General features: G+C 44.9%; 3 protein-coding genes and 1 pseudogene across 3 annotated transcripts; all 4 read left to right on the top strand.

Moving 5' to 3' along the window:
* The first annotated feature begins 8,065 nt into the window (after positions 1 to 8,065).
* On the top strand, positions 8,066 to 8,413 carry LOC147960347 (ethylene-responsive transcription factor ERF098-like). Its single transcript, XM_087533287.1, has one exon. The coding sequence runs from the start codon at positions 8,066 to 8,068 to the stop codon at positions 8,411 to 8,413; it is 348 nt and encodes a 115-aa protein (XP_087389413.1).
* Positions 8,414 to 22,943: 14,530 nt separating this feature from the next.
* LOC147960346 (APETALA2-like protein 1) lies at positions 22,944 to 23,396 on the top strand. Its single transcript, XM_087533285.1, has one exon. The coding sequence runs from the start codon at positions 22,944 to 22,946 to the stop codon at positions 23,394 to 23,396; it is 453 nt and encodes a 150-aa protein (XP_087389411.1).
* A 9,037-nt stretch (positions 23,397 to 32,433) lies between these two features.
* On the top strand, positions 32,434 to 33,192 carry LOC147960345 (secreted RxLR effector protein 161 pseudogene; annotated as a pseudogene).
* A 24,624-nt stretch (positions 33,193 to 57,816) lies between these two features.
* LOC147960344 (uncharacterized) lies at positions 57,817 to 58,395 on the top strand. Its single transcript, XM_087533284.1, has one exon. It carries the CDS (start codon positions 57,817 to 57,819, stop codon positions 58,393 to 58,395), a length of 579 nt encoding a protein of 192 aa, XP_087389410.1.
* Positions 58,396 to 64,164: the final 5,769 nt, after the last annotated feature.

Genomic DNA, 64,164 nt, shown 5'->3' with positions numbered 1-64,164 from the left:
TTATTATGAACAAACACATGATGAAAATACTGAGGATGATGATGAGGAAACCCTTGGTAGGGGCAAGAGACAAAGGACTACAAAGATCTTTGGTGATGATTTCTTCGTGTACCTCGTGGATGATACTCCCACTTGTATTTCAGAAGTGTATGCCTCTCCAGAAGCTGACTACTGGAAGGATGCGGTCCGTAGAGAGATGGATTCCATCATGGCTAACGGGACATGGGAGATCACTGAGCGCTCCTATGGTTGCAAACCATTAGGATGTAAGTGGGTGTTCAAAAAGAAGCTTAGGCCCGATGGTACGATTAAAAATACAAGGCTAGGGTTGTGGCCAAGGGCTATGACCAGAAAGAAGAGGAAGATTTCTTCGACACTTATTCACATGTGGCTAGACTTACCACCATTCGAGTATTACTCTCGTTGGCGGCCTCGCATGGTCTTCTCGTCCACCAGATGGATGATAAGACGGCTTTTCTGAATGGAGAGCTAAATGAGGAAATCTACATGCAACAGCCAGATGGCTTTGTGATAGATGGTCAGGAAAGAAAGGTGTGTAGGTTGCTGAAATCTTTATATGGCCTGAAGAAAGCACCTAAGCAATGGCATGATAAGTTTAATACAACTCTGACATCTGTTGGTTTCGTTGTTAATGAGGCTGACAAATGTGTATAATATCGCCATGGTGGGGGCGAAGGAGTTATACTGTGCTTGTATATTGATGACATACTGATATTCGGAACCAACCTCAAAGTCATTGAGGAGGTCAAGTCGTTTCTGTCTTAGAACTTTGAGATGAAAGACCTTGGTGTGGCTGATGTTATCTTGAACATCAAGCTACTGAGAGATAATGAGGGTGGGATTACACTTCTACAATCCCACTATGTTGAGAAGGTGTTGAGTCATTTTGGATATTCGGACTGCACACCATCTCAAACACCATATGATCCTAGCATGTTGATTCGAAAGTCCAAAGGCACGGCTATAGATCAATTGAGAGACTCTCAAATCATTGGTTCACTGATGTACCTAGCGAGCGCAACGAGGCCTGACATGGCGTTTGCTGTGAGCAAACTGAGCCGGTTTGTTTTCAAATCGGGTGATGTACATTGGCATGTTGTTGAACGAGTTATGCGCTATCTGAAAGGTACTATGAACTATGGACTTCACTATACCGGAGACCCGTCAGTACTTAAAGGGTATGGTGATGCAAATTGGATCTCTGATGCTGATGAGATCAAGGCCACAACTGGGTATATGTTTACTCTTGGAGGTGGCGCTGTTTCCTGGAAGTCTTGCAAGAAAACGATCTTAACGAGATCGACAATGGAAGCAGAATTAACAGCATTAGACACATCTGGTGTTGAAGCGGGATGACTTCGAGATCTTTTGATGGACTTGCCATTGATTGATAAACCAGTTCTGGCTATCCTTATGAACTGTGACAATCAGACTGTCATCACCAAGGTGAAGAGTTCAAAGGACAACATGAAATCCAACAAACACATAAGAATAAGATTAAAAGCTGTCAGAAAATTAAGAAACTCCGGAGTGATAGCGTTGGACTATGTCCATACAACTAAGAATCTGGCAGATCCCTTTACGAAAGGGCTATCACGTGTTGTGATAGAAAATGCATCGAGGGAGATGGGTATGAGACCCACGTGAGTTGCCATGGTGGTAAACCATCCTATGTGATCGGAGATCCCGTGAAGTAGGACCTGGGAAAACAAGCCAGTGGTGAACTGAGGAGAGTAACTATACTAACCCACTCCGTTGGAGATGCAATACTCTCAAGACTGTATGGTAGGATGACTATTGTCTTAATGATTTCCAAAGCTTATGTAAGCAAGATGCTTTCCTACAGAGCGATCTTTGGAGGAACACACCTATGTGAGTCCGACTGCTGGTCACAGTCTATGAGATCGGGGTGATCTCTAGTAAGCTCATGAATAGGCCAGGAGTGTGACTTATATGCTCCACCCGAGGGGTCAGCCTTCGGCAGCCCGGTACTAGTAAGACATGTGGTGAAGCTTCTTTACGCCAAACTGACAATTCAAGGCATAGTCCATTGTTCAGTTGTGAAGGAGTGTAGCTACTTGCTCTAGGTGAAGCTCAATCTTAACAGGTCTTCACTGAAACACTGGTATATCGAAATATCAATTGGAACAGAGGACACAACGGGCCCTCAAGATCTGGTGGGGGATTGCTGAAATTTGAGATGGGCTTTAGGCCCATATAGCAATTTTCTGAAAATCTCTAAGGGCTCATGTGGGTTTATTGGTACTAGGTGGAGGTGGGAAGTTTAGTCCCACCACGGAAGTGGAAGAGGAGTTGGACCTCTTTATAAGGGATGTTCTTTCACATGCTATTGGAGCTTGAGAATAGAAAAGGACTTCGCGCGTTACTCCTCCGCCGCCCGCATCACCACGCCACGCCACGCCTTGCCTCGTCCCGACGCGCCGCGGGTTGTGGGATTAAGCCGAGCTCACACCTACGCGCTTATTTTTGCCAGTCACTAACGGAGTGTTTCTGACAGCTGGGCCATGATATGAGACGTCGGATCATGGGCTGTCACGGACTCAGACGTGGGTCGAGCCCACGTCTCTCCACGCGGCTGCGCCTATATAAGTGTGCGGTGTCTCCCAACCCTAGCCGTCACGAACAGATCTCATATGCTCACGCGCACACCCACCGTCGTTCCCTTGCTGCTGCCACCGGTGACTCCATCTCGTCCGCCGTGTACACGGTCGACGGGAGAGTAGGTCTCCGAAACCACACACTTCTGGTTCTTGTACGGGTGAGGGGTGAATAGGTTTTTGGGCAGCGACTACGCGACTGCTCGCTTTCGATCCGCTACTTCCTCTACGTCTGCATTGCCCTCATCATCACCATGTCCACCGACGCCGAATGTGCCATCACCGAAAAGCTCGAGGCCGACAAGAAGGTCGTCGAGGACACCGCTGCTGCCGCCACCGTCGCGGCGGCTTCTGCATGGCCTACTGGAGGGTATAACTCGTTTATCCCGCTCCTACTGTTTTCTGTTATAACTATGCTAGCGTTAAACGTAGATGTATCTACCATTAGCGTAGCAATGTGCTTGCGTGATCCAATATCAGCATGTTCTTAATTCTGTCAATGCCATGCTAGTAATTTATTTATGGATTAAATTAATCGAAAAATTGCCTATTTACTCAGCATAGGTCTCGGTCAGTTGAGACTTAAGGAAATCTCAGTCAAGTGATGTAGTATATAAGAAGACAAAGAAAAAAAAAATTATAAATCTCCATGCAAGTTCAAAGGCATATAGCATCAACTAAGACATAACGAAGTCTTAGTCGGCCGAGACTTAGTAAAACTATTTGTCATTGTCGTCTTTTTGGAAGCAAAAAAGTCTCAAGAAGCTGTTAATGCTGCTACTTCTGCTACCTTGTGGAGCTTATGGCTTTTACCAATGAATTTGTTTTTAGGGGTGAACATGGCGAAGGATACGTTGTGTCTTGGATCTGGTGGGGGCAATTATCAGGTAGTGGAATCTCAAACGGCAAGGGTGCTCTTTCTTCTCCGGTGCTTAAGGCTTTTGAATCGTCGAAGAGGGGAATTTCTTAGGATAGTCTGGTGTGGTTGATGGTTGGCAGGGAGAATGTCTTGCGTTTTGTGATCTAAAAGACCTATCATGCGCATTTCATGTGTTCGTTCCCCTGTTTTGGAAGATGTAATAGGGAAGCTCTACCTAGAACCCTTGTAGGTGTATGTTTTCTTGCAGCTACTTCAGGTTGTCGCCGAGAGCTGTTTAACAGTCAGGATGTTTGCTTTTCTTTGGCTTAATAAAGTTGGGGATGGGGGAAACGGGAAACCCCTTTCATTTAAAAAAAATCCTAAAAAAACAAATATATCAAATCATGCTTTATAAAAAACTCTCATTTTGTTCACGCTGAAGTGTACAAGTTTTAGAAAAAGGGAAGTGTACAAGTTTTATCACGGCTATACCCTTAGCCGCCATAGAAGAAAGGGAGAGAAACCGACCATTGTTTATTCTTCTATATTTCCCACTTGTGCCTCTTGTGTTCGTGACTGTTCCAAAGGCGGAGAAACTCCACATGATTGCATAGCATGTAGACTATGTGTTTTTCAATGTTAAGCATGTATATCCTTTGGGCCGCTATCTAGGGGTCAGGGTATGTTTGTATGCGATAAAGGTATGTCGGCTCCATACACATCCTAGCATGACATTGTTGTTATTGACAATGCGGAGCCAGTGATGTTCTGGTGCAGCGGACTAACGACTTATGTTCAGTCTATGATCAACGCTACCTATTTGTTGTAGCGATAATGACAACATATGTGGTTCCGAGTTTTCTATGGTGTCTAATGCTCACGTTTCATCATTTAGTGGTCTTGATCTTCTTCCTCTCCGGATTGATGATGAATGAGCATTTTGGCGGCCTACCTTGCAAAGAGAGCTTCACACCATCTACTTTTTCATATTTTAGGGTGGATAAATCATGCACTCTTTGAAACATTTGTAGTTTTTTTTTGGGGGGGGAGGGGGGTTGAAACGTTTGAAGTTAGTCATACATGCACATGTTTGATCTTCTACTCTATCGAATACATAGCGGAATGTTGAGGAAAAAAATAAGTGTATGGACTATAAATAGTAGACTCTTTGAAACATTTGTTATGTATTTTCAATTAAGTGTAATTTGCCTCGCTAAATCAATAAAGTTGATTGGATCATTCTCCAATAATTTTATTTCATTCACGAGCGTTGTATCGAGGATCTTCTATTAGGTTACTGATCTTACGACTTGTTGTAGTTGCAATATATTCATCTAATGCTAGATGTTAGAGATATGGAAGAACAAGAGTAAAATCATCTTTGCTATTCATGTTAAGACATGGATATATGTCCCCTTGTTTTCAAGGAGCATGTGTCGTTGATCACAAGGAATGATAACCCAAGTCTCGAGGAGGGATTCCAGTCTTGGCTAGATCATATGTATTTTGTCCCTCTCCCTTTGTACATTTTCCTTAAGGGACAAAAGGTAGATGATCCGGGGCATCAATTTCTTGTCCCTTATAGCGAGTAGGAAGGAACGCTTATACATGGGTCAGGTGGGCACAATTACTTCAGCCACTTGCATTGCTCATTGTCCCAAGCACACATACGCATTGCAATGGCTGGAGTGGCCACCTTCGATCGCGGCAGTGTGGGATCAAATTCTGCCGGCGCAGGTGCCTTCCCTTTTTTCTAATATGTATATACGTAGTTTTTTTATAAAAAAATTACTAGTTATATAAAAGTATTGATCGTATTTCAAAAAAATGTTAAATCACATATTAAAATATTTTCATCGCGTATTAAACAAATGTACAACGTGTGCTTAAAAATTATGTGGTTTGAATAAATGTTAAATATGTCTAAAAGTAATGTTTTAGATGAATACAAAAAATTTATAACTTGTATGAAAAAAAGTAGACATCAAACATCAACCCTCAACTCCTGGGTGGGTCTAATATACACCCTTCATCTATTATACCGTCTAAGTTGCACCCTCCAACTATCAAAACCAGACGAATTACCCCCTGTCTCGCCTTGACCCTGGTTTTGGTCCAGTCAGCACATATTGACCAGGTCAACTCATCCAGTCAACATGCCATATCAGCAATGAAATGAATGTATAATGCATAAATTGATAATTTGAAAATATCCTAATCTGCTGGTCAAAAATTGGCAGCATTTTGGTGCCATTTGGTACCATTTGAGCATCATATGAACGAATAAAAAGGCTTGAACAGAACTTGGTCACACATACATATATATAGGTCTGAAACACACATAAATAGGTCTCACATACATATAGATACGTCTGATACACACAAAGGTCTCACAAATAGGTCTGACACATAGGTCTCACATAGATAGGTCTGATTGACACCCAAATCTCACAAGCACACAAATAGCTCTCAACGTTCAAATCCCAACAAGCTTTGAAACCGAGCATATTTGGCCTTGCGAGTGCCCTTGCCTTTGTTACTGCCATTGCTACTGCTCCTCTCTTTGGTAACTTTGCTGGTAGTTCTCGCGCGAGAAGTACCAGTGCAGACATTGACATTGACATTCAAGCTTCCATGTACATTGAAGGTATTTCCAGAGAAATTGTTTGACCTGCTATTGTTATTAGCTGGCGCCCTTCTCTTTGCTTGTCTTGGTGGTGCCATCTCCTCGGTGGCCCTTTTTTTGTGTGAAGTGCTTTGTTGTGAACTATGTAAAGAACAATTAGATGTACTACATTATATCAGCAATGGTACAAAAAAGAAAGTACAGAGAAAAATATGGTGAACGAGCTTACCGGAACAGGTGCTTCACTTGGTCAGGGCGGCGGTGGAAGATCTGCCGGTGGCGGGAACAACACAGGCGGCAGTGGGGAGAGATCGGGGCGGCGGCGTAGATCTCAGCGCCAGGCGGCGGTGGGGAAATCTCCTCGGGAGAGTGAGAGATGAACGAGAGAGAAAGGGGTGCTCGGGCTGTGTAGGTTAAGTCAGACGTGGCACGCTGGTCAAATGGTCAACATTTGCTGACTGGACCAAAACCAGGGTATTTGTGACAGTTCGAGGGTGCAACTTAGGCGGTATAATAGATGAGGGGTGTATATTAGATCAACCAAAGAGTTGAGGGTTGATATATGCATTTCTCTCTAAAATTAATGTTTCGGATGTATATACAACTAATGTACAATGTGTATGAAAAACAAAAGACATCAAAACATGTATTTTAAAAATCAGTTAATCATGTATTTTAAAAAGGTTAGATGTGTATAAAATAATGTTTCACATGTATACAAAAAATGCATAATGCGCATGAGAAAAGTAGAGATCAAAATATGAATTTGAAAATTGTATAATGTGTATGAAAAATGTTGAACATATATAGGAAAATGTTTCTGATGCGTACGAGTAATGTACAACGTTTATGCAAAAAGTAGACATCAAAAACTTAAAACAATCATATATTTTAAAAAATTAAACACATATATATAGGGAAATACAGTTGTGCCTCTTACGGAATACATGTGTTTTTGCAGAAGCACATGTTGTGATTTTTTTCTTTTTCAGAAAGCACATGCTGTGCTTTTTCCTTTTTTCAGAAAGCATATATCGTACATTCTCACTCATCAAAGCAAGGTTGTGCTTCACAGAAAGCACATATATGTTGGACCTGCCGTGCCTCCAGGACCTCTTCGCCAAGGGCCGCTGGCGGGCGGCGGACGAGTACGTGACGGCGTTCATGAGCGGGAAGGAGAGCACCATGCCCTCCGCGTCCGCCACGCTCTTTGTCGTCAGGTTCGAGCGCTTCGTTCGGGCGCTCAAGCAGGGCGACGAGGCGTGGGCCCTGCGCTACTTCCGCCGCTTCGTCCGGCCGCTACTGTGCAGCCATATCGACGAGGCCGCCGCACGCGCTGAGTGCGAGAGGGCCATGATGGACCGCGGCTCCCTCCACCGCAACTGCCCCGACGATGCCGCGTACAGGGACCAGCGCTTGATCGAGTTCTATCGCTGCGTCTATCAAAACGAGCACATCTCCCGCTCCTTCAACGATATCTTCGACTACAACCTGCGCATCATGAGGGGAACGGCTGCCATCGGCCTGCGCCACCATGCACACCGGCCCCGATGCCCACCAAGACCCGCCGCCTAAGAGCAACTCTAATGGACCGACTCAAACGGACGACGTTTTTGTCCACTTTTTATCCGTTTTGGTCAACCGCCCGCCCGCCGTTCGTCCTCTTTTAGTGGATCGACAGTGCGTCCAACGGGGCCGACCCATTTCATAACCATGCATGCTCTAGATCATGCCAGCGGTCATGCCGTCGCCCTGGTTTTGGCGCTCCAGCGCATGGGGGAAAGCGGTCTACCGCGCGCTGGTTTTCGTGCTCCAGCGCGCGGGAAAGGTTCGCGCGCGCGCCGCGGCCGGCGCTCATTATAAGAAGGCGCTCCCTTCACACTCTGTCCGCCGCCCACTCGTCTCGCCCCCTCTCACTAGCCTCGCCGCCTCTGCGCCACCATGTCGATCCGCCGCCTGGGCGCTTCGGATTTTCGCGGAGTCCGCGAGCGCCACTCCAGCGCCTTCTCCTCCGAGATCTGGTTTCGCGAGAAACGTCTCATCCTCGGCACCTTCGACACCGCAGAGGAGGCGGCCCGCGCGCACGACGCAGCGGCATGGCGCCTCCTGAGGGCTTGTCGGGATATGAATTTTTCCGACGTGTCGAGCCAGCGGGCGCAGGATCTGGCCCCTCTCCCATGGCTTTTCACCGACGAGGATCGTCGTGTCAACCGGAGGCAGCAGCGTCGCCTCGCCATCGCCGAGATGGGCGTGGAAGCCATGGTGGTGTGGCGCGAACGCTTCCCGTAGGACATCGTCGACGAGCGTCAGTTCTACAAGCAAAGGAGGTTGAAAAGGGACATGAGGAGGACGGAGCGAGCCGTCTATCAGGAGGACAAGCGTTCGCGGAAGCAGGCCGCTCAATTGAAACTGAAGCTACGAGAAACGTCGGGTTGGGACTTTGAAGACGAGCAGCGTGCTGACGGCCTACATTCAGACGTCGGAGAAGGACATTACCGAGTCGGAGTCAGAAAGCGACGAGTAGTGGTCTTTTCTTTTATCTGTGTACGCTAGAACTATCTATGTATCCATTTTTATCTGAAAAAATGGCCGACGGCGTCGGCGATGAAGCAGGCGGGCGAGGGTGTGCTGTTTGATGTGAAGAGGCCAATCCAATGTGCCACCGACCAATGGGCCCGGTCAGGAAAGAGGGCGAGCGCGCGCGCGTCCGTCTTGTGTCCGTGTCGACGCAAATCCAGCTCAAAAATGGATCGGGAATGGGTCGGTAGGCAGACGAAAGCGGACGCGCGTCCGTTTGGGTCGGCGCGTTGGGACGACTTTTTTGTCCGCGCCGACCCAAATGGACGGTTGCGGACAAAATGGGTCGCCCCATTGGAGTTGCTCTAAATCCTCATCCACAGCTGAACTAGCTAGCCTCGTCCGCTCATCACTCATCGACCCGACCAGCCAGCAAATTAATAGCGGTTCTTCAATTGATGTCCATTATGCATGTATGTACAAAAGAGGAGAGCACACCAGCCCACAAGAGGTTGGCGCGCCCCATCTCTAGGCCGTTGGCCCTAGGGAAGGAAAGGAAGGAGGGCTAGCCCCTCCTGCCTTCCCTCCACATGAGAGAAAGGAAAAGGGGGCGCCATCCCTCCCGCCTCCCCCCGCGCACCCAAGAAGGAAGGGGGCGTGGCCAGGACAGGGGCCAAGGGCGGCCGCCGGCCCCTTGGGGTTGCCCTAGGCTGCCTCTCCTCCTCCTCCACCTATATATATGTGTGTGTGTGTGTGTGTGTGTGTGTGTGTGTGGAGGGAGAGGGGCAACACACACCACAATTCCCTAGCCGTGTGCGGCACCCCCATCCCTCTAGTTCATCCTCGATCATATTTTTGTAGTGCTCGGCGAAGCTCTGCGGAGATAGTTGCATCACCACCGTCACCACGCCGTCGTGCTGTCGGAACTCATCTACTACTTCGCCCGTCTTGCTGGATCAAGAAAGTGAGGACGTCGTCGAGCTTAACATGGAGGTGCCGTACGTTCAGTAATTGCTCGGGAAGATCGTGAAGGTGTACGAGTATATCAACTGCGTTGATAAACGCTTCTATTAAATGGTCTACTAGGGTACTTAGACATGCTACCTCTTGAGCACTGCGTTGGATTTCCTTGAAGAGGAAAGGATGATGCAGCAAACTAGTGTAAGTATTTCCCTCAATTTTTGAGAATCAAGGTATCAATCCAGTAGGAGGCTACGCGCGAGTCCCTCGTACCTGCACAAAACAAATAACTCCTCGCAACCAACGTGAAAAGGGGGTGTCAATCCCTTCACGGTCACTCACGAGAGTGAGATCTGATAGATATGATAAGATAATATTTTTGGTAATTTTGTGATAAAGATGCAAAGTAAAATAAAATAAAAGTAAAAAACCAAAGTAAATAAATAGGTATTGGAAGATTAATATGATGAAGATAGACATGGGGGCCATAGGTTTCACTAGTGGCTTCTCTCAAGAGCATAAGTATTTTACGGTGGGTGAACGAATTACTGTTGAGCAATTGACAGAATTGAGCATAGTTATGAGAGTATCTAGGTATGATCATGTATAGGTATCACGTCCGAGACAAGTAGACCGACTCCTGCCTGCATCTACTACTATTACTCCACTCATCGACCGCTATCCAGCATGCATCTAGAGTATTAAGTTCATGGAAACAGAGTAACGCCTTAAGCAAGATGACATGATGTAGAGGGATAAATTCATGCAATATGATAAAATCCCCATCTTGTTATCCTCGATGGCAACAATACAATACGTGCCTTGTTTCCCCTACTGTCACTGGGAAAGGACACCGCAAGATTGAACCCAAAGCTAAGCACTTCTCCCATTGCAAGAAAGATCAATCTAGTAGGCCAAACCAAACTGATAATTCGAAGAGACTTGCAAAGATAACCAATCATATATAAAAGAATTCAGAGAAGATTCAAATATTGTTCATAGATAATCTTGATCCTAAACCCACAATTCATCGGTCTCAACAAACACACCGCAAAAAGAAGATTACATAATAGATCTCCACAAGAGAGGGGGAGAACTTTGTATTGAGATCCAAAAAGAGAGAAGAAGCCATCTAGCTAATAACTATGGACCCAAAGGTCTGAGGTAAACTACTCACACTTCATCGGAGAGGCTATGGTGTTGATGTAGAAGCCCTCCGTGATGGATGCCCCCTCCGGCGGAGCTCCGGAACAGGCCCCAAGATGTGATCTCGTGGATACAGAAAGTTGCGGCAGTGGAATTAGGTTTTTGGCTCCGTATCTGATCGTTTGGGGGTACGTAGGTATATATAGGAGGAAGGAGTACGTCGGTGGAGCAACAGGGGGCCCACGAGGGTGGAGGGCGCGCCTGGGAGGGGGGGGGGGGTAGGCGCGCCCCCTACCTTGTGGCCTCTTCCTTTGTTTCTTGACGTAGGGTCCAAGTCTCCTGGATCACGTTTGTTGAGAAAATCATGTTCCCGAAGGTTTCATTCCGTTTGGACTCCATTTGATATTCCTTTTCTTCGAAACCCTAAAATAGGCCAAAACACAGCAATTCTGGGCTGGACCTCCGGTTATAGGTTAGGACCAAAAGTAATATAAAAGTGGATAATAAACCCAATAATGTCCAAAAGAGTAGATAATATAGCATGGAGCAATCAAAATCTATAGATACGTTGGAGACGTATCAAGCATCCCCAAGCTTAATTCCTGCTCGTCCTCGAGTAGGTAAATGATAAAAAAGATAATTTTTGATGTGGAGTGCTACTTGGCATAATTTCAATGTAATTCTTCTTAATTGTGGTATGAATATTCAGATCCGAAAGATTCAAGATAAAAGTTCATATTGACATAAAAATAATAATACTTTAAGCATACTAACAAAGCAATCATGTCTTCTCAAAATAACATGGCCAAAGAAAGTTATCCCTACAAAATCATATAGTCTGGCTATGCTCTATATTCACCACACAAAGTATTTAAATCATGCACAACCCCGATGACAAGCCAAGCAATTTTTTCATACATCTGACATTCTCAAACTTTTTCAATCTTCACGCAATACATGAGCGTGAGCCATGGATATAGCACTATAGGTGGAATAGAATGGTGATTATGGAGAAGACAACAAAGGGAGAAGATAGTCTCACATCAACTAGGCGTATCAACGGGCTATGGAGATGCCCATCAATAGATATCAATGTGAGTGAGTAGGGATTGCCATGCAACGGATGCACTAGAGCTATAAATGTATGAAAGCTCAACAAAAGAAACTAGTGGGTGTGCATCCAACTCGCTTGCTCACGAAGACCTAGGGCATTTTGAGGAAGCCCATCATTGGAATATACAAGCCAAGTTCTATAATGTAAAATTCCCACTAGTATATGAAAGTGACAACATAGGAGACTCTCTATCATGAAGGCCATGGTGCTACTTTGAAGCACAAGTGTGGTAAAAGGATAGTAGCATTGCCCCTTCTATCTTTTTCTCTCATTTTTTTATTTGGGCTTCTTTGGCCTCTTTTATTTATTTATTTTCGTCCGGAGTCTCATCCCGACTTATGGGGGAATCATAGTCTCCATCATCCTTTCCTCACTGGGCAATGCTCTAATAATGATGATCATCACACTTTTATTTACTTACAACTCAAGAATTACAACTCAGTACTTAGAACACGATATGACTCTATATGAATGCCTCTGGTGGTGTACCGGGATGTGCAATGACTCATGAGTGCCATGTATGAAAGAATTATGGACGGTGGCTTTGCCACAAATACGATGCCAACTACATGGTCATGCTAAGCAATATGACAATGATGGAGCGTGTCATAATAAACGGAATGGTGGAAATTTGCATGGCAATATATCTCGGAATGGCTACGGAAATGACATAATAGGTAGGTATGGTGGCTGTTTTGAGGAAGGTATATGGTGGGTGTATGATACCGGCGAAAGGTGCGCGGTATTAGAGAGGCTAGCGACGGTGGAAGGAAGAAGAGTGCGTATAATCCATGGACTCAACATTAGTCATAAAGAACTCATATACTTATTGCAAAAATCTACAAGTCATCAAAGCAAAGTATTACGCTCATGCTCCTAGGGGGATAGATTGGTAGGAAAAGACCATCGCTCATTCCCGACCGCCACTCATAAGGAAGACAATCAAAAAATAAATCATGCTCCGACTTCATCACATAACGGTTCACCATACGTGCATGCTACGAGAATCACAAACTTTAACACAAGTATTTCTCAAATTCACAACTACTCAACTAGCACAACTTTAATATCACCATCTTCATATCTCAAAACAATTATCAAGTATCAAACTTCTCATAGTATTCAACACACTCATAAGAACTTTTTTACTATTCTTGCATACCAAGCATAGTATGATTATTTAAGCAAATTACCATGCTATTTAAGACTCTCAAAATAATCTAAGTGAAGCATGAGAGATCAATAGTTTGTATAAAACAAATCCACCACCGTGCTCTAAAAATATAAGTGAAGTACTAAAGCAAAATTATATAACTCAAAAGATATAAGCGAAGCACATAGAGTATTCTAACAAATTCCAAATCATGTATGGCTCTGTCAAAAGGTGTGTACAGAAAGGATGATTGTGGTAAACTAAAAAGCAAAGACTCAAATCATACAAGACGCTCCAAGCAAAACACATATCATGTGGTGAATAAAAATATAGCTCCAAGTAAAGCTATCGATAGAAGTAGACGAAAGAGGGGATGCCTTCCGGGGCATCCCCAAGCTTTGTATTTTAGGTGTCCTTAGATTATCTTGGGGGTGCCATGGGCATCCCCAAGCTTAGGCTCTTGACACTCCTTGTTCCACCGTCCATCAAATCTTTACCCAAAAACTTGAAAACTTCACAATACAAAACTCAAAGTAGAAAATCTTGTGAGCTCCGTTAGCGAAAGAAAACAAAAGACCACTTCAAGGTACTGTAATTAACTCATTATTTATTTATATTGGTGTTAAACCTAATGTATTCCAACTTCTATATGGTTTATAAACTATTTTACTAGCCTTAGATTCATCAAAATAAGCAAACAACACACGAAAACAGAATCTGTCAAAAACAGAATAGTCTGTAGTAATATGTTGCTAGCGCAAGATCTGGAACCCCAAAAATTCTAAAATAAATTTATGGATGTTAGGAATTTATCTATTAATCATCTTCAAAAATAATTAACTAAATAGCACTTTCCAAATAAACATGGCAGCATTTCTCGTGAGCGCTAAAGTTTCTGTTTTTTACAGCAAGATAGCAAGACTTTCCCCATGTCTTCCCAACGGTTCTACTTGGCACAAACACTAATTAAACACAAAAAACACAACCAAAACAGAAGCTAGATAAATTATTTATTACTAAAAATGATCAAAAGGGAAGGAATAAAAATAAAATTGGGTTGCCTCCCAACAAGCGCTATTGTTTAAAGCCCCTAGCTAGGCATAACAAGCAAGGATAGATCTAGGTATTGCCATCTTTGGTAGGCAATCCATAAGTGGCTCTCATAATAGATTCATAAGGTAATTTAATTTTATTTCTAGTAAAGTGTTCTATGCATTTCCTTAACGGAAATTGGAATCAAATATTTCCTTCTTTCATATCAATAATTGCACCAATCGTTCTAAGGAAAGGTCTACCAAGAATAATAGGACATGAAGGATTGCAATCTATGTCAAGAACAATAAAAATCTACGGGCACATAATTCGTATTTGCAACAATAAGAACATCATTGATTCTTCCCATAGGTTTCTTAATAGTGGAATCCGCAAGGTGCAAGTTTAATGAGCAATCATCAAAATCACGGAAACCTAACAAATCACACAAAGTCTTTGGAATCGTGGAAACACTAGCACCCAAATCACACAAAGCATAGAACTCATGATCTTTAATCTTAATTTTAATAGTTGGTTCCCACTCATCATAAAGTTTTCTAGGGATAGAAACTTCCACCTCAAGTTTTTCTTCATAAGATTGCATCAAGGCATCAACGATATGTTTAGTAAATGCTTTATTTTGGCTATAAGCATGAGGAGAATTTAGCACGGATTGCAATAAGGAAACACAATCGATCAAAGAGAAATCTTCATAATTAAATTCCTTGAAATCCAAAATAGTGGGATTATTAGTATCTAGGGTTTTGATTTCTTCAATTCCACTTTCATCAAGTTTAGCATCAAGATCTAAGAACTCTGAATTTTTGGAACGCCTTCTAGGTAAAGGTGGATCATAATCAGTCCCATCATTATCAAGATTCATATTGCAAAACAAAGATTTAATAGGGGACACATCAATAACTTTTAGATCTTCATCTTTATTTTCATAGGAACTAGAAGAACACGCTCTTATAAAGGCATCTTTCTTAGCACGCATCCTAGCGGTTCTTTCTTTGCACCCATCAATGGAAATTCTCATGGCTTTGATAGACTCATTGATATCATGCTTAGGAGGAATAGATCTAAGCTTTAAAGAATCAACATCAAGAGAAATTTTATCAACGTTCCTAGCCAAATCATCAATCTTAAGCAATTTTTCTTCAATCAAAGGATTGAAATTCTTTTGCGAAGTAATAAATTCTTTGATATTAGATTCAAAATCAGAGGGTATCTTATTAAAATTTCCATAAGAATTGTTGTAAGAATTACCATAATTATTTGAGGAATTGCTAGGATAAGGCCTAGGATTAAAGTTTCCTCTATACGCGTTGTTACCAAAATTATTCCTACCAACAAAATTTACATACAAAGATTCATTATTATTCTCAATCAAAGTAGACAAAGGCATATCGTTAGGATCAGAAGAAACACTTTTATTAGCAAATAATTTCATAAGTTCATCCATCTTTCCACTCAAAACATTAATTTCTTCTATTGCATGCACTTTTTTATTAGAAGATCTTTCAGTATGCCATTGAGAATAATTAACCATACTATTATCTAGGAGTTTAGTAGCTTCTCCTAAAATGATTTCCATAAAAGTGCCTCCCGTGGATGAATCTAAAAGGTTTCTAGAAGCAAAATTCAATCCGGCATAAAAGTTTTGTATAATCATCCACAAATTCAAACCATGAGTAGGGCAATTACGTATCATTAATTTCATCCTTTCCCAAACTTGTGCAACATGTTCATGATCAAGTTGCTTAAAATTCATAATATCATTTCTAAGAGAGATGATCTTAGCGGGAGGAAAATACTTAGAGATAAAAGCATCTTTGCACTTGTTCCAAGAATCAATACTATTTTTAGGCAAAGATGAAAACCAAGCTTTAGCACGATCTCTAAGCGAAAAAGGAAATAGCTTCAATTTAACAATATCATTGTCCACATCTTTCTTCTTTTGCATATCACACAAATCAACGAAGTTATTTAGATGGGTAGCGGCATCTTCACTAGGAAGGCCAGAAAAAGGATCTTTCATGACAAGATTCATCAAAGCGGCATTAATTTCACAAGATTCAGCATCGGTAAGGGTAGCGGCATCTTCACTAGGAAGGCCAGAAAAAGGATCTTTCATGACAAGATTCAGCAAAGCGGCATTAATTTCACAAGATTCAGCATCGGTAAGAGGAGCAATCAGAGTGCTAATAAAATCATTATTGTTGGTATTGGTAAAGTCACACAATTTAGTGTTATCTTGAGCTATCGTGACAAGCAAGCAATCCAACACACAAGCAAACAAAAAGCAAACGGGCAAAAAGAAGCAAATAGAGAAAGAGAGGGAGGATAGAGAGAGAGGGCGAATAAAATGGCAAGGGTGAAGTGGGGGAGAGGAAAACGATAGGCAAATGGCAAATAATGTAATGCGAGAGATAAGGGTATGTGATGGGTACTTCGTATGTTGACTTTTGCATAGACTCCCCGGCAACGGCGCCAGAAATCTTCTTGCTACCTCTTGAGCACTGCGTTGGATTTCCTTGAAGAGGAAATGATGATGCAGCAAAGTAGCGTAAGTATTTCCCTCAGTTTTTGAGAACCAAGGTATCAATCCAGTAGGAGGCTATGCGTGAGTCCCTCGTACCTGCACAAAACAAATAACTCCTCGCAACCAACGTGAAAAGGGGGTGTCAATCCCTTCACGGTCACTCACGAGAGTGAGATCTGATAGATATGATAAGATGATATTTTTGGTAATTTTGTGATAAAGATGCAAAGTAAAATAAAAGCAAAGTAAATAAATAGGTATTGGAAGATTAATATGATGAAGATAGACCCAGGGGCCATAGGTTTCACTAGTGGCTTCTCTCAAGAGTATAAGTATTTTACGGTGGGTGAACGAATTACTGTTGAGCAATTGATAGAATTGAGCATAGTTATGAGAGCATCTAGGTATGATCATGTATAGGCATCACGTCCGAGACAAGTAGACCGACTCCTGCCTGCATCTACTACTATTACTCCACTCATCGACCGCTATCCAGCTTGCATCTAGAGTATTAAGTTCATGGAAACAGAGTAACGCCTTAAGCAAGATGACATGATGTAGAGGGATAAATTCATGGAATATGATAAAAAAAACCATCTTGTTATCCTCGATGGCAACAATACAATACGTGCCTTGCTGCCCCGACTGTCACTGGGAAAGGACACCGCAAGATTGAACCCAAAGCTAAGCACTTCTCCCATTGCAAGAAAGATCAATCTAGTAGGCCAAACCAAACTGATAATTCGAAGAGACTTGCAAAGATAACCAATCATACATAAAAGAATTCAGAGAAGATTCAAATATTGTTCATAGATAATCTTGATCATAAACCCACAATTCATCGGTCTCAACAAACACACCGCAAAAAGAAGATTACATCGAATAGATCTCCACAAGAGAGGGGGAGAACTTTGTATTGAGATACAAAAAGAGAGAAGAAGCCATCTAGCTAATAACTATGAACCTGAAGGTCTGAGGTAAACTACTCACACTTCATCGGAGAGGCTATGGTGTTGATGTAGAAGCCCTCCACGATGGATGCCCCCTCCGGCGGAGTTCCGGAACAGGCCCCAAGATGGGATCTCGTGGATACAGAAAGTTGCGGCGGTGGAATTAGCTTTTTGGCTCCGTATCTGATCGTTTGGGGGTACGTAGGTATATATAGGAGGAAGGAGTACGTCGGTGGAGCAACAGGGGGCCCACGAGGGTGGAGGGTGCGCCTAGGAGGGTAGGCGCGCCCCTACCTCGTGGCCTCCTCCTTTGTTTCTTGACGTAGGGTCCAAGTCTCCTGGATCACGTTTGTTGAGAAAATCACGTCCCCGAAGGTTTCATTCCGTTTGGACTCCGTTTGATATTCCTTTTCTTCGAAACCCTAAAATAGGCAAAAAAAACAGCAATTCTGCGCTGGGCCTCCGGTTAATAGGTTAGTCCCAAAAGTAATATAAAAGTGGATAATAAAGCCTAATAATGTCCAAAACAGTAGATAATATAGCATGGAGCAATCAAAAATTATAGATACATTGGAGATGTATCAAGACATACTCTTCCCTCTTGTAGCTATGCTTCTCCCTGGATAGATCTTGCGTGTGCGTAGAATTTTTTCCATGCAATGTTCTCTAACACGTTACAATCCATATTGGCGATCTATTAGAAGCACTAATGGGCTCAAACCCCGTGTAGGTATGGATATCCATAAGTTGATATTTTGGCATGGCACTATGATAAAAGGGGTGTTTTTCAACCCGTCCCGTGTGTAGGATGCTCACTGGAATCAAAAACTCAAAGAGAGTATTGGCTTGAGAATAGGCCAAGTCATTGAAATCAAGCAGAAGAGAAGAAAGGCTAGACTAGTTTGTGGAAAGCAAAGGGCGCCATCTAAGGTTAGTTTCTTCGTTTGGAGTCTAGCCTATACTTCCCTTCCTATAGGCACAACCAGGTTTGAAAGAAACATGGAGACCTCCTCAGTGTGCTCTATTTGTAATGTTGTAGAAGATACATGGCGACACTCTTTGTTTGAATGTCGCACGGCTAGATTTGTATGGGCTTAGGGAGATGAAGAGAACTTGGAGAATGTGGTATCAAATCAATCTTAGGATGTCTGGCTATGGATCTTTTGGCTATTTGATTCCATGAAAAAGCTAGACCTAGCTCGGGTTCTAGTCGCCCTTTGGTCGATCTGTTGGGCCAGGGGACATGAATTCAAAGCAACGAGATTCAAAGACCCCTAATGACGATGTGTTTTATCACGAGATACCTATAGGGCCTCGACATCGTTGCTGTTCATGCACCCCGCCAAACTTCTTGGACTAGTGCACCACTTTAGTGTGTGCGCAAATGGCTAGCTCCGGAGGGGGATGTGGCAAAAATTAATATCGAAAGGTGACTAAAACACCTGAGACGAGGACTACCCGATCTAATGATAGAGGCAAGAACACTTTCCGGCCAATTCCCATTAATTGATCATAATAATATCGTGGAAATGCTGCACGAACCACCGATGCTCGCATATCCCTCCTTGGAAATTTAGGTGCGGCGATGACGATCTGTAGAGACAATGAAGGGCGTTATGTTGGCGCGTCGGCTGTAATATTTGATGGCCTAACTGATCCTACTAGTCTGGAGACTCTTGCCTGTAACGAGGCACTGGCACTGGCCCAAGATGTGAACGTGAGACGTGTGGTGATGGGCTCGGATTGCTTGGAGGTTGTCGGGGATATTACCCCGCGGTGTAACCCGGGCGGATGTATGACCCGGCTGGAGCTTGGCGACTCACTGGCGACGCGCTTGGACCTGGCGGTTTACGATTCATCGAAGACCTGGCGAGCGGGACAGATGGACGACAAGGCCCAAGGCCCAGTAGGCCGGCTCATGTTATGGTGGGCCGGCTTAAGGGGAAAGGGATGACGAATATTTCCTTGACGAGGAAGCAAGACCCGGACTTGTATTCAACTTGTAAGAAAAGATAGACTAGTCCTAGTCCTACTAGGACTCCACATGTAACCCGCCCCTCTAACTTATATAAGGAGGGGCAGGGCTCCCCAAGAGGGAGAAGAAAACAAGAAACAATCTCTAGGGCTAGACACAATTAAAGGGGAGCCGGCTTATGCGGCGATTCTCTCATGAGCATAATGAGATCTAGCCACAAACAACATGTAGGGATATTACCGGATGATGTTTCCCGGGGCCCGAAGCTGTTTAAATCCTCGTCTTGTGTGATGATCCGCCTCGCGTCTCTCCATTCCGACCAACCCCTTCAAGCTACCACATAGATGCGTTGGCCTCACGACTAGGTCCTCACAGTAGAACATCTGCCGTGACAATTCCACGACAGAGGTGATTACTAATATTAACAAAGGAGCAGCAGCTAGATATGCATCAGTTCTACATGAAATTACACATCGGTGAAAGGAATTTGGGGAAGTGTGTTTCTGTTTTGAGCCTCGGGATTCCAATTTCAAAGCTCATATGTTTGCAGAGGCCGCATCATCTCTTGCAATCGATCGCCATTAGTGGCTATGGAGAGTCCTTGATATCATTTGTATCCCGTTTACTTTGAATTATGAATGAACCTTTTTTGAGGCATCTTCATATTTTGAAAGTTTTTTTTTAAAAATGAATGACTTTGAACATGCAAATTTCTTTTTAAATTACTAAAAAAATAAAAATAACACATTTTTTCAAATTGCGAACAAATTTTCGAGAAGTGGACATCTTTTGAAATTCTGAACATTCTTTGAAACACACTTTTTTTAAATGGTGAACAAATTTTGGAAATGGGAAACATTTTTTGAAATTCGGATTCTTTGTAAACACAAACATTTTTGGAAATTCCTGAACATTTTGAAACAGCGAGTATTTTTTCATACATTTTTTTAAAATTCCTGAACATTTTTTAAAGCAACAACTATTTTGGAAACAGAAACATTTTGTTGAATTTACAAACATTTTTTTCTCTATTGGAAAATGCATTTCTAAAATGGAAAGATTTTTTCAAATTTGTGAACATTTTTGTAAAAAGTTGTAAATTTTAAAAATGGAAAAAGGGAAAGAATCAAAAGAAAAGAAAATAATAATAATAATAATAATAATAATAATAATAAGAAGAAGAAGAAGAAGAAGAAGAAAAAACACTAAAAGGGAAAACCTAGTAAAGAAACAGAACAGACAAAACTGGTTCAGAACCTTCTAGAAGGTTACACAAACAGGATAGGAACCTTCCAGAAGGTTCACAAAACCGATTCCTGTAGTGTGTTGTGTATTTAACAAGTGGGCCGGGCCAACGCTGATCCATCTGATGATATGTGTCTACCAGGCCGATTTTATATTTTTTACCAGCCCGGTTTTTGCATTAATCCGTGAACCCAACACGTGATCCGTTAATGGTGCGAGTCGTAAGCCGACGCGGTTTGGAGTGTGAGCCGGAATCGGCGAGCCCAATGGAATCAATAAAAGCACCCCAGAAGAGATGAATGATGCACACACCAAGGAAGGGATCGTGGAACCAATATCATCCGGCCGGCCCTTTCTTCCTTCTCTCGATCGGACCTTTGGATTTGGATAAGAGAAGAGAATCAGGATGGCCATGGACCGGCAGTCGGAGTGGATCGTCCTGCGGCGCGTGCTGGCCTTCCTCAAGTCGAGGAAGCTCCACCGGGCGGCGTACACGCTGGAGAAGGAGGCGAGGCTCAAGCTGGACCTGCCGCACCTGCAAGACCTCTTCGCCAAGGGCCACTGGCGGGCGGCGGACGAGTACGTGACGGCATTCATAAGCGGGAAGGAGAGCACCACGCCATCCGCGTCCGCCACACTCTTCGTTGTCAGGTTCGAGGGCTTCGTCCGGGCGCTCAAGCGGGGCGACGAGGCGTGGGCCCTACGCTCGAATGCACCAATACGGATACGGGTATCAGTATCGGGCCAATACGGATGCGTAAATTCTTCATTTTGAAAAAGTGTCAATACGGATATGTTTTACTATTTTTTTTAAAAGGGATTCAGAATGTCAACCGTGACCTTTCTACATCCATGGATTCCATGGTTCCCTGTCTTCTTTAGCAAATGAGCAGAAACTCTAGAGTAGCCACTCAAAGCTTCATGACCACAGTAGTCGCATTTTCATTTAGTGTTGCCCCCTCCAGGTGATTTCTCTATGATTTGAACATGGCTCCACAATGGTGCCCTTAGATTTGTAGGTACAGTAGGAGGTTCAGCAGGAGGAGATGAGAAAAATGAGATCTTCACAGATCAGAGGAGAAAGAAGAGGGGGTGAGCTTGGCTGCGCAGGAAAAAGGAGAAGAGGCATTGGTGAGGAGTAGTAGCTCGTCGCCGGCTAGCCGCCGCTGCCGCCGGCCCTGAGTGAGTAGCTGCTAGGTACGTAGCCACCAGCCGCCGCCTGGTGTGATCTTAGGAGGGAAGAAAGAACTGGGAGGGAAAGGAAGGGGGCATTGGGGTACTAGGGTTGCTGTCTGCCTCTTAACTGGGCAGAGTGGTCTCTTAGATGGGCTGGGTCATATCCAAAACGATCTGAAAAAGTATCCTTCAAGTATCTGAATCGTTTTAAATCCTTTATTCATGGATACTCCTTGGATACGTATCGGGGGCGTATCGGAGAAGTATCGGTATCGGATACGGTATCGGATACCGATTCGCTAGTTGCCTGAAGTATCGGTGCAATCGAGGCCCTGCGCTACTTCCGCCCCTCCGTCCGGCCGCTACTGCGCAACCACCCCGACGAGGCCGCCGTGCACGCCGAGTGCGAGAGGGCCATGATGGACCGCGGCTCCCTCCACCGCAACTGCCCCGATGATGCCGCGTACAGGGACCATCGCTTGATCGAGTTCTATCGCTGCGTCTATCAGAACGAGCACATCTCCCGCTCCTTCAACGATATCTTCGACTACAACCTGCGCTTCATGAGGGGAACGGCTGCCATCGGCCTGCGCCGCCATGCACATCGGCCCCGACGCCCACCAAGACCCGCTGCCTAAGAGCAATTCCAACGGGCCGACCCAACCGGACTGCGTTTTTGTCCACTTTTTATCCGTTTGGGTCGGTCGTCCGCCTGCCGTCCGCCCTCTTTTAGTTTTGGGTCGGCAGTGCGCCCAACGGGCCGACCCATTTCATGACCATGCGTGCTTTAGATCATGCCAGCGGTCATGACGTCACCCTGATTTTGGCGCTCCAGCGCGCGGGGGAAAGCGGCCTAGCGCGCGCTGGTTTTCGTGCTCCAGCGCGCGGGAAAGGTTCGCGCGCGCGCCGCGGCCGGCGCTCGTTATAAGAAGGTGCTCCCTTCACACTCTGTCCGCCGCCCACTCGTCTCGCCCCCTCTCACTAGCCTCGCCGCCTCTGCGCCACCATGTCGATCCGCCGCCTGGGCGCTTCGGACTTTCGCGGAGTCCGCGAGCGCCGCTCTAGCGCCTTCTCCTCCGAGATCTGGTTTCGCGAGAAACGTCTCATCCTCGACACCTTCGACACCGCAGAGGAGGCGGCCCGCGCGCACGACGCTGCGGCGTGGTGCCTCCTGAGGCCTCGTCAGGATATGAATTTTTCCGACGTGTCGAGCCAGCGGACGCAGGATCTGGCACCTCTCCCACAGCTTTTCACCGACGAGGAAACACATGTCCACCAGAGGCAGCAGCGTCACCTCACCATCGTCGAGATGGACGTGGAAGACATGGTGGCGTGGCGCGAACACTTCCCGCAGGACATCGTCGACGAGCGCCAGTTCTACAAGCAAAGGAGGTTGAAAAGGGACGCGAGGAGGACGGAGCGAGCCGCCTATCAGGAGGACAAGCGTTCGCGGAAGTAGGCCGCTCAATTGAAACTGAAGCTACGAGAAACGTCGGGTTGGGACTTTGAAGATGAGCAGCATGCTGACGCCTACATTCAGACATCGGAGAAGGACATTACCGAGTTGGAGTCAGAAAGCGACGAGTAGTGGTCTTTTCTTTTATCTGTGTACGCTAGAACTATCTATGTATGCATTTTTATCTGAAAAAATGGCCGGCGGCATCGGCGACGAAGCAGGCGGGCGAGGGTGTGTTGTTTGATGTGAAGAGGTCAATCCACTGTGCCATCGACCAACCGGCCCGGTGAGGAAAGAGGGCGAGCGTGCGTGCGTCCATCTTGTGTCCGCGCCGATGCAAATCCGGCTCAAAAATGGGCCAGGAATGGGTCGGTAGGTAGACGAAAGCGGACGTGTGTCCATTTGGGTCGGTGCGTTGGGCCGACTTTTTTGTCCGCGCCAACCCAAACGGACGGCCACGGACAAAATGGGTCGCCCCATTGGAGTTGCTCTAAATCCTCATCCACAGCCGAACCGGCTAGCCTCGTCCGCTCATCGCTCATCGACCCAACCAGCCAGCAAATTAATGGTGGTTCTTCAATTGATATCCATTATGCATGTACGTACAAAAGATGGGAGCACACCATCCCACAAGGGGCTGGCGCGCCCCACCACTAGGCCGCCAACCCTAGGGAAGGAAAGGAAGGAGGGCTAGCCCCTCCTGCCTTCCCTCCACATGTGAGAAAGGAAAGGAAGGAGGGCTGGCCCCTCCTGCCTTCCCTCCACATGAGAGAAAGGAAAGGGGGGGTGCCATCCCTCCTGCCTCCCCCCCGCGCACCCAAGAAGGAAGGGGGCGTGGCCAGGTCAGGGGCCAAGGGCGGCCGTCGGCCCCTTGGGGTTGCCCTAGGCTGCCTCCCCTCCTCCCCACCTATATATATATGCGTGTGGAGGGAGAGGGGAAACACACACCATGATTCCCTAGCCGTGTGCGGCACCCCTATCCCTCTAGTTCATCCTCGATCATATTTTCATAGTGCTCGCCGAAGCCCTGCGGAGATAGTTGCATCACCACCGTCACCACGCCGTCGTGCTGTCAGAAATTAGCTACTACTTCGCCCGTCTTGCTGGATCAAGAAAGTGAGGACGTCGTCGAGCTGAACATGGAGGTGCCATACGTTCAGTACTTGCTCGGGCAGATCGTGAAGGTGTACGAGTACATCAACCGCGTTGATAAACGCTTCCATTAAATGGTCTACTAGGGTACGTAGACATACTCTTCCCTCTTGTAGCTATGCTTCTCCCTGGATAGATCTTGCGTGTGCGTAGAATTTTTATGTTTTCCATGCAACGTTCTCCAACACGTTACAATCCATATTGGTGATCTATTAGAAGCATCGATGCGCTCACACCCCGTGTAGGTATGGATATCCATAGGTCGATATTTTGCCATGGCACTATGATAAAAAGGGGTGTTTTTCAACCTGTCCCATGTGTAGGATGCTCACTGGAATCAAAAACTCAGAGAGAGTATTGGCTTGAGAATAGGCCAAGTCATTCGAATCAAGCAGAAGAGAAGAAAGGCTAGACTAGTTTGTGGAAAGCAAAAGGTGCCATCTAAGGTTAGTTTCTTCGTTTGGAGTCTAGCCCATACTTCCCTTCCTATAGGCAGAACCAGGTTTGAAAGAAACATGGTGACCTCCTCAGTGTGCTCTATTTGTAATGTTGCAGAAGATACATGGCGACACTCTTTGTTTGAATGTCGCACGGCTAGATTTTTATGGGCTTAGGGAGATGAAGAGAACTTGGAGAATGTGGTATCAAATCAATCTTAGGATGTCTGGCTATGGATCTTTTGGCTATTTGATTCCATGAAAAAGCAAGACCCAGCCCGGGTTCTTGTCGCCCTTTGGTCGATCTGTTGGGCCAAGGGACATGAATTCAAAGAAAAGAGCTTCAAAGACCCCTAATGACAATGTGTTTTATCACGAGATACCTACAGGGCCTCGACATCGTCGCTGTTCATGCACCCCGCCAAACTTCTTGGACTAGTGGACCACTTTAGTGTGTGCGCAAATGGCTAGCTCTGGAGGGGGATGTGGCAAAAATTAATATCGAAAGGTGACTAAAACACCTGAGACGGGGACTACCCGATCTAATGATAGAGGCAAGAACACTTTCCGGCCAAGTCCCATTAATTGATCATAATGATATCATGGAAATGTTGCACGAACCACCGATGCTCGCATATCCCTCCTTGGAAATTTAGGTGCGGCGGCGGCGACCTGTAGAGACAATGAAGGGCGTTATGTTGGCGTGTCGGCTGTACTATTTGATGGCTTAACTGATCCTGCTAATCTAGAGACTCTTGCTTGTAACGAGGCACTGGCACTGTGAAAGTGCTAATGGCACTTAAGCTATATTTTGGTGTGATGACAATGTGGTTAGTTGAACTAATATCGGTTGCTAAAGTTTATCTCAGGTTATTGGTTCTAAGTGCCCGCGATGGAGATGTGCGACCCCCCCCCCCCATTTCAAAAAGGACAAAGGCGTGGTCTTTCGACACTTCGAAGGTTTAGTTTTGGTTTGCTTCGAGTCGTAGGAAAGACCGCACTATTTAGAGGGGTTTGTGTGGATAAATGTCGTGAGGGAATGCCTTTGCCGAGCCTTACTCTCTTACCCTTCCCACTCCGACCACCTCAAATGAACCTAGTGTGTGTGTTGTGGTACTCAGAAAGTTGCAATAGTAAGTTACTGGGTACCCCGTGCGCACGGGGTACTGGGTAACTCTCTAGGTACCCCGTGCGCACGGGGTCTTTTGACCCCCATGCGCACGGGGTACTACGTAACTCTCTGGATACCCCGTGCGCACGGGGTCTTTTGACCCCCGTGCGCATGGGGTGGTGCGATTGTCTCTGGATACCCCGTGCGAACAGGGCTGACTTAGCCCATGTGCATGGGGTCCAACGGGCAGAAATCCCCACCAGCCCATGAACACTATAAAAGGCCCTTCTTCCACCTCCAACCCTCAACCCTAATGTCTTGTTGAGCTCCACCATTGCTACACCCCATTTTGCTCAATACTCTCAATCCCTCCATCCAAACTTGTTGAAACTTTGGGGATTGGGAGAGCAAGACCCGATCTACAACTTGACCAAACCAAATCGCGTTCCCTGCAACATTTCTTCCCCATTGACTTGTTACTCTTGGATCTTGGGCTCCTAGGCGGTTAGAGGTTCCTCCGAAAGCTTCCTTGCTTGTGGTGTGCTCCGAAGAAGTTTGTAAAGGTGTGGTGGTCGCATTCAAGACCAACCCCGAGTGGTTCGAGGCTCATCCGTTGGGGGTGACTCGAAGGAGAATACGGTGAGCCTTTGGTGGCATTCCGCAAGCTTTGGCTCCGGCACCGCTCCAAACAGAGATTAGCTCTTCCCCAAGGAAGAGTGAACTTCGGGTTAAATCCGTGTCCTCGTCTCACTTGTGGTTAATCCTTTCCCGCACCTTTCTTTGTTGTTGTATGCTTGTTGGCTTGCTAAGTAGTTTGTTGCCTAGCTTTTCTTCTCGGAGCTTGCTTGTCATATATGTTGCATTCACCTATTTGCATATCTAGTGAACTCTTTTATCCGCTAAGCCTTAAAATCTACAAGAAAGATTAAACTTTGTAGTCTCCTATTCACCCCCCCTCTAGTCGACCGTATCGATCCTTTCAATTGGTATCAGAGCCTCGTGCTCTAATATAAGGTTTTACAACCTTAGAGGATATGGTCGATCTAGGGAATGAGGGAGGTGGCCTACCCATTGCGGGGGATGGTCAAAACCAACCCCCCGCCACAACTGAGACACTTGGTGCTCTAGTCGTTGCTCCTACCGCTACTACTAACCAGAATGTCCCCCTGACCGCAGCCGATCTTCTTTCAATGTTTGCGGACCTCAAAGTCTCTATGTTGATAGAGGTTCGACCCTCGGTCAAGGAGGAAATTGATGCTCGCCTAAAGCCATCAACGTCCGCATCAAACTCGTTTAATCCAAATGAGGTTCATGATGCGGATGACTCGAGGGAACCTCTTGCTTCTCCGGCTCGTACTCAAGTTCCCCAGTACAATGCCGTGGAACCCTTTTACTCTCCTCAGCCCTTGCAACATCCCCGCATTAATCCTCTTGGGCCTCCGCCCCCTTTGAAAGCTAATGCATTTGCTAAGTGGAAGCTAGATATGGAGTCTCACATGCACAGTGCTTCAACTCAATTGTGGTGGATTGTGGTCAATGGATTCAACCGCAAGGACCCAATGAATCTCACTCCAAGGGAAGCAGTTGACGATCAACTCAATGCTACCGCACACAACATGATTTGCAATGCTATGACTGAAGACTATAGTGATTCCATTGCTCTTCTCAAAACCGCAAAGGAAATTTGGGATTGCCTTGAGGAGGCTCTTGAAGGAGATGAAGCAATTCGAAGATCTCAGTTGGCCTTGCTCAAACAAGAAGTCAATCTCTTCGTGAGGAATGAGGGTGAGTCCGCAGAAGAGGTTTACTGAAGGTTGAAGTCCCTTGTGCTCAACTTGAGAACCTTTGGGTGCACTTGGGCAAATGATGAATTCATCAAGGACAAGTTCATAGATGCTATGGTTCTCACAGAACATACCATGGTCATGATGGTTCATCAACGTCCAGACTATCACAAGTTGACTTCGGCTCAAGTTGTTTCCACCTTCTCTACCCATGTTCTTTTGGAAACCAAGTCCAAGAAAACATTTGCAATAGCTCAAGCAACCAAGAACTCCAATCTTTCCTTGAAGGACAAGAAAGTGATGAGCCAATCCTCAAGGGAGGAAGAAGTGAGTGAAGAGATATGTGAGGCGGATAATGATACCTCATGCCCGGCAAATGATTTTGCAGAATACCTGGCTCTCTTAGTCAAGAAGTACTCCGGGACCATGGCAAACAAAGGAAGAAATCTTCAAGGAAGATCTTTTGGACGAAGGAAATGCTACAATTGTGATAGCCCAAGACACTTTGTTCATGATTGTCCATATGAGAGACGTGAAGACAAGTCCGAGAAGCTTGTGCTTAAGAAGAAGAAGTTCACCAAGTTTTCAAAGAGGAAGGATGACAAGGCTCTTGTTCATGAAGAATACATGTCTAGAGATGAAGATGACGGTGATGATGATCAAGTGGGCACGGCTGCCTTCGCCATGCATGCCACTACCTCCTCCTCCACCACTGGCCTCTTCGACTCTCCAAACAAGGACAAGCCATTCACTCATCGATGCCTCATGGCCAAAGAGGTAAAAACAAAGTCCAAACCCAAGAGACCCGACAACTACACTCCCAATGTCTCATGTGAGATAGTGGAGGATGAGTGTGAGGAGGGTGTGGATAATGATGAGGAATCCTTAATGGCTTTCATGAAAACTCTTCATGGTGAAGCTCGTGCTCGTTTTGGCGATCTCCTTAAGTCACTCGCCGAATGTGATGACTTTATTCAGAACGTTGGGAACCTCCTTATAGAGGAAAAAGAGAGAGTTGATCTCCTCAAGCACGAACTTAATGAAGAGAGTGTCATGAGAGCATCACTTGAGGAAGCCTTATCTGCTCATCAAATTGACTTTGTTAAAACCAACGATGCTTTGCAACTTGCTCTTGAGAATAAAGATGCTCTTAACGTTAGAGTTGAAAAACTTCTAGTTGACCATACAAGACTTGTTGAGGAGCATGAGTTCCTTGTGATTAGTTCCAAGGTTGTCAAAAGTGACCTCATTGCTCTCACTGAGTCTTATGCTCCGTTAAAAGCTACAACCATTAAGGCTCTCACTTCCGTACCTCATATTGATTTAAATGATGATGCTCATACGGCTAACTTTGCTCATGATTGCACCTCCCTTCAAGAGGAAAATAAGAAGTTGAAAGCTCAAATTGAGAAAGGGCTTGTATCATGCATCCAAGGGGAGAAAAACCTAAACGATCTCTTGAGAAACCAAAAGGAGTGTGTTGCCAAGGAGGGAGTTGGGTTTAATCCCGCATCTAAGAGTGGTAAGAACAACAAGAAGAAGAACAACAAGAAGATCGGTCCGACTCCTTCCCCTCCCCAAAAGGTAGTGTTTGTGCAAGAAGGGCACAAGGAGAAGGAGAAGGAAATGAAGGGTGTTGGTAATGGGAAGGTCATTAGGGACAAGGCCATTCCCAAGAATTTTGCCGGCAAGAACAATCCATCATATGTTCTCATGAGAGGAGATGATGGCTATACGTTTGCAAAAAAATTTGGAACTAACTATGATGATTATGCTTGGACTATTTGGGTTCCCAAGACCCTTGTTTCTAACTCACCAAGACCCATTGCAAAATGCGTACCTATAACCAAAGCTTGATTATTGTAGGACTATGTGTCCGGTGGAACTCAATGGGTGATCGACAGTGGATGCACCAATCATATGACCGGAGAAAGGGAGATGCTTGTGGAGTTCGTTGATTCACTCAAGGCCTCTTCGAACATCTCCTTCGGTGACAATAGCAAGGGAAAGGTATTGGGTTTGGGCAAGGTGGTAATCTCTAATGATTCATCTCTTGCAAATGTCATGCTTGTCTAATCCCTTCACTACAATTTACTTTCAACTATTCAATTGGCTCGTGCGGATATGGTTCACATTTTGGTGAATTCCATGTGACCGTCTTTAAGAGGAGCAATCTCAAAGTGGTCTTTGTTGGGCATGTTGAAGACAACCTTTACATGGTTGATTTCTCGAAAGAGAAAACTCATCTTGCAACATGCCTAATGGTCAAGGCCGATGTGGGGTGGCTATGGCACCGTAGGCTAGCCCACGTGGGCATGAGAAATTTACAAGCTCTCTTAAAGGGGGAGCACATTCTTGGACTAACCAATGTGTCTTTTGCCAAAGATCGTCCTTGTAGTGCTTGCATTGCCAGAAAGCTTCATGAAAAAGCTCATAAAGTGAAGACTATCATCACCACCTTGAGGCCCCTCGAGCTTATCCATTTGGATCTATTTGGGCCTCCAACATATGATAGTTTGGGAGGAAGAAGATATTGCCTTGTCATTGTTGATGACTTCACAAGATATACTTGGATGTTCTTTCTCAAGACTAAAGATGAAACTCAAGAAACCTTCATCAACTTTGCCAAAGAAGCTCAACGTCAACATAACTGTGAGATCAAGGCAATCCGAAGTGACAATGGCACCGAGTTCAAAAACTATACAATGGATGAATTCTTGAGTGAAGAGGGGATAAAGCACCAATATGCCGCACCATATACTCCCCAACAAAATGGTGTTGCAGAGAGGAAGAATCGGACTCTTATTGAGATGGCTAGGACCATGCTTGATGAGTACAAATCACCATACAAGCTTTGGGCAGAAGCCATCAACACCGCGTGCCATGCTTCAAACCGGCTTTATCTTCGCAAGCTCAAGAACAAGACCCCTTATGAGATCCTAATTGGGAGAAAGCCCAACGTCAAATACTTTCGGGTATTCGGTTGTAAGTGTTTCATTTTAAACAAAAAATCCTGGTTAGCTAAATTTGAGTCTAGAACTTATGAGGGCATATTTATTGGATATGCATCAAACCCTCATGCTTACCGAGTTCTCAATAAATCCACCAGATGCATTGAGGAAACAGTAAATGTGGAGTTTGATGAAGATAACGGCTCCCGCATGGAGCAAATTGTTCCTAGTGTTGTAGGTGATGAGGCTCCTTCACAAGCTATAAGGACAATGGGGATAGGCCACATTCTCCCACAAGAAACACCCTATGTCCAAGTAGAAGAAGAAGGAGTAAGAGCCCCTCTTGAGGATTTTCCACAAGGGAAGTCATCATCGACACCACTTGTACAAGATGCCTTGGGAAGTAATGAACCTATCCAAGAACAAGATCAAGACCCTCATGTTCCTTAGCAAGATCAAGAGAAAACTCTTCCGAATAATGAAGAACCAACCGTTGAGGCTCAAGATCAAGCTCAAAGTCATGATCAAGATCTAGATCAACCCCAACCACAAGTGTCTTCATCGTCATCACTTCCTACTGAGCAAGAACCTGTGGTTGCAAAGAGAAGAGTGTCTCCAAGGCTAAAGCAATCTCAAGGGCAAGCTTCTTCATCAAGTCCAAAACCAAGTGAAGAAGAGCTTGACCGCAAAGAGCAAAAAGTGTCCGCCAAGCTAAAACATCTTCAACACCTCACCGAGAACATCTACGGTAGCATCAAAAAGGGGGTAACTACTCGTAGACGTTTGGCAAACTTTTGTGAACATCACTCGTTTGTCTCTTGTGTTGAACCCCTTAAGGTGGAAGATGCCCTTGACGATCCGGATTGGATAGATGCCATGCATGAAGAACTCAACAACTTCACACGCAACAAAGTGTGGACCCTTGTAGAAAGACCCAAGGATTTTCATAAAGTCATTGGAACAAAGTGGATTTTCAAGAACAAACAAGATGAATATGGACAAGTAATAAGGAACAAGGCAAGGTTAGTGGCACAAGGTTTCACCCAAGTTGAAGGTTTGGACGTTGGTGAAACTTTTGCCCCCGTTGCCCATCTTGAATCCATTCGCATCTTGCTTGCTTATGCCTCTCATCATGATTTCACATTATATCAAATGGATGTTAAGAGTGCATTTCTTAATGGTCCTCTTAAGGAGTTGGTGTATGTCAAGCAACCTCCCGGTTTTGGAGACCTCGATCATCCCTCTCACGTTTATGAACTCCATAAGGCACTCTATGAACTCAAACAAGCACCTCGTGCTTGGTATGATCACCTTACAGCGTTCCTAAGCGAGAAGGGGTTCCAAATTGGGGTAATAGATTCCACTCTCTTTACGAAGAGGGTAAAAGGAGAGTTGTTTGTCTACCAAATATATGTTGATGATATTATCTTTGGGTCAACTAACCATGCTATTAACGTTGAGTTTGAGAATCTTATGACTAAGGAATTTGCGATGAGCATGATGGGAGAGTTGAAGTTCTTTCTCGGTTTTCAAGTGAAGCAATTGAGAGGCGGAACCTTCATCAATCTATCTCATTATATCCAAGACATGCTCAAGAGATTCAAAATGCAAGATGTCAAGCCAATGAAGACACCCATGGCCACAAATGGTCAACTTCATCTTGATCCAAATGGTAAAGAAGTGGATCAAAAGGTATATCACTCTATGATCGGTTCCTTGCTTTACCTTTGTGCATCTAGGCCAGATATTATGTTGAGTGTGTGTATGTGTGCAAGATTTCAATCTGCTCCTAAGGAGAGCCACTATTCGGCAGTGAAAAGGATCCTTCGATATTTGGTTCATACCCCAAACTTGGGCCTTTGGTATCCCAAGGGATCATCATTTGAGTTAATGGGTTACTCAGATTCGGATTGGGCTAGAGACAAGGTTGATCATAAGTCCACATCCGGCTCATGTCAATTCCTAGGGAGATCGTTGGTAAGTTGGTCTTCAAAGAAGCAAAATTGTATATCTCTCTCCACAGCCGAAGCCGAGTATATTGCTGCCAGAAGTTGTTGTGCCCAATTATTATGGATGAGGCAAACTTTGATGGATTACGGTGTCAAATGTGACAAAGTGCCTCTTTGGTGTGACAATGAAAGTGCCATCAAGATCGCCGAGAATCCGGTTCAACATAGCAAGACCAAGCATATTGAGATTCGTCATCATTTCATTAGAGATCATGTGGCCAAGGGAAACATTGAGTTACTTCATGTCAACACCGAGAATCAACTAGCAGACATCTTCACCAAGCCTCTTGACAAAGCAAGATTCCGCGAGTTAAGGCATGAGCTAAATATCGTGGATATTAGTAACTTCGGATGAAACTCTTGCTCGCACACACATACTCATGTACTATCTTGCTTAGATGTAGGCACATGTCTAGGGGGAGCTAGCTTAACTCATGAGCTATCTTATCCTAGAAGTGCATAAAACAAACACAATCTGTCACATAAGCCACTTTAGGTGGTACTTGTGCTTCAAAGATGAGTATTGGTCTTGGGCCCAAGGTTCATATCTTCGCGGTGCCATACCAAGTAAACTCAAACATGGTGGCCTCGGCCACCGCCCTCGCTTGAGGGTTGTGTCCGTCTTTGTTTCGCGTGTGTGGTGTGGTGTTTCTTTTATTTTTTTGGTTGGTTCTCCTCGATTCTCTTTTGGTACAAGTGCTCCACATATACCCTTTCCATAGTGATAGGACTTTCCTCGTGGCGTATTCAGAAATGTAGACCGAGTGCTTTGTGAAGTAGGGGTAAGAGTATACACTCAGCCCTGTATTTAAAAATCCACTCATGTCAAAGTTCTTGAATACCCCGTGCGCACGGGCCTGTACCGTGCACACGGGAACCCCGTGTCCAAGGGCTCTGTACCGTGCGCACGGGGCTCACTTAGCCCGTGCGCACGGGGTCTGCGGTTTCTGGTCCTGAAGAGGTGGAGCATGGGGGGGGGGCTCGGGTTCATTCCCACCCATTCACTCCCCAGGAAGCCTCCAGCGCCGCCGCCGTCGCCTCCACTCGCCGGAGCTCCTCTGGGCTTTGTCGGAGTTCTTCCTCCGTGGATCTGGATCCAGATGGGGTCCTCCTCCGGTTGGTCTTGTCCCCTTGTTCCATCTCCTTGAATTCCTTTCTTTTGTTCTAGCTTTAGGGTTTCTTTGCTCCCTAGATTCATTTGGCCTCAACTTGTTTGTAGATAGAAGTCCAGTGCTTAGATCATTTGGTCCCTCTACTTCACCCACTCCCGGAGTTCTTTCTGGTAGTGGCTGCCGCTGGGAGACCCCCGTGTCCACGGTCCTGTACCGTGCGCACGGGACCTCCTTGCCCACGGGGTCTAAACCCCCGTGCGCACGGGCTATCCAGGAACTTTTGCCTAGACTTTTGTCTATCTCCTTGCCATTTATCTTGCACTTGTACTCATTTGTGCCTCGTGCTTTGTGTTGTTGGGTTTTTGTGTGTGTTTCAGACTCTGCTGACAAGAGGTCCAAGCTTCGTCGCAAGCGTGCAAAAGGAGGATCAAAGGACTTCACCATTGCTCGTCGTCAGCCGTATGAAGGCATGGGTTAGGGGTCTGGGACAGGTCAGGGCCGTGCTCGCCGTGTAGCCTCAAAGCGGCCCATTGTTGAGGCTTTCGATGAATGTGGGGAAGAATATGACTCACAAGATGATGAGATAGAAGAAGAAGATGATCGTGGTGAGGAAGATGAAGAAGATGATCGTGGTGAGGAAGATGAAGAAGAGGAAGAGGAGTCTAGTCCGGAGGAAGCCACTCCGGGCAGGCATGACCTCCGGAATATGCCTCTTGTCAAGTGGACCAAGCCAGAGATCTGGGCTGAGAGACAGAACCATCCATATGTTAAGGCCACGAGTATGGGAATGGATCCCCGTTTCAAGAATGGGTTTCAGCAAAGAATCTATCATGAGCTTCTTATGACCAAGTCAAAGAAGTTTGCTCCTCACAAGCAAGTCAACACTGAGAGTTTGCGCGACAATGATCATCTGTATCCCGGTGTGTACTCCGCTCTTGGACGACTGGGTCTGATTCCGTTTGTCACCTTCAACCACCCCTACAATGAAGATCTAGTGATGCAGTTCTTTGCCACTCTGTACTTCTTCAATGATTCTGCTCGCACTCTCACATGGATGTCCGAAATGCATCAGTGCTCAGCTCCTATGGCAAAGTTCTCCGAGATCATTCCCTACCCGTTCATGGATGAAGAGACTGTTTCTGATGAGTTTGGCATTGTTCGGGAATGTGGGCAGCGCACTAAGGATGAGATTGCCTTTGCTTACAAACAAGAGAAGTCGTTTGTCACTGGGTCAATCAAAGACCTCTTGCCCCTCTATGACACCATGCGCCATATCCTGCGGTATACCCTCACTCCAAAGGCCGGGGATTCCCATAACATTCGGAGCTCCATGCTTGATGTCTTTGTGTATCTTCATCAGAAGAAGAAAGTGGATGTTCTGGATTTCATGTACTACGAGCTGCGTCAGTGTGTACAAGAGAACAAGTCTTTGATCTATGCTCCATTCATACAGGCGTTGATTGAGACCGTCTGTCCAGCAAAGTACATTGCTAGCTTCAAGACTGCTGTTCCCAAGCGCAACTCCAACTGGACCCCAGCTGCTCCTGCTCCCTATGTGCCCATCAAGAAGGGGCGCAACCCTAGGCCTGAGGATCGTGCTACTTACACTCCATGCATGTCCTCTAATGCACGGATCCCTCGTGGTAAGGCCATGTTTGTTGGCTCTGAGGCCATCTTTGCCAAGGGAGTGAAGAAGTCAATGTTCAAGACCTTGAGCAACATGTTCAAGATGTGTCAGTCGATTCAGTGTCGTCAGACCAAGGAAATCAACAAGGAGAAGCTTGTTCGGCGTGAGCAGAAGGCAGCAAGGGCTGCTGCTGGTGAGGAGGTCGGTCCAGGTTCAGAGGACGTCGACAGTGAGGCCACTGCTCGGTCTTTCCCAATGGACGGGTGGCGTTTTTATGATGATTATGATGCCTCGAGTGCTCCTCCTCTTGTCTAGTGGGTCTTGTGTCGCCATCTCTCCTTTTTGTTGTCTTGATGACAAAGGGGGAGAAGTGGTGTGTGTGGGTGTGTGGTGTGTGGTGTGTGGTGCGTTCGTGGGTGTGTTGAGATCTCAAGCCACGTGTTTCTCGCTGTTGGTTGATTTTAGTTGGCTTGAGATAATCTTATTTCCTTTCCGTCTGTGTAGTTGTGAGACTCTAGCTTTATTATTGAACCTTGCAATTACCCTCTTATGCTTATTGGGTCTCACATTATTTGCTCACCACACTGTGTCATGAGATCTAGGCACCGTTAGAGGTTTATTTTGATGAATCTCATGACTTATCAATAATGATCTTGGTCGAACCTCCTATGGGTGTACTAGATGCATTCTTGTTTTCGGGCACACATATAGGGGGGAGCTATCATGATCATTATTTGTTCCATGGCTTTCTATCTGTTTATCCTCTTTGCCATGCTCTAACTACGTTGTCATCAATGCACCAAAAAGGGGGAGATTGAAAGTGCTAATGGCACTTAAAATATATTTTGGTGTGATGACAATGTGGTTAGTTGAACTAATATCGGTTGCTAAAGTTTATCTCAGGTTATTGGTTCTAAGTGTTGGAAATATGCCCTAGAGGCAATAATAAATTAGTTATTATTATATTTCCTTGTTCATGATAATTGTTTATTATCCATGCTAGAATTGTATTGATAGGAAACTCAGATACATGTGTGGATACATAGACAACACCATGTCCCTAGTAAGCCTCTAGTTGACTAGCTCGTTGATCAATAGATGGTTACGGTTTCCTGACCATGGACATTGGATGTCGTTGATAACGAGATCACATCATTAGGAGAATGATGTGATGGACAAGACCCAATCCTAAGCCTAGCACAAGATCGTGTAGTTTGTATGCTAAAGCTTTTCTGATGTCAAGTATCATTTCCTTAGACCATGAGATTGTGCAACTCCCGCATACCGTAGGAATTCTTCGGGTGTACCAAACGTCACAACGTAACTGGGTAGCTATAAAGGTGCACTACGGGTATCTCCAAAAGTGTCTGTTGGGTTGGCACGAATCGAGACTCAGATTTGTCACTCCGTGTAGCGGAGAGGTATCTCTGGGCCCACTCGGTAGGACATCATCATAATGTGCACAATGTGACCAAGGGGTTGATCACGGGATGATGTGTTACGGAACGAGTAAAGAGACTTGCCGGTAACGAGATTGAACAAGGTATCGGGATACCGACGATCGTATCTCGGGCAAGTATCATACCGGTAGACAAAGGGAATTGTATACGGGATTGATTGAATCCTTGACATCGTGGTTCATCCGATGAGATCATTGTGGAACATGTGGGAGCGAACATGGGTATCCAGATCCCGCTGTTGGTTATTGACCAGAGAGATGTCTCGGTCATGTCTGCATGATTCCCGAACCCGTAGGGTCTACACACGTAAGGTTCGATGACGCTAGGCTTATAGGGAAAGTATGTATGCGGTTATTGAATGTTGTTCAGAGTCCCGGATGAGATCCCGGACGTCACGAGGACTTCCGGAATGGTCCGGATGTAAAGATTGATATATAGGAAGTGTGGATTTGGCCACCGGAAGTGTTCCGGGCATCACCGGTAATGTACCGGGACCACCGGAAGTGTTCCTGGGGTCCACCGGGAGGTGCCACCAGCCCCGGAGGCTTCCGTGGGCCAAGAATGGGAAGGGACCAGCCCCTAGGTGGGCTTGGGCGCCTCCCACCAAGGCCCAAGGCGCCCTCAAGAGGAGAGGGGGCAAACCCTAGGGGCAGATGGGCCCTAAGGCCCACCCTAGGTGCGCCCCCCTCTCTCTCCCCCTTGGCCGCCACCCAGATGGGCCCTAAGGCCCACCCTAGGTGCGCCCCCCTCTCTCTCCCCCTTGGCCGCCACCCAGATGGGATCTGGGGGCTGCCGCCACCCCTAGGGAGGGAACCCTAGGTGGGGGCGCAGCCCCTCCCCTCCCCCTATATATAGTGGAGGTTTTGGGGCTGCCCAACACACGAGTCTCTCTCTCCCAAGGCGCAGCCCTACCTCTCTCCCTCCTCGTCTCTCGTAGTGCTTGGCGAAGCCCTGCTGGAGTACCGCACTCCTCCACCACCACCACGCCGTCGTGCTGCTGCTGGACGGAGTCTTCCTCAACCTCTCCCTCTCTCCTTGCTGGATCAAGGCATGGGAGACGTCACCGGGCTGCACGTGTCTTGAACGCGGAGGCGCCGTTGTTCGGTGCTTAGATCGGAATTGACCACGATCTGAATCGCCATGAGTACGACTACCTCATCCGCATTCCTGCAACGCTTCCGCTTAGCGATCTACAAGGGTATGTAGATGCACTCCCCTTCCCCTCGTTGCTAGATTACTCCATAGATTGATCTTGGTGATGCATAGAAAATTTTAAATTTCTGCGACGATCCCCAACAATGGCATCATGAGCTAGGTCTATGCGTAGTTTCTATGCATGAGTAGAACACAAGTTGTTGTGGGCGTCGATTTTGTCAATTTACTTGCCGTTACTAGTCTTATCTTGATTCGGCGGTATCATGGGATGAAGCGGCCCGGACCGACCTTACACGTACGCTTACGTGAGACTGGTTCCACCGACTGACATGCACTAGTTTCATAAGGTGGCTAGCGCGTGTCTGTCTCTCCCACTTTAGTCGGATCGGATTCGATGAAAAGGGTCCTTATGAAGGGTAAATATAAATTGGCATATCACGTTGTGGTTTTGGCGTAGGTAAGAAACGTTCTTGCTAAGAAACCTATAGCAGCCACGTAAAATTTGCAACAACAATTAGAGGACGTCTAACTTGTTTTTGCGGCATATGCCGTGTGATATGATATGGCCAAAAGGATGTGATGAATGATATATGTGATGTATGAGATTGATCATGTTCTTGTAATAGGAATCACGACTTGCATGTCGATGAGTATGACAACCGGCAGGAGCCATATGAGTTGTCTTAATTTATTTATGACCTGCGTGTCAACATAAACGTCATGTAATTACTTTACTTCATCGCTAACCGTTAGCCATAGTAGTAGAAGTAATAGTTGACGAGACAACTTCATGAAGACACGATGATGGAGATCATGATGATGGAGATCATGGTGTCATGCCGGTGACGACGATGATCATGGCGCCCCGAAGATGGAGATCAAAAAGGAGCAAAATGATATTGGCCATATCATGTCACTATTCGATTGCATGTGATGTTTATCATGTTTTGCATCTCATTTTCTTAGAACGATGGTAGCTTAAATAAGATGACCCCTCGCAATAATTTCAAGGAAGTGTTCCCCCTAACTATGCACCGTTGCGAAGGTTCGTTGTTTCGAAGCACCACGTGATGATCGGGTGTGATAGATTCTAACGTTCGAATACAACGGGTGTAAGCCAGATTTACACACGCAATACACTTAGGTTGACTTGACGAGCCTAGCATGTACAGACATGGCCTCGGAACACGGAAGACCGAAAGGTCGAACATGAGTCGTATAGAAGATACGATCAACATGAGGATGTTCACCGATGATGACTAGTCCGTCTCACGTGATGATCGGACACGGCTTAGTTGACTCGAATCATGTATCACTTAGATGACTAGAGGGATGTCTATCTGAGTGGGAGTTCATTATATAATTTGATTAGATGAACTTATTTATCATGAACAATAGTCTAAGTTGTCTTTGCAAAAGGGTTGTAGATCAATAGCTCGCGTTGTAGCTCCCTGTTTCAATACGTTCCTAGAGAAAGATTAAGTTGAAAGATATTGTAAGCAATGATGCGGACTAGGTCCGTTGCCTGAGGAGTGTCCTCACTGCTACACAAAAGGCTTATGTCTTTGATGCACCGCTCGGTGTGCCAACCTCTCCAGCGTCGTCTGTGGATGTTATGAACATCTGACAGATACGTCCTGATGACTACTTGATAGTTAAGTGCACCATACTTTACGGCTTAGAATCGGGATTCCAATGATGTTTTAAACGCCATAGAACACATGATATGTTCCAAGAGCTTAAATTGGGATTTCAGGCTCATGCCCGTGTTGAGAGGTATGAGACCTCTGACAAGTTCTTTGCCTAGAAGATGGAGGAGAATAGCTCAGCTAGTGAGCATATGCTTAGAATGTCTGGGTGCTACAATAACTTGAATCAAGTGGGAGTTAAACTTCCAGATAAGATAGTGATTGATAGAGTTCTCTAGTCACTATCACTAAGTTACTAGATCTTCGTGATGAACTATGACATGCAAGGGATGGAGATGATCCCGGAGCTGTTCGCGGTGCTTAAGACCGCAAAAAGTAGAAATCAAGAAGGAGCATCAAGTGTTGATGGTTTAACAAGACCACTTGTTTCAAGAAGGGCAAGGGCTAGAAGGGAAGCTTCATGAATGGCAAACCAGTTGCCGCTCCAGTGAAGGAACCCAATGTTGAACCCAAACCTGAGACTAAGTGCTTCTATTGTAAGGGGAACGGTCACTGGTAGCGGAACTACCCCAAATGCATGGTAGATAAGGAGGCTGGAAACTTCAACAAAGTATATACGTGTTATTAATGTGTACCTTACTAGTACTCCTGGTAGCACCTGGGTATTGGATACCGGTTCAGTTGCTATTATTGGTGACTTGAAGCAAAAGCTACGGACTAAACGGAGATTGGCTAAGGGCGAGGTGACGATGTGCGTTGGAAGTGTTTCCAAAGTTGATGAGATCACCATCGCACGCTCCATCTGCCTTCGGGATTAGTATTGAACCTAGATAAATGTTATCAGGTGTCTACATTGAGCATGAATATGATTAGATCATGTTCATATCAATACGGTTATTCATCTAAGTTAGAGAATAATGGTTATTCTGTTTACATGAATAATACCTTTCATGGTCATGCACCCTATGTGAATGGTTCATTGAATCTCGGTCGTGGTAATACACATGTTCACACCAAAAGATGTAGAGTTAGTAAGGATAGTACCACTTTCTTGTGGTACTGCCGCTTAGGTCATATTGGCATAAGATGCATGAAGAAACTCCATGTCGATGGATGTTTGGAGTCACTTGATTTTGAATCGCTTGACACATGCGAGCCATGCCTCATGGGCAGGATGACTAAGACCCTGTTTTCAGGTACAATGAAACGGGCAAGTGACTTGTTGGAAATCGTACATGCTGATGTGTGTGATCCAATAAGAATTGAGGCGTGCGGTAGACATCGCTATTTTCTCATCTTCACTGACGATTTGAGTAGATATGGGTATATTTACTTAATGAAGCACAAGTTTGAAACGTTTGAAAAGTTCAAGCAATTTCAGAGTGAAGTTAAGAACCATCATAATAAGAAGATCAAATTCCTACGATCTGATCGATGGAGAATTTCTGAGTTATGAGTTTGGCAATCACTTAACACATTGTGAAGTTGTTTCACAGTTGACAGCACCATCTAAGTCCGTTGAGACGACGTCGTGTGAACATTGGTTTGGCAGGAAACCAAAGTTGTCATTTGGTGCTGCGATGCTTAAGGCTTCAGCCGAAAAAGCTCGAACCCAAAGAGGACAAATACATCTTCATAGGATACCCAAAGGTAATAGTTGGGTATACCTTCTATCTCAGATCCGAGGGCAAAGTGTTTGTCTCTAAGAACGGGTCCTTTCTCGAGAAGGAGTTTCTCTCGAAAGAATTGAGTGGGAGGAAGATAGTGAAGGAAATATGCCCTAGAGGCAATAATAAAGTTATTATTTATTTCCTTATATCATGATAAATGTTTATTATTCATGCTAGAATTGTATTAACTGGAAACATAATACATGTGTGAATACATAGACAAACAGAGTGTCACTAGTATGCCTCTACTTGACTAGCTCGTTGATCAAAGATGGTTATGTTTCCTAACCATAGACATGAGTTGTCATTTGATTAACGGGATCACATCATTAGGAGAATGATGTGATTGACTTGACCCATTCCGTTAGCATAGCACTTGATCGTTTAGTTTGTTGCTATTGCTTTCTTCATGACTTATACATGTTCCTATGACTATGAGATTATGCAACTCCCGTTTACCAGAGGAACACTTTGTGTGCTACCAAACGTCACAACGTAACTGGGTGATTATAAAGGTGCTCTACAGGTGTCTCCAAAGGTACTTGTTGGGTTGGCGTATTTCGAGATTAGGATTTGTCACTCCGATTGTCGGAGAGGTATCTCTGGGCCCACTCGGTAATGCACATCACTATAAGCCTTGCAAGCATTGCAACTAATGAGTTAGTTGCGGGATGATGTATTACAGAACGAGTAAAGAGACTTGCCGGTAACGAGATTGAACTAGGTATTGAGATACCGACGATCGAATCTCGGGCAAGTAACATACCAATGACAAAGGGAACAACGTATGTTGTTATGCGGTCTGACCGATAAAGATCTTCGTAGAATATGTGGGAGCCAATATAAGCATCCAGGTTCCGCTATTGGTTATTGACCAGAGACGTGTCTCGGTCATGTCTACATTGTTCTCGAACCCGTAGGGTCCGCACGCTTAAGGTTTCGATGACAGTTATATTATGAGTTTATGAGTTTTGATGTACCGAAGGAGTTCGGAGTCCCGGATGAGATCGGGAACATGACGAGGAGTCTCGAAATGGTTGAGACGTAAAGATCGATATATTGGACGACTATATTCAGACATCGGAAAGGTTCTGAGTGATTCGGGTATTTTTGGGAGTACCGGGGAGTTACGGGAATTCGTATTGGGCCTTAATGGGCCATACGGGAAAGGAGAGAAAGGCCTCAAAGGGTGACTGCACCCCTCCCCATGGGCTGGTCCGAATTGGACTAGGGAGGGGGGCGCCCCCGTCCTTCCTTCTCCTTTTCTCTTCCCTTTCCTTCCCTCCTACTCCTACTACTTGGAAGGGTTCCTAGCTCTACTAGGAAAAGGGGCAATCCTACTCCCGATGGGAGTAGGACTCCCCTAGGGCGCACCATAGAGAGGGCCGGCCCCTCCCCTCCTCCACTCCTTTATATACGTGGCCAGGGGCACCCCACAGACACAACAATTGATCTCTTGACCTCTTAGCCGTGTGTGGTGCCTCCCTCCACCATAATCCACCTTGATCATATCGTAGCAGTGCTTAGGCGAAGCCCTGCGTCGGTAGAACATCATCATCGTCACCATGCCGTCGTGCTGACGAAATTCTCCCTCAACACTCGGCTGGATCGGAGTTCGAGGGACGTCATCGAGTTGAACGTGTGCAGAACTCGGAGGTGCCATGCATTCGGTACTTGATCGGTCGGATCGTGAAGACGTACGACTACATCAACCGCGTTGTGCTAACGCTTCCGCTTTCGGTCTACGAGGGTACGTGGACACACTCTCCCCTCTCGTTGCTGTGCATCACCATGATCTTGCATGTGCGTAGGAAATTTTTGAAATTGCTACGTTCCCCAACAGTGGCATCCGAGCCAGGTTTTATGCGTTGATGTAATACGCACGAATAGAACACAAGTGAGTTATGGGTGATATAAGTCATACTGCTTACCAGCATGTCACATTTTGGTTCGGCGGTATTGTTGGATGAAGCGGCCCGGACCGACATTACGCGTACGCTTACGCGAGACTAGTTTTACCGCCGTGCTATGCACACAGGTGACTAGCGGGTGTCAGTTTCTCCAACTTTAGTTGAACCAAGTGTGGCTACGCCTGGTCCTTGAGAAGGTTAAAACAGCACCAACTTGACAAACTATCGTTGTGGTTTTGATGTGTAGGTAAGAACGGTTCTTGCTCAGCCCGTAGCAGCCACGTAAAACTTGCAACAACAAAGTAGAGGACGTCTAACTTGTTTTTGCAGGGCATGTTGTGATGTGATATGGTCAACACGTGATGAGATATAAGTTGTTGTATGAGATGATCATGTTTTGTTGAAGTTATCGGCAACTGGCAAAAGCCTTATGGTTATCTCTCTATTGCATAAGATGCAAGCGCCAAATAATTGCTTTACTTTATCGCTATGCAATAGCAATAGTTGCATGAGCAATTGTTGGCGAGACAACCATATGACGACACATTGATATAGATCAAGATGATGGAGATCATGGTGTCATGCCGGTGACGATGGAGATCATGACGATGCTTTGGAGATGGAGATCAAAGGCACAAGATGATGATGGCCATATCATGTCACATATTTTGATTGCATGTGATGTTTATCTTTTATACATCTTATTTTTCTTAGTTCGACGGTAGCTTTATAAGATGATCTCCCACTAATTATCAAGGTACAAGTGTTCTCCCTGAGTATGCACCATTGCGAAAGTTCTTCGTGCTGAGACACCACGTGATAATCGGGTGTGATAGGCTCTACGTTCAAATACAACGGGTGCAAAACAGTTGCACACGCGGAATACTCAGGTTAAACTTGACGAGCCTATCATATAACAGATATGGCCTCGGAACACGGAGACCGAAAGGTCGAGCGTGAATCATATAGTAGATATGATCAACATAGTGATGTTCACCATTGAAACTACTCCATCTCACGTGATGATCGGACATGGTTTAGTTGATATGGATCACGTGATCACTTAGAAGATTAGAGGGATGTCTGTCTAAGTGGGAGTTCTTAAGTAATATGATTAATTGAACTTTAATTTATCATGAACTTAGTCCTGGTAGAATTAGCATATCTATGTTGTAGATCAATAGCTAGCGATGTTACTCCCAGTTTATTGTGTTCCTAGAGAAAAAATATGTTGAAAAATGTTAGTAGCAATAATGTGGATTGGATCCGTGATCTGAGGATTATCCTCATTGCTGCACAGAAGAATTATGTCTTTGATGCACCGCTAGGTGACAGACCTATTGCAGGAGCAGATGCAGACGTTATGAACGTTTGGCTAGCTCAATATGATGACTACTTGATAGTTTAGTGCACCATGCTTAACAGCTTAGAATCGGGATTTCAAAGACGTTTTGAACGTCATGGACCATATGAGATGTTCCAGGAGTTGAAGTTAATATTTCAAGCAAATACCCGAGTTGAGAGATATGAAGTCTCCAACAAGTTCTATAGCTAAAAGATGGAGGAGAATAGCTCAAGCAGTGAGCATGTGTTCAGATTGTTTGGGTACTACAATCACTTGAATCAAGTGGGAGTTAATCTTCCAGATAAAATAGTGATTGACAGAATTCTCTAGTCACCATCACCAAGTTAGTAGAACTTCGTGATGAACTATAGTATGCAAGGGATGATGAAAATGATTCCTGAGCTTTTCATGATGATGAAATTGATGAAGGTAGAAATCAAGAAAGAGCATCAAGTGTTGATGATTAACAAGACCACTAGTTTCAAGAAAAGGGCAAAGGGAAAGAAAGGGAACTTCAATAAGAACGGCAAGCAAGTTGCTGCTCAAGTGAAGAAGCCCAAGTCTGGTCCTAAGCCTGAGACTAAGTGCTTCTACTGCAAAGAGACTGGTCACTGGAAGCGGAATTGCCCCAAGTATTTGGCGGATAAGAAAGATGGCAAAGTGAACAAAGGGTATATTTGATATACAGGTTATTGATGTGTGCCTTACTAGTGTTTATAGTAGCCCCTGAGTATTTGATACTTGTTCGGTTGCTAAAATTAGCAACTCGAAACAAGAGTTACAGAATGAACATGAACTAGTTAAGGGTGAAGTGACGATGTGTGTTGGAATTGGTTCCAAGATTGATATGATTATCATCGCACACTCCCTATACTTTTGGGATTAGTGTTGAACCTAAATAAGTGTTATTTGGTGTTTACGTTGAGCATAAATATGATTTGATCATGTTTATTAGAGAACAATAGTTGTTCTATTTACATGTCATTTAAGTTAGAGAACAATAGTTGTTCTATTTACATGAATAGAACCTTCGATGTTCATACACACCAAAAAAATGGTTTGTTGGATCTCGATCGTAGTGATACACATATTCATAATATTCAAGCCAAAAAGATGCAAAGTTAATGATGATAGTGCAACTTATTTGTGGAACTGCCGTTTAGGTTATATTGGTGTAAAGCGCATGAAGAAAATCCATGCTGATGGGCTTTTGGAATCACTTGATTATGAATCAGTTGATGCTTGCGAACCATGCCTCATGGGCAAGATGACTAAGACTCCGTTCTCTGGAACAATGGAGTGAGCAACATATTTGTTGGAAATCATACATACTGATGTATCTGGTCCGATGAATATTCAAGCTCACGGCAGATATCATTATTTTCTGATCTTCATAGATGATTTGAGCAGATATGGGTATATCTACTTGATGAAACAAAAGTCTGAAATATTTGAAAAGTTCATATAATTTCAGAGTGAAGTGGAAAATCATCGTAACAAGAAAATAAAGTTTCTATGATCTGATCATGGAGGAGAATATTTGAGTTACGAGTTTGGCCTTCAGTTAAAACAATGTGAAATAGTTTCACTACTCACGCCACCTGGAACACCACAGTGTAATGGTGTGTCCGAACTTCATACCGTACTTTATTAGATATAGTACGATCTATGATGTCTCTTACCGATCTACCACTATCGTTTTGGGGTTATGCATTAGAGACAGCTACATTCACGTTAAATAGGAAACCATCTAAATCCGTGGAGATGACACCGTATGAACTGTGGTTTGGCGAGAAACCTAAGCTGTCGTTTCTTAAAGTTTGGGACTGCGATGCTTATGTGAAAAAGTTTCAACATGATAAGCTCGAACCCAAATCGGAGAAGTAAATCTTCATAGGATACCCAAAAGAAACTGTTGGGTACACCTTCTATCACAGATCCGAAGGCAAGTTATTCGTTGCTAAGAATGGATCATTTCTAGAGAAGGAGTTTCGCTCGAAAGAAGTGAGTGGGAGGAAAGTAGAACTTGATGAGGTAATTGTACCTGCTCCCTTATTGTAAAGTAGTTCATCACAGAAATCTGTTCCTGTGACTACTATAACAATTAGTGAGGAAGCTAATGATGATGATCATGTAACTTCAGATCAAGTTACTACCGAACCTCGTAGGTAAACCAGAGTGAGATCCACATCAGAGTGGTACGGTAATCCTGTTCTGGAGGTCATGTTACTTGACCATGACAAGGCTACGAACTATGAGGAAGCGATGATGAGCCCAGATTCCAAAAAAACTCCCAGGTTGCCCAAGTGGCACACTGCATGTGCGCCACTTGTCACGACCTGAAAAGTGGAGTGTTCTTTGCAACAAGTACTTCTTAATTAGTGATTTCGCCTTTTCATGCTTATTCTGGTCAATTATTGCTGAGACTTTTGGTATCTGTGTACCTGATTCTTTTTTGTCATTGGGTGTGGCTAGGTTGCTGAAATTTGAGATGGGCTTTAGGCCCATATACAATTTCTGAAAATCTCTAAGGGCTCATGTGGGTTTATTGGCACTAGGTAGGTGGAGGTGGGAAGTTTAGTCTCACTCCGGAAGTGGAGAGGAGTTGGACCTCTTTATAAGGGATGTTCTTTCACATGCTATTGGAGCTTGAGAATAGAAGAGGCCTTCGTGCGCTCCTCCTCTGCCGCCCGCCGTGCCGCACCCGCCGCGACGCGGATTGTGGGATTGAGCGGAGATCACACCTACGCGCTTATTTTTGTCAGTCACTAACGGAGAGTTTCTGACAGCTGGGACGGGAACTGAGACGTCGGGTCGTGGGCTGTCACGGACTCGGACGTGGGTCGAGCCCACGTCTCTCCACGCGGCTGCGTCCATATAAGTGTGCGGTGTCTCCCAACCCTAGCCGCCACGAACAGATCTCATCTGCTCATGCGCACACCCACCGTCATTCCCTTGCTGCTGCCGCTGCCGCCGGTGACTCCATCCCGTCTGCCGCCGGTGACTCCATACACGGTCGACGGGAGAGCAGGTCTCCGAAAGCACGCCCTTCTGGTTCCTGTACGGGTGAGGGGCGAATAGGTTTTTGGGCAGCGAGTACGCGACTGCTCGCTTCTGATCTGCTACTTCCTCTACGTCTGCATCGCCCTCATCATCACCATGTCCACCGACGCCGAACGTGTCGCTGCCGAAAAGCTCGAGGCCGACAAGAAGGTCGCCGAGGACACCGCTGCTGCCGCAACTACCGCGGCGGCTTCTGCATGGCCTACTGGAGGGTATAACTCATTTATCCCGCTTCTACTGTTTTTCTGTTATAACTATGCTAGCGTTAAACATAGATGTATCTGCCATTAGCGTAGCATATGCTTGCGTGATCCAATATCAGCATGTTCTTAATTCTGTCAATGCCATACTATTAATTTATTTATGGATTAAATTTGTCAAAAAAATTCCTATTTACTCAGCAATCCAAAAACCTAATATGTGTAGGAATTTTTTGGCAAGCGGCTTTGCCGCTGCACTGAAACCGGATAAGTTTACCGGTACGTATTTTAAGCGCTGGCAGACTAAGACCACTTTATGGCTCACGGCTATGAACGTGTTCTGGGTCACCGGTGTCTCCACGGGAACGATTGCTGCTAAACAGGAGAAGCCGTTTAAGGAGGCCATCGTTGTGTTTCTCGGAGCAGTTCTTAGCGTGATCAGAGATAAACTGATCGACGCATATTTACATGTGCATGTCGCCAAGGACTTGTGGGAGGCGCTCGAATCTAAGTTCGGGGCCGCCGATGCCGGGAGCGAGATGTATATTATAGAGCAGTTCCATGATTACAAGATGGTTGAAAACCGTCCTGTATTGGAGCAAGCTCATGAGATAATATGCATTGTTAAGGAGCTTGAGCTTCTTAAGTACGAGTTACTCGGCAAGTTTGTCATGGGCTGCATAATCTCTAAGCTCCCTAATTCCCGGAGGAACTTTGCCACCACTCTGAAACATCAGAGGCGTGAATTCTCCGTGGAGGATGTCATTGGCCATCTGAGTGTTGCGCAAAATTCAAGGGCAAAGGACTCACACGGAAAAGGGGTCGAAAGAACTTCTGTTGCCAACATGGTTAACCAGAGGAACCATAACTCCCACAAGCCCAAGGGATAGAACGGTGTCCAACACAATACCGACTTTAAGAAGAAGGGTAAGAAGACCTTCCAGAAGAACAAGAAGGATGAGGGCTGCTTTACTTGTGGTTCGATTGAACACTGGGCCAACAAGTGCCCTAACAAGTACAAGAAGCCAGGACAGGACTCCAAGTCTGTCAACATGATTGTGGGCAACAATGAGAATGGTGCACCTGGGTACGGTGATTTATTTACTGTTTTTTCAGTTTTTCAGTCCACCGATTGGTGGGTGGACACAGGTGCAGGTGTTCATGTGTGTGCTGACATTTTATTGTTTCCTTCTTACCAGGTCATAGGCCACAGGTCCGTATTGATGGAGAATGGCGCAAGTGCTTCTATTCATGGTGTTGGCACGGTCGATCTCAGGTTTACTTCGGGAAGGATCGTGCAGCTTGTCCCCGACATCAAGAAGAACCTCGTTAGTGACTCCCTTCTATGTAGAGAAGGGTTTTAATTGGTTTTCGGGTCTAATAAATTAGTTGTTATGAAATATGGACTCTTTATTGGAAAAGGTTATGAGAGCGGAGGGATGTTCCGCCTTTCCCTCGCAGATTTTTGTAATAAAGTCGTGAACCATATTCATTCGAATGTTAATGAATCTGAAGTTTGGCATTCACGTCTTTGTCACATTAGTTTCGGTGTTATGACACGGCTAGCCAAGTTGGATTTAACCGCGAGTTTCACCTTAGCCAAAGGTTCTAAGTGCCTTTCATGTGTGCAAGCTAAGAAACCTCGCAAGCCTCACAAGGCCGCGGAGGAGAGACACTTAGTGCCATTAGAACTCATACATTCTGATATTTGTGAGATGAATGGTGTGTTGACTAAAGGTGGAAAGAAATACTTCATGATGTTGATAGATGATTCCACTAGATATTGCTATGTGTATCTGTTAAATACTATAGATGAGGCTCTAAACTACTTTAAAATCTATAAGGCAGAAGTTGAGAATCAACTTCAAAAGAAAATTAAACAAGTCTGATCAGATCGTGGTGGAGAGTACTTCTCGAGTGAGTTTGATTCTTTTGTGCAAAAAACGACATTATTCATGAGAGGACGCCTCCCTATTCACCTCAGTCAAATGGGGTTACCGAGCGGAAAAACCGTACTCTAACTGATTTGGTTAGCGCCATGTTAGATACATTGGGTTTATCCAAGGCATTGGTGGGGGAGGCTATATTGACGGCATGTCATGTCCTGAATAAAGTTCCGACAAAGGATAATGAGATCACTCCCTATGAGAAAATGGGCGAAGAGAAGGACAACACTTTCGTACTTGTGTACATGGGGCTGTTTGGCGAAAGTCAATGTGTCGATCCCCAAAAAGCGTAAGCTTGGACCCAAGACTATGTAATGTGTTAATTTGGGATACGCTAAGAACAGCGTTGGCTATAGATTTCTAGTAGTGAAATCCGAGGTACCTAACCAGAAGGTCGGTACAATTATGGAGTCTAAAGAATGCTACATTCTTTGAGGATATTTTTCCTATGAGAGATATGCAAAGCACTTCTAGACAGGAATCTGAGGAGACTCCTGAGCCTGCCATTCCTATGGATTATTATGAACAAACACATGATGAAAATACTGAGGAGGATGGCGAGGAAACCCTTGGTAGGGGCAAGAGACAAAGTACTGCAAAGACCTTTGGTGATGATTTCTTCGTGTACCTCGTGGATGATACTCCCACTTGTATTTCAGAAGTGTATGCCTCTCCAAAAGCTGACTACTAGAAGGATGCGGTCCGTAGAGAGATGGATTCCATCATGGCTAACGGGACATGGGAGATCACTGAGCACCCCTATGGTTGCAAACCATTAGGATGTAAGTGGGTGTTCAAAAAGAAGCTTAGGCCCAATGGTACGATTGAAAAATACAAGGCTAGGGTTGTGGCCAAGGGCTATGACCAGAAAGAAGAGGAAGATTTCTTCGACACTTATTCACATGTGGCTAGACTGACCAACATTCGAGTATTACTCTCGTTGGCGGCCTCGCATGGTCTTCTCGTCCACCAGATGGATGTTAAGACGGCTTTTCTGAATGGAGAGCTAAACAAGGAAATCTACATGCAATAGCCAGATGGCTTTGTGATAGATGGTCAGGAAAGAAAGGTGTGTAGGTTGCTGAAATCTTTATATGGCCTGAAGAAAGCACCTAAGCAATGGCATGATAAGTTTAATACAACTCTGACATCTATTGGTTTCGTTGTTAATGAGGCTGACAAATGTGTATAATATCGCCATGGGGGGGCGAAGGAGTTATGCTGTGCTTGTATATTGATGACATACTGATATTTGGAACCAACGTCAAAGTCATTGAGGAGGTCAAGTCATTTCTGTCATAGAACTTTAAGATGAAAGACCTTGGTGTGGCTGATGTTATCTTGAACATCAAGCTACTGAGAGATAATGAGGGTGGGATTACACTTCTACAATCCCACTATGTTGAGAAGGTGTTGAGTCATTTTGGATATTCGGACTGCACACCATCTCAAACACCATATGATCCTAGCGTGTTGATTCGAAAGTCCAAAGGCACGGCTATAGATCAATTGAGAGACTCTCAAATCATTGGTTCACTGATGTACCTAGCGAGCGCAACGAGGCCTGACATCGCGTTTGCTGTGAGCAAACTGAGCCGGTTTGTTTCCAAACCGGGTGATGTACATTGGCATGCTGTTGAACGAGTTATGCACTATCTGAAAGGTACTATGGACTATGGACTTCACTATACCGGAGACCCGTCGGTACTTGAAGGGTATGGTGATGCGAATTGGATCCCTGATGCTGATGAGATGAAGGCCACAACTGGGTATATGTTTACTCTTGGAGGTGGTGCTGTTTCCTGGAAGTCTTGCAAGCAAACGATCTTAACGAGATGGAAAATGGAACCAGAATTAACAGCATTAGACACATCTGGTGTTGAAGCGGGATGACTTCGAGATCTTTTGATGGACTTGCCATTGGTTGATAAACCGGTTTTGGCTATCCTTATGAACTATGACAATCAGACTGTCATCACCAAGGTGAAGAGTTCAAAGGACAACATGAAGTCCAACAAACACATAAGAATGAGATTAAAAGCTGTCAGAAAATTAAGAAACTCCGAAGTGATAGCGTTGGACTATGTCCATACGGCTAAGAATCTGGCAGATCCCTTTACAAAAGGGCTATCACGTGTTGTGATAGAAAATGCATCGAGGGAGATGGGTATGAGACCCACGTGAGTTGCCATGGTGGTAACCCAACCTATGTGATCGGAGATCCCGTGAAGTAGGACCTGGGAAAACAAGCCAGTGGTGAACTGAGGAGAGTAACTATACTAACCCACTCCGTTGGAGATGCAATACTCTCAAGACCGTTGGATCATGGGCTGTCACGGAATCAGACGTGGGTCGAGCCCACGTCTCTCCACGCGGCTGCGCCTATATAAGTGTGCGGTGTCTCCCAACCCTAGCCGCCACGAACAGATCTCATATGCTCACGCGCACACCCACCGTCGTTCCCTTGCTGCTGCCACCGGTGACTCCATCTCGTCCGCCGTGTACACGGTCGACGGGAGAGCAGGTCTCCGAAACCACACACTTCTGGTTCCTGTACGGGTGAGGGGTGAATAGGTTTTTGGGTAGCGACTACACGACTACTCGCTTTCGATCCGCTACTTCCTCTACGTCTGCATTGCCCTCATCATCACCATGTCCACCGACGCCGAATGTGCCATCGCCGAAAAGCTCGAGGCCGACAAGAAGGTCGTCGAGGACACCGCTGCTGCCGCCACCGTCGCGGCGGCTTCTGCATGGCGTACTGGAGGATATAACTCGTTTATCCCGCTCCTACTGTTTTCTGTTATAACTATGCTAGCGTTAAACGTAGATGTATCTGCCATTAGCGTAGCAATGTGCTTGCGTGATCCAATATCAGCATGTTCTTAATTCTGTCAATGCCATGCTAGTAATTTATTTATGGATTAAATTAATCGAAAAATTGCCTATTTACTCAGCATAGGTCTCAGTCAGTTGAGACTTAAGGAAATCTCAGTCAAGTGATGTGTATATAAGAAGACAAAGAAAAAACTATTTTTTTATAAATCTCCATGCAACTTCAAAGGCATATAGCATCAACTAAGACATAACAAAGTCTTAGTCAACCGAGACTTAGTAAAACTATTTTTCATTGTCGTCATTTTGGAAGCAAAAAAGTCTTGAGAAGCTGTTAATGCTGCTACTTCTGCTACCTTGTGGAGCTTATGGCTTTTACCAACGAATTTGTTTTTAGGGGTGAACATGGCGAAGGATACGTTGTGTCTTGGATCTGGTGGGGGCAATTATCAGGTAGTGGAATCTCAAACGGCAAGGGTGCTCTTTCTTCTCCGGTGCTTAAGGCTTTTGAATCGTCGAAGAGGGGAATTTCTTAGGATAGTCTGGTGTGGTTGATGGTTGGCAGGGAGAATGTCTTGCGTTTTGTGATCTAAAAGACCTATCATGCGCATTTCATGCGTTCGTTCCCCTGTTTTGGAAGATGTAATAGGGAAGCTCTACCTAGAACCCTTGTAGGTGTATGTTTTCTTGCAGCTACTTCAGGTTGTCGCCGAGAGCTGTTTAACAGTCAGGATGTTTGCTTTTCTTTGGCTTAATAAAGTTGGGGATGGGGGAAACGGGAAACCCCTTTCATTTAAAAAATCCTAAAAGCCAAATATATCAAATCATGCTTTATAAAAAACTCTCATTTTGTTCACGTTGAAGTGTACAAGTTTTATAAAAAGGGAAGTGTACAAGTTTTATCACGGCTATACCCTTAGCCGCCATAGAAGAAAGGGAGAGAAACCGACCATTGTTTATTCTTCTATATTTCCCACTTGTACCTCTTGTGTTCGTGACTGTTCCAAAGGTGGAGAAACTCCACATGATTGCATAGCATGTAGACTATGTGTTTTTCAATGTTAAGCATGTGTATCCTTTGGGCCGCTATCTAGGGGTCAGGGTATGTTTGTATGCGATAAAGGTATGTCGGCTCCATACACATCCTAGCATGGCATTGTTGTTATTGACAATGCGGAGCCAGTGATGTTCTGGTGCAGCGGACTAACGACTTATGTTCAGTCTATGATCAACGCTACCTATTTGTTGTAGCGATAATGACAACATATGTGGTTCCGAGTTTTCTATGGTGTCTAATGCTCACGTTTCATCATTTAGTGGTCTTGATCTTCTTCCTCTTCGGATTGATGATGAATGAGCATTTTGGCGGCCTACCTTGCAAAGAGAGCTTCACACTATCTACTTTTTCATATTTTAGGGTGGATAAATCATGCACTCTTTGAAACATTTGACGTTTTGGGGGGGGGGGGGGGTTGAAACGTTTGAAGTTAGTCATACATGCACATGTTTGATCTTCTACTCTATCGAATACATAGCGGAATGTTGAGGAAAAAAATAAGTGTATGGACTATAAATAGTAGACTCTTTGAAACATTTGTTATGTATTTTCAATTAAGTGTAATTTGCCTTGCTAAATCAATAAAGTTGATTGGATCATTCTCCAATAATTTTATTTCATTCACGAGCGTTGTATCGAGCATCTTCTATTAGGTTACTGATCTTACGACTTGTTGTAGTTGCAATATATTCATCTAATGCTAGATGTTAGAGATATGGAAGAACAAGAGTAAAATCATCTTTGCTATTCATGTTAAGACATGGATATATGTCCCCTTGTTTTCAAGGAGCATGTGTCGTTGATCACAAGGAATGATAACCCAAGTCTCGAGGAGGGATTCCAGTCTTGGCTAGATCATATGTATTTTGTCCCTCTCCCTTTGTACATTTTCCTTAAGGGACAAAAGGTAGATGATCCGGGGCATCAATTTCTTGTCCCTTATAGCGAGTAGGAAGGAACGCTTATACATGGGTCAGGTGGGCACAATTACTTCAGCCACTTGCATTGCTCATTGTCCCAAGCACACATACGCATTGCAATGGCTGGAGTGGCCACCTTCGATCGCGGCAGTGTGGGATCAAATTCTGCCGGCGCAGGTGCCTTCCCTTTTTTCTAATATGTATATACGTAGTTTTTTTATAAAAAAATTACTAGTTATATAAAAGTATTGATCGTATTTCATAAAAATGTTAAATCACATATTAAAATATTTTCATCGCGTATTAAATAAATGTACAACGTGTGCTTAAAAATTATGTGGTTTGAATAAATGTTAAATATGTCTAAAAGTAATGTTTTAGATGAATACAAAAAATTTATAACTTGTATGAAAAAAAGTAGACATCAAACATCAACCCTCAACTCCTGGGTGGGTCTAATATACACCCCTCATCCATTATACCGTCTAAATTGCACCCTCCAACTATCAAAACCAGACGAATTACCCCCTGTCTCGCCTTGACCCTGGTTTTGGTCCAGTCAGCACATATTGACCAGGTCAACTCATCCAGTCAACATGCCATATCAGCAATGAAATGAATGTATAATGCATAAATTGATAATTTGAAAATATCCTAATCTGCTGGTCAAAAATTGGCAGCATTTTGGTGCCATTTGGTACCATTTGAGCATCATATGAACGAATAAAAAGGCTTGAACAGAACTTGGTCACACATACATATATATAGGTCTGAAACACACATACATAGGTCTCACATACATATAGATACATCTGATACACACAAAGGTCTCACAAATAGGTCTGACACATAGGTCTCACATAGATAGGTCTGATTGACACCCAAATCTCACAAGCACACAAATAACTCTCAACGTTCAAATCCCAACAAGCTTTGAAACCGAGCATATTTGGCCTTGCGAGTGCCCTTGCCTTTGTTACTGCCATTGCTACTGCTCCTCTCTTTGGTAACTTTGCTGGTAGTTCTCGCGCGAGAAGTACCAGTGCAGACATTGACATTGACATTCAAGCTTCCATGTACATTGAAGGTATTTCCAGAGAAATTGTTTGACCTGCTGTTGTTATTAGCTGGCGCCCTTCTCTTTGCTTGTCTTGGTGGTGCCATCTCCTCGGTGGCCCTTCTTTTGTGTGAAGTGCTTTGTTGTGAACTATGTAAAGAACAATTAGATGTACTACATTATATCAGCAATGGTACAAAAAAGAAAGTACAGGAGACAAATATGGTGAACGAGCTTACCGGAACAGGTGCTTCACTTGGTCAGGGCGGCGGTGGAAGATCTGCCGGTGGCGGGAACAACACAGGCGGCAGTGGGAAAAGATCGGGGCGGCGGCGTGGGGAGAGATCGGGGCGGCGGCGCAGATCTCAGCGCCAGGCGGCGGTGGGGAAATCTCCTCGGGAGAGTGAGAGATGAACGAGAGAGAAAGGGGTGCTAGGGCTGTGTAGGTTAAGTCAGACGTGTCATGCTGGTCAAATGGTCAACATTTGCTAACTAGACCAAAACCAGGGTATTTGTGACAGTTCGAGGGTGCAACTTAGAAGGTATAATAGATGAGGGGTGTATATTAGATCAACCAAAGAGTTGAGGGTTGATATATGCACTTCTCTCTAAAATTAATGTTTCGGATGTATATACAACTAATGTACAATGTGTATGAAAAACAAAAGACATCAAAACATGTATTTTAAAAATCAGTTAATCATGTATTTTAAAAAGGTTAGATGTGTATAAAATAATGTTTCACATGTATACAAAAAATGCATAATGCGCATGAGAAAAGTAGAGATCAAAATATGAATTTGAAAAATGTATAATGTGTATGAAAAATGTTGAACATATATAGGAAAATGTTTCTGATGCGTACGAGTAATATACAACGTTTATGCAAAAAGTAGACATCAAAAACTTAAAACAATCATATATTTAAAAAAATTAAACACATATATAGGGAAATACAGTTGTGCCTCTTACGGAATACATGTGTTTTTGCAGAAGCACATGTTGTGATTTTTTTCTTTTTCAAAAAGCACATGCTGTGATTTTTCCTTTTTTCAAAAAGCATATGTCGTACATTCTCACTCATCAAAGCAAGGTTGTGCTTCACAGAAAGCACATATATGTTGGACCTGCCGCGCCTGCACGACCTCTTCGCCAAGGGCCGCTGGCGGGCAGCGGACGAGTACGTGACGGCGTTCATGAGCGGGAAGGAGAGCACCACGCCCTCCGCGTCCGCCACGCTCTTCGTCGTCAGGTTCGAGCGCTTCGTCCGGGCGCTCAAGCGGGGCGACGAGGCGTGGGCCCTGCGCTACTTCCGCTGCTTTGTCCAGCCGCTACTGTGCAGCCATCTCGACGAGGCCGCTGCGCGCGCCGAGTGCGAGAGGGCCATGATGGACCACGGCTCCCTCCACCGCAACTGCCCTGACGATGCCGCGTACAGGGACCAACGCTTGATCGAGTTCTATCGCTGCGTCTATCAGAACGAGCACATCTCCCGCTCCTTCAATGATATCTTCGACTACAACCTGCGCATCATGAGGGGAACGGCTGCCATTGGCCTGCGCCGCCATGCACACCGGCCCCGATGCCCACCAAGACCCGCCGCCTAAGAGCAACTCTAACGGACCGACTCAAACGGACGGCGTTTTTGTCCACTTTTTATCCGTTTTGGTCAACTGCCCGCCCGCCGTCCGTCCTTTTTTAGTTTTCGATCGACAGTGCGTCCAACGGGCCGACCCATTTCATGACCATGCGTGCTTTAGATCATGCCAGCGGTCATGCCGTCGCCCTGGTTTTGGCGCTCCAGCACACGGGGGAAAGCGGTCTAGCGCGCGCTGGTTTTCGTGCTCCAGCGCGCGGGAAGTTTGCGCGCGCGCCGCAGCCGGCGCTCGTTATAAGAAGGCGCTCCCTTCACACTCTTTCCTCCGCCCACTCGTCTCGCCCCCTCTCACTAGCCTCGCCGCCTCTGCGCCACCATGTCGATCCGTCGCCTGGGCGCTTCGGATTTTCGCGGAGTCCACGAGCGCCGCTCCAGCGCCTTCTCCTCCGAGATCTGGTTTCGCGAGAAACGTCTCATCCTCGGCACCTTCGACACCGCAGAGGAGGCGGCCCGCACGCACGACGCGGCGGTGTGGCGCCTCCTGAGGCCTCGTCGGGATATGAATTTTTCCGACGTGTCGAGCCAGCGGGCGCAGGATTTGGTGCCTCTCCCACGGCTTTTCACCGACGAGGATCATCGTGTCAACTGGAGGCAGCAGCGTCGCCTCGCCATCGCCGAGATGGGCGTGGAAGCCATGGTGGTGTGGCATGAACGCTTCCCGCAGGACATCATCGACGAGCATCAGTTCTACAAGCAAAGGAGGTCGAAAAGGGACGTGAGGAGGACGGAGCGAGCCTCCTATCAGGAGGACAAGCGTTCGTGGAAGCAGGCCGCTCAATTGAAACTGAACCTACGAGAAACGTCGGGTTGGGACTTTGAAGACGAGCAGCATGCTGACGGCCTACATTCAGACGTCGGAGAAGGACATTACCGAGTCGGAGCCAGAAAGCGATGAGTAGTGGTCTTTTCTTTTATCTGTGTACGCTAGAACTATCTATGTATCTATTTTTATCTGAAAAAATGGCCGGCGGCATCGGCGACGAAGCAGGCAGGCGAGGGTGTGCTGTTTGATGTGAAGAGGCCAATCCAATGTGCCACCGACCAATGGGCCCGGTCAGGAAAGAGGGCGAGCGCGCGCACGTCCGTCTTGTGTCCGCGCCGACGCAAATCCGACTCAAAAATGGGTCGGGAATGGGTCGGTAGGCAGACGAAAGCGGACGCGCGTCCGTTTGGGTCGGCGTGCTGGGACGACCTTTTTGTCCGCGCCGACCCAAATGGACGGTCGCGGACAAAATGGGTCGCCCCATTGGAGTTGCTCTAAATCCTCATCCACAGCCGAACTAGCTAGCCTCGTCCGCTCATCACTCATCGACCTGACCAGCCAGCAAATTAATAGCGGTTCTTCAATTAATGTCCATTATGCATGTACGTACAAAAGAGGGGAGCACACCAGCCCACAAGAGGTTGGCGCGCCCCATCTCTAGGCCGTCGGCCCTAGGGAAGGAAAGGAAGGAGGGCTAGCCCCTCCTGCCTTCCCTCCACATGAGAGAAAGGAAAGGAAGGAGGGCTAGCCCCTCCTGCCTTCCCTCCACATGAGAGAAAGGAAAGGGGGGCGCCATCCCTCCCGCCTCCCCCCGCGCACCCAAGAAGGAAGGGGGCGTGGCCAGGTCAGGGGCCAAGGGCGGCCGCCAGCCCCTTGGGGTTGCCCTAGGCTGCCTCCCCTCCTCCTCCACCTATATATATGTGTGTGTGTGTGTGTGTGTGTGCGCGCGTGTGTGTGTGGAGGGAGAGGGGCAACACACACCACAATTCCCTAGCCGTGTGCGGCACCCCTATCCCTCTAGTTCATACTCGATCATATTTTCATAGTGCTCGGCGAAGCTCTACGGAGATAGTTGCATCACCACCGTCACCATGCCGTCGTGCTGTCGGAACTCATCTACTACTTCGCCCGTCTTGCTGCATCAAGAAAGTGAGGACGTCGTCGACATGAACATGGAGGTGCCGTACATTCAGTACTTGCTCGGGCAGATCATGAAGGTGTACGAGTATATCAACCGCGTTGATAAACGCTTCTATTAAATGGTCTACTAGGGTACTTAGACATGCTACCTCTTGAGCACTGCGTTGGATTTCCTTGAAGAGGAAAGGATGATGCAGCAAAGTAGTGTAAGTATTTCCCTCAGTTTTTGAGAATCAAGGTATCAATCTAGTAGGAGGCTACACGCGAGTCCCTCGTACCTGCACAAAACAAATAACTCCTCGCAACCAACGTGAAAAGGGGGTGTCAATCCCTTCACGGTCACTCACGAGAGTGATCTGATAGATATGATAAAATAATATTTTTGGTAATTTTGTGATAAAGATGCAAAGTAAAATAAAATAAAAGTAAAAAACCAAAGTAAATAAATAGGTATTGGAAGATTAATATGATGAAGATAGACATGGGGGCCATAGGTTTCACTAGTGGCTTCTCTCAAGAGCATAAGTATTTTACGGTGGGTGAACGAATTACTGTTGAGCAATTGACAGAATTGAGCATAGTTATGAGAGTATCTAGGTATGATCATGTATAGGTATCACGTCCGAGACAAGTAGACCGACTCCTGCCTGCATCTACTACTATTACTCCACTCATCGACCGCTATCCAGCATGCATCTAGAGTATTAAGTTCATGGAAACAGAGTAACACCTTAAACAAGATGACATGATGTAGAGGGATAAATTCATGCAATATGATAAAACCCCCATCTTGTTATCCTCGATGGCAACAATACAATACGTGCCTTGTTGCCCCTACTGTCACTGGGAAAGGACACCGCAAGATTGAACCCAAAGCTAAGCACTTCTCCCATTGCAAGAAAGATCAATCTAGTAGGCCAAACCAAACTAATAATTCGAAGAGACTTGCAAAGATAACCAATCATATATAAAAGAATTCAGAGAAGATTCAAATATTGTTCATAGATAATCTTGATCCTAAACCCACAATTCATCGGTCTCAACAAACACACCGCAAAAAGAAGATTACATCGAATAGATCTCCACAAGAGAGGGGGAGAACTTTGTATTGAGATCCAAAAAGAGAGAAGAAGCCATCTAGCTAATAACTATGGACCCGAAGGTCTGAGGTAAACTACTCACACTTCATCGGAGAGGCTATGGTGTTGATGTAGAAGCCCTCCGTGATGGATGCCCCCTCCGGCGGAGCTCCGGAACATGCCCCAAGATGTGATCTCGTGGATACAGAAAGTTGCGGCGGTGGAATTAGGTTTTTGGCTCCGTATCTGATCGTTTGGGGGTACGTAAGTATATATAGGAGGAAGGAGTACGTCGGTGGACCAATAGGGGGCCCACGAGGGTGGAGGGCGCGCCTGGGGGGGAGGCTAGGCGCGCCCCCTACCTCGTGGCCTCCTCCTTTGTTTCTTGACGTAGGGTCCAAGTCTCCTGGATCACGTTTGTTGAGAAAATCACGTTCCCGAAGGTTTCATTCCGTTTGGACTCCGTTTGATATCCCTTTTCTTCGAAACCCTAAAATAGACCAAAAAACAGCAATTCTGGGCTGGACCTCCGGTTATAGGTTAGGACCAAAAGTAATATAAAAGTGGATAATAAAGCCCAATAATGTCCAAAACAGTAGATAATATAGCATGGAGCAATCAAAATCTATAGATACGTTGGAGACGTATCAAGCATCCCCAAGCTTAATTCCTGCCCGTCCTCGAGTAGGTAAATGATAAAAAAGATAATTTTTGATGTGGAGTGCTACTTGGCATAATTTCAATGTAATTCTTCTTAATTGTGGTATGAATATTCAGATCCAAAAGATTCAAGATAAAAGTTCATATTGACATAAAAATAATAATACTTTAAGCATACTAACAAAGCAATCATGTCTTCTCAAAATAACATGGCCAAAGAAAGTTATCCCTACAAAATCATATAGTCTGGCTATGCTCTATATTCACCACACAAAGTATTTAAATCATGCACAACCCCGATGACAAGCCAAGCTATTTTTTCATACATTTGACATTCTCAAACTTTTTCAATCTTCACGCAATACATGAGCGTGAGCCATGGATATAGCACTATAGGTGGAATAGAATGGTGATTATAGAGAAGACAACAAAGGGAGAAGATAGTCTCACATCAACTAGGCATATCAACGGGCTATGGAGATGCCCATCAATAGATATCAATGTGAGTGAGTAGGGATTGCCATGCAACGGATGCACTAGAGCTATAAATGTATGAAACCTCAACAAAAGAAACTAGTGGGTGTGCATCCAACTCGCTTGCTCACGAAGACCTAGGGCATTTTGAGGAATCCCATCATTGGAATATACAAGCCAAGTTCTATAATGTAAAATTCCCACTAGTATATGAAAGTGACAACATAGGAGACTCTATCATGAAGACCATGGTGCTACTTTGAAGCACAAGTGTGGTAAAAGGATAGTAGCATTGCCCCTTCTATCTTTTTCTCTCATTTTTTTATTTGGGATTCTTTGGCCTCTTTTATTTATTTATTTTCGTCCGGAGTCTCATCCCGACTTATGGGGGAATCATAGTCTCCATCATCCTTTCCTCACTGGGACAATGCTCTAATAATGATGATCATCACACTTTTATTTACTTACAACTCAAGAATTACAACTCAATACTTAGAACACGATATGACTCTATATGAATGCCTCAGGCGGTGTACCGGGATGTGCAATGACTCATGAGTGACATGTATGAAAGAATTATGGACGGTGGCTTTGCCACAAATACGATGTCAACTACATGGTCATGCTAAGCAATATGACAATGATGGAGCGTGTCATAATCAACGGAACGGTGGAAAGTTGCATGGAAATATATCTCGGAATGGCTACGGAAATGCCATAATAGGTAGGTATGGTGGCTGTTTTGAGGAAGGTATATGGTGGGTGTATGATACCGGCGAAAGGTGCGCGGTATTAGAGATGCTAGCAATGGTGGAAGGAAGAAGAGTGCGTATAATCCATGGACTCAACATTAGTCATAAAGAACTCATATACTTATTGCAAAAATCTACAAGTCATCAAAGCAAAGTATTATGCGCATGCTCCTAGGGGGATAGATTGGTAGGAAAAGACCATCGCTCGTCCCCGACCGCCACTCATAAGGAAGACAATCAAAAAATAAATCATGCTCCGACTTCATCACATAATGGTTCACCATACGTGCATGCTATGGGAATCACAAACTTTAACACAAGTATTTCTCAAATTCACAACTACTCAACTATCACAACTTTAATATCACCATCTTTATATCTCAAAACAATTATCAAGTATCAAACTTCTCATAGTATTCAACACACTCATAAGAGTTTTTTTTACTATTCTTGCATACCAAGCATAGTATGATTATTTAAGCAAATTACCATGATATTTAAGACTCTCAAAATAATCTAAGTGAAGAGATCAATAGTTTCTATAAAACAAATCCACCACCGTGCTCTAAAAATATAAGTGAAGTACTAAAGCAAAATTATATAACTCAAAAGATATAAGCAAAGCACATAGAGTATTCTAACAAATTCCAAATCATGTATGGCTCTGTCAAAAGGTGTGTACAGAAAGGATGATTGTGGTAAATAAAAATCAAAGACTCAAATCATACAAGACGCTCCAAGCAAAACACATATCATGTGGTGAATAAAAATATAGCTCCAAGTAAAGTTACCGATAGAAGTAGACGAAAGAGGGGATGCCTTCCGGGGATCCCCAAACTTCGTATTTTAGGTGTCCTTAGATTATCTTGGGGGTGCCATGGGCATCCCCAAGCTTAGGCTCTTGAAATTCCTTGTTCCATAGTCCATCAAATCTTTACCCAAAAACTTGAAAACTTCACAACACAAAACTCAAAGTAGAAAATCTCGTGAGCTCCGTTAGCGAAAGAAAACAAAAGACCACTTCAAGGTACTGTAATGAACTCATTATTTATTTATATTAGTGTTAAACCTAATTTATTCCAACTTCTATATGGTTTATAAACTATTTTACTAGCCTTAGATTCATCAAAATAAGCAAACAATACACGAAAAACAGAATCTGTCAAAAACAGAATAGTCTGTAGTAATATGTATCTAGCGCAAGATATGGAACCCCAAAAATTCTAAAATAAATTTATGGACGTTAGGAATTTATCTATTAATCATCTTCAAAAAGAATTAACTAAATAGCACTTTCCAAATAAAAATGGCAGCATTTCTCGTGAGCGCTAAAGTTTCTGTTTTTTACAGCAAGATAGCAAGACTTTTCCCAAGTCCTCCCAACGGTTCTACTTGGCACAAACACTAATTAAACACAAAAGACACAACCAAAACAGAATCTAGATAAATTATTTATTACTAAATATTATCAAAAGGGAAGGAATAAAAATAAAATTGGGTTGCCTCCCAACAAGCGCTATCTTTAACGCCCCTAGCTAGGCATAACAAGCAAGGATAGATTTAGCTATTGCCATCTTTGGTAGGCAATCCATAAGTGGCTCTCATAATAGATTCATAAGGTAATTTAATTTTCTTTCTAGGAAAGTGTTCCATGCATTTCCTTAACGTAAATTGGAATCAAATATTTCCTTCCTTCATATCAATAATTGCACCAATCGTTCTAAGGAAAGGTCTACCAAGAATAATAGGACATGAAGGATTGCAATCTATGTCAAGAACAATAAAAATCTACAGGC

Source organism: Triticum urartu, chromosome 7A (genome assembly GCF_056163025.1).
Source record: "Triticum urartu cultivar PI428250 chromosome 7A, HENAU_Tu73, whole genome shotgun sequence".
NCBI lineage: Eukaryota > Viridiplantae > Streptophyta > Magnoliopsida > Poales > Poaceae > Triticum > Triticum urartu.
Note: the sequence above shows the minus strand (reverse complement) of the source record. Positions and strands in the feature narration are given on the sequence as shown.

What these genes read in the sequence shown, in the direction of transcription:
- LOC147960347 (XM_087533287.1), top strand. Translation starts at nt 8,066, where the DNA reads ATGTCGATCCGCCGCCTGGGCGCTTCGGATTTTCGCGGAGTCCGCGAG.
- LOC147960346 (XM_087533285.1), top strand. Translation starts at nt 22,944, where the DNA reads ATGTCGATCCGCCGCCTGGGCGCTTCGGACTTTCGCGGAGTCCGCGAG.
- LOC147960344 (XM_087533284.1), top strand. Translation starts at nt 57,817, where the DNA reads ATGTCGATCCGTCGCCTGGGCGCTTCGGATTTTCGCGGAGTCCACGAG.